Genomic DNA, 60,948 nt, shown 5'->3' with positions numbered 1-60,948 from the left:
TTGACAGGGGTAGGAGTAGTCAGGTGGAAAGCATGGCCAGCAGTAGAAAAATGCTTATTGAAATTTTCAATTATGGTGGATTTATCAGTGGTGACAGTGTTTCCTATCTTCAGTGCAGTGGGCAGCTGGGAGGAGGTGTTCTTATTCTCCATGGACTTTACAGTGTCCCAGAACTTTTTTGAGTTAGTTTTGCAAGAAGCAAATTTCTGCTTGAAAAAGCTAGCCTTGGCTTTTCTAACTGCCTGTGTATAATGGTTTCTAGCTTCCCTGAACAGCTGCATATCACGGGGGCTGTTCGATGCTAATGCAGAACGCCATAGGACGTTTTTGTGTTGATTAAGGGCAGTCAGGTCTGGGGAGAACCAAGGGCTATATCTGTTCCTGGTTCTAAATTTCTTGAATGGGGCATGTTTATTTAAGATGGTTAGGAAGGCATTTAAAAAAAAAAAAATGTGTGTGTGTGTGTGTGTGTGTGTCTGACATATGTTTGTACGAAGTGTGTGTGTTTTTCAGTAGGCATGTTATGACAGAAAACATATAGTAAGGACTGTTTAAAAATATATATATTGATTCCACATACAATTGTAAAATAACCAGCTGGAGCAAAAATGTTGTTGAGCCAACTCACAATCATATTGCAGCTGGTTGCTTTAAGTTGAATCAACATCTTTAATTTTTGTATACAGTGTTATAAAATCTGAGGTCTACTATTCTGGAAGGCAAAATCCCTCCCTAGGGAAAATACAGTTATGTTCTTTGGGAAGTAGGCTATTGAGCAGCTCAGTTACATTAAATTTGAGTCAATTAGCAGAAGCTCTTATCCAGATAGACTTACAATTAGTGCATTCATCTTAAGGTACTGTAACACGGTGGACATAACTTTCAATCACTTTTTTAAATACATTACCGGAGAGTCTGTGGGTCAGAAAAACACTAACAAGTCACTGTTGTTGTGTTATTACACTGAAGGAGGAGGAGAGCACACACTGTGTTTTGACTGGGAGATAAGAGGAACCAGCAACAGAGGCACTCTTGTCTCTTCAACTTTATTAAAACTATATTTCAAATATACTTTACAGTGAGAACAGCAACAGTCAAATAAGTAACAGACATATTTAGATCGACATGGATTTAGAACCATATACATTTAGAACAATGTGTTATAAACAGACAATAATAATACGGTATAGAATGCACTTTACCCCACACAAGTCTCAACTTGGACACGCGCCAGCCATTCCCTTCACTGAGCTGCGGAGGTCACACCCGAATGAGCAAAGCGCGGAGGCGTCGAAGTGACTTGTTGTTAATGTAGATCCCGTAGTTCGATGTGGTTATAGGTGGTGGCCAGACATAACGACATAGCAGGAGTCTCCGGTGACACGGTTGCGTTTGGATTTGACGTAGTTGCTTCTACTCTCACATTACGGGACATTTTTTTTTGTAGCTCCTCGAGTTTTAGGTTCTACTGTGCATAACTGAGACCTAGAGATCACGTATTTGTTTAGAACCGTGCGCGTCTGTGACGGAATCAAAACAACAATGCAGAGTGACACAAATAAATCACATACAGCCAATGAATTAAGTGACGCGGTGCCTGTGTTTTTAGGTTTGAGTTCGCAGTTTAACGAGATAGTGGATAATGGACGGGGCGACATTCCGTTCGCTGCAGACAGCGGCCCAAATTACGGAAACCGTTTCTCCGTCTCGGAGGATTTTGGAGCTGGCGCCAGTTTGACCTCATTAACCACCCAGATGTCGAGGAAAACGATAATTATATCAAATGGGCCATCATTCGAAGTAAATCAAGACATTTGTGGACAAAATGACTCGGGTTTTTTACAAACTCTGGAGCGCGAAAGGGACTGCGAATGGAACGTGACAAGGCCTACGCACGATTTGGAGATGGCCCAAGGTCTCCGTAAAAACTCGGACATGTTAGTGAATCTGGATAACGGTAACGCAGTGCCCTCTCAGTTTGACGAACTGTTACCTTTAAGTTCTCCATTACGTAAAGACCCCCCAGCCCTGGTGTTTGGTAGGGACTTTCCGGACACGTCGGCAGTCAATTACCAAACCCAAAGCAGCCGTAACATCAAAATCGAACCAGGGCATGAGGGACCCTGTCCCGTGGCGGATGGATCTTGGTTCTGTAAATATTGTGACAACGGAAATTGCATGTCTCGTGGAGCACGTAAACCCTTTCCATGTACCTCGTTCTCTGGGGTTAACTATACGGACTATGACTCTGGGATGCCACAGGAGTTTCATGTCCAGGCGCAAAGTTACCAAAGTGTGATGATGGGTGAAAGGGGTCTCCAAGTGTATCATTCCGCTATCAAGAAGGATAGTTCTGGATGGATGGGTGCTGACCCCAGTTTGAGGTAGATATACTCTTTATAAGACATTTTATTTAAATTGTTTGTTTGTTTCCCATAATTACCAAGCGGGCCAGAGGAACATCAATGTAGCTTCTCTAACTATGTTTGTGTCATCATAACAAAACAACAGTTGTTATAATCTGTCAAATTCAATAATAGTTGTAATGCCATCTGTTATATTGTTATGACAGTATTATGTAGAGTTAAGTGTTGTGATGCTTCTGGATGGCACCATATTCACTATGTGTCCTCCCATTTGAGATGCAGCCTTACAGCTTACCTGGTAAAATAAGGGTAAAAAAAACAAAAACATTCTGACCAGACCACAAGCACACGTGTGTCCACATGCCCTATCACGCACATGTTGATTTTGTCCACCACACACCAGGCACGATCAGGACACGCAAATTGAAATATCAAAACAAACTCTGAACCAACTATATTCATTTGGAAAATAATTCAACATTTATGGCAATAGCTAGCTAGCTTGCTGTTGCTAGCTAATTTGTCCTGGGATATAAACATTGGGTTGTTATTTTATCTGGAATGCACAAGGTCCTCCACTCCGACAACTAATCCAACAATAAAAGGGTAAACCCAGTTAGTTTCTAGTAATCTATCCTACTTCAGACTTCTTCTTCTTCTTTGGACTTTATATAGCAGTTGGCAACCAACTTTAAGGTGCATTACCACCACCAACTGGACGAGAGTGTGGACCTCAGTTCGTCTTTCAATCACCCACGTGGGTATATGTTTCTAAAAAACAATTTTGGAGATGACACATGGGTATATGCTCCTAAAAACCAATGAGGAGATGGGAGAGGTGGGACTTAAAGCACGTCAAGCGTCACAAATAGAACCAAGTTCTATTTTAGCGCCTGGCTATGCAGACGCTCGTTGACGAGCGCGAGCAGTGTGGGTGCAATGATTGAATAACGTGTGCGTAAATATATTTTGCAACGCTCGTGCACGCGATGGGATTGGTGTGGTAAGCATGTTAGTGAATATCCATTTTAACATGTGACCTAATTCCCTTCACCAGCTGCCTCAGAGACTCACTACAATATCCCCTTGCTGGAGAGGACAGACTGCAGCTGTCTTTTCCAGCATGGCCGTCTACTGACTACTACCCACCAGTGGGTCTGCCCCTGACACAACTGTTTACTTCCTAACCAGTGTTTATTTAAGGGGTATTAGAGTAATAGGCTTCCAGTCAACTATCCGCTGGCCTTTAACTAACCAGGTGTAATGTATTTAGTCTCAATCCGCCAGCCCATTAGGACATTTGGCAACACTCACCACTTAAAGATGCACTATGCAGAAATCACTAAGCCATTTCCTGGTTGCTGAAATTCTAATAGTTTGCCTAATTTCAGTTAATGGGACCAAAACAAGCAAGTATAATGTAGACAATGATTGTTCCATTTAAAGATCTGTGAAATATATTTTCCATAAGCAAACACATTGTATTTTCTGATATTTGAAGCTGGTGTACAAGCCGAAAGTAAAAGACGCAAAAAAACATACTTAAGCATGGGAAGTATAGAAACAGCGCATATAGAACAGATATACTGCTTCTTAGACATGCTTTCAATGAGAACGACAGATCTATTACTCACATTTCTATGTGAATTTGGTCAGGCTGCCCCAAAAGTGACATATTGCAGCTTTAATAATTAGGGGCACAGCTTTGGGACATAATATACAGTACCAGTCAAAAGTTTAGAATCAAATTGTATTACACATTTTTAGCAGATGTTATCGTGAGTGTAGCGAAATGCTTGTGCTTCTAGTTCTGACTGTGCAGCAATATCTAACAAGTAATATAACAATTCCACACAACAAATCAAAACTATGAAATAACACATATGGAATCATGTAGTAACCAAAAAAGTGTTATACAAAACAAAATATATTTGAGATTCTTCAAAGTAGCCACCCTTTGCCTTGATGACAGCTTTGCACACTCTTGGCAGTCTCTTAACCAGCTTCATGAGGTAGTTACCTGAAATGCATTTCAATTAACAGGTGTGCCTTGTTAAAGTTAATTTGTGGAATTTCTTTACTCTTAAAAGCGTTTGAGGCAATCAGTTGTGTTGTGACAAGGTAGGGGTGGTATTAGGGTTGCACATTTTGGGGAATATTCTGAGGTGGAAACTTTCCGTGGGAATTAACCAGAATATAGGGGAATTAACGGAAATGCAAATTAATATTAATACCATTTAAATGTAGATGTTTTCTGCATTGGATATATTTACCATATCATATGGAGACAGAAACATAAACCTTTAACCTCATCATAAATAGACATAATTGCAAATGATTAAATCTTTCCAATAGAAATAAAAAAAACGAGTTAGTTACGAATTGAACTTCAATTAAATGAGTTTGACTCTTCAGATGGGATGATTTTCAACAAAAGAATGGGAATATTCAATGATCCCCAATGATCCATCGCATCTTCCAAAAATGTTTTCAACATGCATCTGTAAAATTATAGTCTAGAAACTAAAGCTTTGGTTGTCTTCCTCTCAGGCTTCCATGTCTTCGCTCTGGACCTCCTCAATGTCCACCTCTTGAACATCAGACTCTGAGGCCTCATCTTCACTGTCACTTTCCAACTTTGTTGAGGATGGCTCGTGGTCAGGCTCAAAAAGCCTCAAATTTGCCCGGATGGCCACCAATTTTTCAACCCTTGTATTGGTCAACCTGTTGCGTGCTTTGGTGTGTGTGTGTTCCCAAACAAGGACCAGTTGCGCTCTGAGGCAGCTGATGTTGGTGGGATTTTGAGGATGATGGAAGCAACAGGGGAAAGAGCCTCAAATCCACAAAGTCCCTTCCACCAGGTGGCTGATGAGATATGTTGGCACGACTGCCATATTGCATCTCCATCCCAAAGCCCTTGCTTGGAAGTGTACTTCGCCAGACTGCCAAGAACCTTGGCCTCATCCAGGCATGGTATTGATGACACCATAGGCCTTGTGGATCTCTGCACCAGACAGGGTGCTCCTGCTAGCATACTTGGAGTCCAACATGTACGCTGCGGCGTGTATGGGCTTCAGGCAGAAGTCTTTACGCTTTTTGATGTATTTCAGAACTGCAGTTTCCTCTGCTTGGAGCAACAGTGAAGTGGGCAGGGCAGTATGGATTTCTTCTCTTACATCTGCAAGCAGAGTCTGAACATCAGACAGGATGGCATTGTCTCCCTCAATCCGTGCAATGGCTACGGATATAGGTTTCAGGCTGCTTACCACTCTCTCCCAATATACATTATCCATGAGGATCCTCTTGATGCGGCTGTCCATATCGGCAGACTTTGACATGGCCATTTCTTGGAGACTCCTTCCCCTCCAGGAGACTCCCAACGTGTGTTGCTGGGCAGCTTCAATGTGGTGCTCTTATTCTTCTCACTTTGCTTGGTGAGGTAGATTGCTGCTGTAACTTGATGACCGTTCACATACCTGACCATTTCATTGGCTCTCTTGCAGAGTGTATCCATTGTTTTCAGTGCCACGATGTCCTTGAGGAGCAGATTCAATGCATGAGCAGCATAGCCAATGGGTGTGATGTGAGGGTTGGACTCCTCCACTTTAGACCAAGCAGCCTTCATGTTCACAGCATTGTCTGTCACCAGTGCAGATACCATCTGTGGACCAAGGTCATGATAACAGCCTTCAGCTCATCTGCAAGTAGAGACCGGTGTGTCTGTTGTCGCTTGTGCTTGTGCTCTTGTAGAATACTGGTTGAGGGGTGGAGATTATGTAGTTAATTATTCCTTGCCCACAAACATTCGACCACACATCAGAGATGATTGCAATACAGTCTGCTTTCTCTATGATTTTCTTGGCCTTCACTTGAACTCTGAACTCTGCATCCAGCAAATGAGTAGATAAAGCATATCTGGTTGGAGGGGTGTATGCTAGGCGAAGAACATTCAAAAATCTCTTCCAATACACATTGTCTGTGAGCATCAGAGGTGAACCTTTTGCATACACAGCTCGAGCAAGATATTCATCAGCATTTCTCTGAATACGTTCCTCCATTGAGTCAAAAAAAACGTCTGATTCCAGGAGGTACATGAGCTGTTGCTATCGATAAGGTATCTGATTCATAATTTTCACCTCAAATAGAAGTAGAGGGACTTTTGTCAAAGGTTGCTTGCTGTGAGCGCTGAGGGAACTTTATGCACTTGGCCAGATGATTCTGGATCTTTGTTGCGTTCTTCACATATGATTTGGCACAGTATTTGCAAATGTACACTGCTTTTCCTTCTACTTTAGCTGCAGTGAAATGTCTCCACATATTAGATAGTGCCCGTGGCAGTTTCTTGTAAAGATTATAAATTGTTAACAAGTTAGAAATTATTTAAACACACTTTGCTGTAGGCTACTATTTGCTAGTTAACAAAAAATCATGTATGTCATATAAAATATATTCACCCCACCCAGTATTGTATTCAAAATATACCGGAAAGCATGTAGTCCTTGGCTCAGACAGTGTAGCAGTGTAGGCTCGAAAAGCATCACATTAGTGTGCAAGATCTTGAGAATCAACTGTACATGTGATGGAAGAGTGCACTGTGCATGCAGAGGGTTGCAATTCCATTGAATTGGGAGAATTGGGGATAGTTAACCAAAATATGCCGCAAGACCTAGAATTGCCTTATGTGTATCCCACAAAAAAGGTTCACTGTTATAAGCTAACATTTTTTGATGAAATTAAGCAAAATTAACTTAACTTCCCATTGAAAATTTCCAGAAATTTACCGGAAAGTTTGCAACCCTAGGTGGTATACAGAAGATAGCCCTATTTGGGAAAATACCAAGTCCATATTATGGCAAGGACAGCTCAAATAAGCAAAGAGAAACGACAATCCATCATTGCTTTAAGACATAAAGGTCAGTCAATACGGAACATTTCAAGAACTTTGAAAGTTTCTTCAAGTGCAGTCGCGAAAACCATCAAGCACTATGATGAAACTGGATCTCATGAGGACCGTCATAGGAAAGGATTACCCAGAGTTACCTCTGCTGCAGAGGATAAGTGTCACAACCTGACTTAAGAGAGCCGTTTTATTTATCTATTTGGTTAGGTCAGGTTGTGATGTGGGGTGGGCATTCTATGTTTTGTTTTCTATGTTTCTTTATTTCTATGTTTTGGCTGGGTATGGTTCTCAATCAGGGACAGGTGTCTACCATTGTCTCTGATTGGGAATCATACTTAGATAGCCCTTTTCCCCTCCTTTCAGGGTGGGTAGTTAACTTTGTTAGAGGCATCATAGCCCTGTTAAGCTTCACAGTCGTTTTGTCTTGTTTATTGTTTTTGTTGGCGACATTTATCTAATAAAAGGAATATGTACGCTCACCACTTCTTACGACGCCTTTTGACAATAAGTTTATTACATTAGAGTGTCTAGTTTGAGAAACAGACACCTCACAAGTCCTCAACTGGAAGCTTCATTTACTAGTACCTGCAAAACACCAGTCTGAACGTCAACAGTGAAGAGGCGACTCCGAGATGCTGGCCTTCTAGGCAGAGTTCCTCTGTCCATTGTCTGTGTTCTTTTGCCCATCTTAATATTACACTCCCACTCCTCTTTCTATTGTGGTTAGAGCCAGTTTGCGCTGTTCTGTGAAGGGAGTAGTACACAGCGATGTATGCGATCTGCAGTTTCTTGGCAATTTCTTGCATGGAATAGCCTTAATTTCTCAGAACAAGAATAGACTGACAAGTTTCAGAAGGAAAGTCTTTGTTTCTGGCAATTTTGAGCCTGTAATCGAACCAACAAATGCTGATGCTCCAGAACTAGTTTAAAGATGGACAGTTTTATTGCTTCTTTAATCAGGACAACAGTTTTCAGCCGTGCTAACATAATTGCAAAAGGGTTTTCTAATGATCAATTAGCCTTTTAAAATGCTAAACTTGGATTAGCTAACACACCGTGCCATTGGAACACAAGAGTGATGGTTGCTGATAATGGGCCTCTGTACGCCTATGTAGATATTCCATTAAAAATCAGCCATTTCCAGCTACAATAGTCATTTACAACATTAACAATGTCTACACTGTATTTCTGATCAATTTTATGTTATCAATGGACAAAAAAATTTGCTTTTCTTTCAAAGACATTTCTAAGTGACCCCAAACTTTTGAATGGTCCTGTGTTTGTATGTTCTTCAGTCAGATAAGCACTCCAAACAGCCTACCCGACCGCTCGGTGGCGTCCGACTGGTCCTAAAGCACACTGTTGCCCCGTTTAGTATCACATTTCCATTATAAAACACGAAAATGCTATTTCTGAATGTGGGGGTGAGGTGGGTGGGGCATTCCCCTGTCCCCAGTGTAAGTTGCGCCCCTGTTAATAATAATATCACAGTTAATGCCAAGGCTGTGGGGTAATGGGTCAGTCAAATGTCTAGTAGTAGATATTAATCAAGTTGAATTAATTCACATTCAAGGACCATTTAATTTATACAGTGCATTCGGAAATGATTCAGACCACATCACCTTTTCCACATTTTGTTACGTTACAGCCTTATTCTAAAATTGATTGAACAACATTTTTCCTCATCAATGTACACGCCATACCCCATAATGAAAAAGCAATGACTGTTTTTTTTTAATCAATTTTAGCAAATTTATTACAAAATATTACAAAAAATACCATATTACACCTTATTACATAACTATTCAGACCCTTTGCTATGAGACTCGAATTTGAGCTCAGGTTCAATTGATTGGACATGATAGGAAAGGCACACACCTGTCTAAATAAGCTCCCACAGTTGACATAGCATGTCAGAGCAAAAACCAAGCCATGAGGCCGAAGGAATTGTCCGTAGAGGTCCGAGACATGATTGTGTCGAGGCACAGATCTAAGCAAGGGTACCAAAAAATGTCTGCAGCATTAAAGGTCCCCAAGAACACAGTGGCCTCCATCATTCTTAAATGGAAGTCATTTGGAACCACCAAGACTCTTCCTAGAGCTTGGCCACCCGGCCAAACTGAGCAATTAGGGAGGAAGGGACTTGGTCAGGTAGGTGACCCAGAACCCGATGGTCACCCTGACAGAGCTCCAGATTTCTTCTGTGGAGATTCCTTCCACAAAGACAACCATCTCTGCAGCACTCCACCAATCAGGCGTTTATGGGAGAGTGGCCGACACGGAAGCCACTCCTCAGTAAAAGGCACATGACAGCCCGCTGGTTCTCTGATCTGATGAAAGCCAGTATTGAACTTTTGGCCTGAATGCCAAGCGTCACGTCTGGAGGAAACCAGGCACCACTCATCACCTGGCCAATACCATCCCAACGGTGAAGCAAGGTTGTGGCAGCATCATTCTATGGGGATGTTTTTAAGTGGCAGGGACTGGGAAACTAGTCAGGATTGAGGGAAAGATGGACGGAGCAAAGTACAGAGAGATCTTTGATGAAAACCTGCTCCAGAGCACTCAAGACCTCAGACTGGGGTGAAGGTTCACCTTCCAACAGGACAACGGCTCTAAGCACACAGACAAGAAAACGCAGGAGTGGCTTCGGGACAGGTCTTTGAATGTCCCAAATACAAGTGTGCCAAGCTTGTAGCGTCATACCCAAGAAGACTCAAGGCTGCAATCGCTGCCAAAGGTGCTTCAGCAAAGTACTGAGTAAAGGGTCTGAATACTTATGTAAATGTGATATTTCAGTTTTTCCATTTTTTATACATTTGCAAAAAAAAAAACTGTTTTTGCTTTCTTATTATGGAGTATTGTGTGTAGGTTGATGTGAGAAAAAAACAAATCAAATCAATTTTAGAATAAGGCTGTAATGTAATAAAATGTGGGAAAAATGAAGGGGTCTGAAAACTTTCAAAATGCATTGTAGATATGCTACCTAATGTCAAACCAACTTTGCCACGGTCGTACACCAGCTGGCTGAAGCAAATTTGCAAAATTATTTGGCTAACTTTTCCACCTGTGAACACACAAGACACCCACATCAAACCACACCCCGAAACCAACTTGTTTGAATTCAGGCCACTAGCATTTTTTTATGAACCAAATCTAAAAACACGGCCAAACCAGAAAGTCCAGTCACCCTTTAAAAGGATAGCTGGCTAACTTAAAATGTAACATTTGTCAGACTTGTCATACCTCAAATGTAGTGTAAAGTCGACCTGAGACCGTATTCCACACCATATCTGGTAAACAGATTCTGCTGCTAAATGAATGAAAAAGAATCATAATGACTCAATCCCAATCATCAATAGGCAGGTATGTGCAGATAGGCAGGTATAGGCAGCTAGTCAGGTAGGTGCTTTTCAGAAGTGAGGGTGTATCTGTACGATCTAAACGAGCGTTAGGTGTGTTGTGTGTTTTCAGGCGTGTGTGTGTGTGTGTGGTTATGAGGTGTATATATAAGATCTGAAGGAGTGTTAGGTGTGTGTTGTGTGTTTACAGATGTGCGTGTGTGTTTCAGATGTGAGGATATGTTGCCAGTGAGGGTGTATTTCTCAGACCGGAGGGTGTGTAAGGTATGTGGAGACGAGGCGTCAGGCTGTCACTATGGAGCTGTTACCTGTGGGAGCTGCAAGGTGTTCTTCAAGAGGGCCGCAGAGAGTGAGCCACACACTCATGCACGCACATACACACACACACATATCAAACACAACACACATGCACACCAAACGCGGCACGCACACATGCCATACACATACACACACACACATACTGTACGTTTGTCTTACTATCCTCTGGGGGAACAAACTATTGATTCCCATTTAAAATCCTATTTTCCCTAACCCCTAACCCTAACTCATAAACCTAACCCCTAAGCCTAAAATAGCCTTTTCCCCTGTGGGGACTGGAGAAATGTCCCCACTCCCTGTTTTACTATCTTTGTGAGCGCGTCTGGTCCCCACAAGGATAGTAAAAACAAAAACACCCTTGCACGTGCACACACACAGGAAATGGGATACCCAATTCCCCTGAAGCAGCCTTGTTTGTTATTGTGTTCCCAGGTAAGCAGAATCACCTGTGCGCCAGCCGTAACGACTGCACCATCGACAAGCTGAGGAGGAAGAACTGTCCTTCCTGTCGTCTCAGCAGATGCTTCCGGTCTGGAATGAGCCTCAAAGGTAACAACATTTACCACAACATACATGACTGTTAAATGGAGAGAGGGAGAGAAAGACATAACAAAAAAGAAGGAGGTGAAGAGGGGAGGGCAGGAAGCCTAGACACGCCTGTATTTTGGTTGCAGGGTCTATGAAAAAGCAGGAATCATGACTAGGTCTCTAGGATTTAATTGACTATGTTTTTTACCCCTACCTACCCTCTTTCAGCTATACCAACAGCTGTATACAGAAGCAGGCATGGTAAAATAGTGGGATTTTCTCTGTCTGTCTCTCTCTTTCTTTGACAGTTTTAACATAGCAAAGGTATTTGGAAAATTCTGTCAAATTGGTTGTTGATCATAGATAGACAGCTATTTTCAGGTCTTGACATAGATTGTCAAGCAGATTGAAGTCTGTCAACCTGCTACTCTGCCACTCAGGAACATTCACTGTCTCCTTGGTAAGCAACTCCAGTGTAGATTTCAAAATCAAATCAAGTGTATTTGTCACATGCTCTGAATACAACAGGTGTAGACCTTACTCTGAAATGTTTCCTTTACAAGCCCTTAACCAACAATGCACTTCAAGAAATAGAGTTTAAAAATATTTACTAAATAAACTAAAGTAAAGTTTTATTTTTTTAATAAAATAACAATAAATAATAAGATAAGATTTGTATGAAAAATACTTATAATTCACAGCAGATAAAAAAAAATGTAAAAACTATTCTCGTTGTGTAGAAACCAGGGTCTGGCCCCGAGCCATCTCTCCCTGGTACCTTATAGAAGAGCGTTAACTCCTACTCTGGAATGCGGTATCACCCAAAGACATCGTAAATCTCCTGTCAGTGTTAAATCTCCTAGAGGCCCACGTTCAGTTCACACAGACACGATAGAGTTATAAGAACCCTCTATTCTGTTGCATAAAACTACCAATTGATGCAATTACAGTATTATTACATAATCTTACAATTTTGCTCTCACACTGTTAAGGAGCTTTTTGGACCTAGACTTGGTGCTCCGGTATCGCTCGCAGTGCGGTAGCAGAGAGAACAGTCTATGACTTGGGTGACTGGAGTTTTTTACATTTTTTTGGGGCCTTCCTCGGAAACCGCCTAATATATTGGTCCTGGATGGCAGGAAGCTTGGCCCCAGTGATGTACTGTGCCTTATGCACTACCCTCTGTGGGTCTTTACGGTCAGATGCCGAGCAGTTACCATACCAGGTGGTGATGCAACCGGTCAGGATGCTCTCGATGGCGCAGCTAGTAGAACTTTTTGAGGATCTGGGGACCCATGCCAAATCTTTTCGGTCTCCTGAGGGGGAAAAGGTGTTGTCGTGCCCTCTTCACGACTGTCTTGGTGTGTTTGGACCATGATAGTTTGTTGGTGATGTAGACACCAAGGACCTTGAAACTCTCAACCCGCTCCACTACAGCCCCGACGATGTTAATGAGGGGCCTGTTCGGCCCGCGTTTTCCTGTAGGCCAAAATCATCTCCTTTGTCTTTCTCACATTGAGGGAGAGGTTCTAGTCCTGGCACCCCACTGTCAGGTCTCTGACCTCCTCCCTATAGGCTGTCTCATCGTCGTCAGTGGTCAGCCTACCACTGTTGTGTCATCAGCAAACTTAATGATGGTGTTGGAGTCGTGCTTGGCCACGCAGTTGTGGGTGAACAGGGAGTACAGGAGGGGACTAAGCACATACCCCTTATGGGCCCCTGTGTTGAGGATCAGTATGGCAGATGTGTTGTTGCCTACTAGAGGTCGACCGATTATGATTTTTAAACGGCGATACGATACCGATTATTGGAAGACCAAAAAAAGCCGATACCGGTTAATCGACCGATTTATATATATAGATATATATAATAATAATGACAATTACAACAACACTGAATGAACAATGAACACTTATTTTAACTTAATATTATACATAATAAAATCAATTTAGTCTCAAATAAATAATGAAACATGTTCAATTTGGTTTAAATAATGCAAAAACACAGTGTTGTGGAAGTGTAATATGTGGCATGTAAAAAAGCTAACATTTAAGTTCCTTGCTCAGAACATGAGAACATAGGAAAGCTGGTGGTTCCTTTTAACACGAGTCTTCAATATTCCCAGGTAAGAAGTTTTAGGTTGTCATTATTATAGGAATTATGACATATCAACTATTTCTCTCTATACCATTTGTATTTCATATACCTTTGACTATTGGATGTTCTTATAGGCACTTTAGTATTCCCAGCTTAATCTCGGGAGTTGATAGACTTATAAACAGCGCTGTGCATCAAGCATTGCTAAGAGCTGCACGCAAACGCAGTAAAGTGCTGTTTGAATGAATGCTTATGAGCCTACTGCTGCCTACCACCGCTCAGTCAGACTGCTCTATCAAATATCAAATCATAGACTTAATTATAATATAATAAAGACACAGAAATACATGCCTTTGGTCATTAATACGGTAAAATTCGGAAACTATCATTTCGAAAACAAAACATTTCTTCTTCCAGCGAAATACGGAACAGTATCGTATTTTATCTAACGGGTGGCAACCCTAAGTCTAAATATTGCTGTTACATTGCACAACCTTCAATGTTATGTCAGAATTATGTAAAATTCTTGCAAATTAATTACGGTCTTCGTTAGGAAGAAATGGTCTTCACACAGTTCACAACGAGCCAGGCGGCCCAAACTGCTGCATATACCCTGACTCTGCTTGCACTGAATGCAAGAGAAGTGACAATTTCTATAGTTAATATTGCCTGCTAACATACATTTCTTTTAACTAAATATGCAGGTTTAAAAAGTTGAAGTAGGCTGTGATTCGATGATAAATTAACATGCACCACATTGATTATATGCAACGTAGGACAAGCTAGTTAACCTAGTAATATCATCAACCATGTGTAGTTAACTAGTGATTATGTTAAGATTGATTGTTTTTTATAAGTTTAATGCTAGCGAGCAACTTACCTTGGCTCCTTGCAGCCACAAGGTCCTTTTGACGCTGCTCTCTAGTAACAGGTGGTCAGCCTGCCACGCAGTTCCCTTGTGGATTGCAATGTAATCGGCCATAAACGGCATCCAAAAAGGCCGATTACCGATTGGTATGAAAACTTTAAATTGACAGCTGATCATCCCGCAGTGGCAGACCACGTGTAACAACACCTGTACAGGATCGGTACATCCGAACATCACACCTGCGGGACAGGTACAGGATGGAAACACACTATCCCTCCAACAGTGCTCAGACTGTCCTCAATAGGCTGAGAGAGGCTGGACTGAGGGCTTGTAGGCCTGTTGTAGGCAGGTCCTCACCAGACATTACCGACAACAATGTTGCCTATGGGCTGAACCCACCGTCGCTGGACCAGCCAGGACTGGCAAAAAGTGCTCTTCATTGATGAGTCAAGGTTTTGTCTCACCAGGGGTGATGGTCGGATTTGCGTTTATCGTAGAAGGAATAAGCGTTACACCTGTACTGTACTGGATCGATTTGGAGGTGGAGGGTCCGTCATGGTCTGTGGCGGTGTGTCACAGCATTATCAGATTGAGCTTGCTGTCATTCCAGGCAATCTCAACGCTGTGCTTTAAAGGGAAGACATCCTCCTCCCTCATGTGTTACCCTTCCTGTAGGCTCATCCTGACATGACCCTCCAGCATGACAATGCCACCAGCCATACTGCTCGTTTTGTGCGTGATTTCCTGCAAGACAGGAATGTCAGTGTTCTGCCATGGCCATCGAAGAGCCTGGATCTCAATCCCATTGAGCACATCTGGGACCTTTTGGATCGGAGGGTGAGGGCTAGAGCCATTCCCCCCCAGAAATGTCCAGGAACTTGCAGGTGCCTTGGTGGAAGAGTGGGGTAACATCTCACAATAAGAACTGGCAAATCTGGTGCAGTCCATGAGGAGGAGATGCACTACAGTACTTAATGCAGCTGGTGGCCACACCAGATACTGACTGTTACTTTTGATTTTGACCCCCCCCTTTGTTCAGGGACACATTGTTCCATTTCTGTTAGTCACATGTCTGTGGAACTTGTTCAGTTTATGTCTCAGTTGTTGAATCTTGTTATGTTCATACAAATTTACACATGTTAAGTTTACTGAAAATAAATGCAGCTGACAGTGAGAGGACGTTTCTTTTTTTTGCTGAGTTTACAATGTTGTTGATACATCCTCAGTTTTTACCTTATCACAGCGGCAGTGTAGCCTAGTGGTTAGAGCGTTGGACTAGTAACCGGAAGGTTGCAAGTTCAAAACCCCTGAGCTGACATGGTTCTGCCCCTGAACATTAAACTCTGTATCTGTTTTAAAGTCACCATTGGCTTCATGGTAAAATCCCTGAGCCATTTTCTTCCTCTACGGCAACTGAATTAGGAAGGACGCCTGTATATTTGTAGTCACTGGGTGTATTGATATACTCTTAGAAAAAATGTGAATTTTAAATTTCTACACATTTACCTCTTTGCGAGACATTTTAAAACCTTTGTGGTCTTTGTGGTTGAATCTGTGTTTGAAATTCACTGCTTGACTGAGGAACTTTACAGATATTTGTATGTGTGGGGTACATAGATGAACACTATTATTGCAGACAGAGTGAGTCCATGAAACTTATGTGACTTGTTAAGCAAATGTTTACTTCTGAACTTTTAGGTTTAGGTTTACCATAACAATGGGGTTGAATATTTATTGACTCAAGACGTTTCAGTTTTTCTATTTTTTATAATTTGTAAATTTTTTGCGAAAAACAGAATTCCACTTTGAAATGATGAGGTATTGTGTGTAGGCCAGTGACATAACATCTCAATCTAATACATTTTGAATTCATGTAACTCAACAAAATCTGAAAAATTGAAGGGGTGTGAATACTTTGTGAATTTCCTGTATATGTATGATCTACACTGAGTGTACAAAACATTTAGAACACCTGCTCTTTCACTTACATACACTGACCAGATGAATCCAGGTGAAAGCTATGTTCCCTTATCTCTTTTTAAGGCTTGAGACAATTGAGACATGGATTGTGTACAGTATGTGTGCCATTCAGAGGGTGAATGGGCAAGAAACAGATTGTATGTACTTTTGAACGGGGTATGGTAGTAGATGCCAGGCGCACCAGTTTGTGTCATATAGCCTGTGGGCTACAGTTCATTTAGCAGACAAGATTTGCTTAGAATTACGTGGCATTATTTTTATATGATTTTATAGTATGAAGAATAGTATGAACATAGCTGAATAATATATAAAGGATGTTTTCTCCAATAGATTTGAGGGAGTGAACACATGCAGCTGTTCTGTGTTGAATGGTAAACAAAGAAACAGGTCCTCCTATATGCTTCATTAAAAGTTATTTATGCAACTTTACCTGTGATACAAACGTTGGGCTGTATGTTTTGATTTGAAATACATTCTAAAGCTGCATGATGCCTCTCTAATGATGATTTGAAAAATGTCACATGAAAGGCATGAGCTTTGATTTGTGCCTTGTGAAGGCTGCACACACTCCATCAGTCTCTCATTCACAATGTGATAAAAACCTGATAATATTTTCACCAGGCCTCGATTTTTCCCGGCGGCATCCCCTTTGTGTGGCTGTAACGCCCCATAAAACATACATGTATTTTGCGGCCAAAGTTGCCATTGTGCCCTTGGGCTGAATATAATAATTATAATTCCCTTCTCCCTGCAGCAGTACTCAAAAGCACCTCTCACTCAAATGACTCTCTCAGTTATCTCAATTCTTATTAGCCAATGCCTGTCACACGATCGGGTTCTTCTCTCAGGCATCTGAGCTCTGAAGTAGGCTACAAGTGAAGACAGACAGTGAAGACAGACACAAGCAAAAACAGGCATCCTGTTATCGAATTCAGATGTAAAAAATATTGAAGATTTTAGAACTGTCCAAATTTACTTTTCGTCAGCCAACAAGATGAGTAGGCCTAACGAACGGCAAAAGCACTAGCCTATGTCAGTCTACTATCCCCATAGTACAAAAGTTGACCTATTGTGTCGGTCAACTTCAATTTTTAAAAGCAATGAGGCTGATGCAACAGATCAGAACATTTAGCTTTTAATATTGATAAACTATTAGGTTATTTCTTCACATTATAAGCAAAGCAATGCACACATGGCAGCAGGCTGTAAGCTCGAATGTTTCAAAATGCAATCAATTAGCAGGAAAACACTATTCTCAAAAGTGACCGCAAATGCGATTATGCATGTAATGAATTTATTATAAAGGTGCATTTTTAAGGTGAAAATTATCTTCCCCAAACTTGAAACTGACGCGCCACCTATGTATGCCAGCTAGGATCTACAGTCGTGGCCAAAGGTTTTGAGAATGACACAAATATTAATTTCCACAAAGTTTGCTGCTTCAGTGTCTTTAGATATTTTTGTCAGATGTTACTATGGAATACTGAAGTATAATTACAAGCATTTCATAAGTGTCAAAGGCTTCTATTGACAATTACATGAAGTTGATGCAACAAGTCAATATTTGCAGTGTCGACCCTTCTTTTTCAAAACCTCTACAATCTGCCCTGGCATGCTGTCAATTAACTTCTGGGCCACATCCTGACTGATGGCAGCCCATTCTTGCATAATCAATGCTTGGAGTTTGTCAGAATTTGTGGGTTTTTGTTTGTCCACTCACCTCTTGAGGATTGACCACAAGTTCTCAATGGGATTAAGGTCAGTTTCCTGGCCATGGACCCAAAATATTGATGTTTTGTTCCCAGAGCCACTTAGTTATCACTTTTGCCTTATGGCAAGGTGCTCCATCATGCTGGAAAAGGCATTGTTCGTCACCAAACTGTTTCTGGATGGTTGGGAGAAGTTGCTCTCGGAGGATGTGTTGGCACCATTCTTTATTCATGGCTGTGTTCTGAGGCAAAATTGTGAGTGAGCCCTTTCCCTTGGCTGAGAAGCAACCCCACACATGAATGGTCTCAGGATGTTGGCATGACACAGGACTGATGGTAGCGCTCACCTTGTCTTCTCCGGACAAGCTGTTTTCCGGATGCCCCAAACAATCGGTAAGAGGATTCATCAGAGAAAATGACTTTACCCCAGTCCTCAGCAGTCCAATCCCTGTACCTTTTGCAGAATATGAGTCTGTCCCTGATGTTTTTCCTGGAGAGAAGTGGCTTCTTTGCTGCCCTTCTTGACACCAGGACATCCTCCAAAAATCTTTGCCTCACAGTGCGTGCAAATGGACTCACACCTGCCTGCTGCCATTCCTGAGCAAGCTCTGTACTGGTGGTGTCCCGATCCCGCAGCTGAATCAACTTTAGGTGACGGTCCTGGAGCTTGCTGGACTTTCTTGGGCACCCTGAAGCCTTCTTCAAAAAAATATAACCGCTCTCCTTGAAGTTCTTGATGATCCGATAAATAGTTGATTTAGGTGCAATCTTACTGGCATTAATATCCTTGCCTGTGAAGCCCTTTTTGTGCAAAGCAATGATGACGGCACGTGTTTCCTTGCAGATAAACATGGTTGACAGAGGAAGAACAATGATTCCAAGCACCACCCTCCTTTTGAAGCTTCCAGTCTGTTATTCGAACTCAATCAGCATGACAGAGTGATCTCCAGCCTTGTCCTCGTCTAAACTCACACCTGTGTTAACGAGAGAATCAATGATATGATGTCAGCTGGTCCTTTTGTGGCAGGGCTGAAATGCAGTGGAAATGTTTTTTGGGGATTCAGTTCATTTGCATGGCAAAGAGGGACTTTGCAATTCGTTGCAATTCATCTGACCACTCTTCATAACATTCTGGAGTAAATGCAAATTGCCATCATACAAACTGAGGCATCAGACTTTCTGAAAATTAATATTTGTGTCATTCTCAAAACTTTTGGCCACTGATTGTAAAGGGGATTAATGTGCTTCATTTTAAGAAGGTATTTGGCCACGTTTAAAAACATATAGGCCTATGGGCTAGGCTACATGAGCTGAGCGACTAGGATTTCAAAAAGTCGGGGGAAAAAGGCATGCTCTGTTTATTACCTTACTGCACACGCTGGGCATCATTCAAGTGATAATACATCTCTCACAAGTGATAGGCTAATATTGTCACCCATCAGACTATTCTTAATTTCATATTTCTTTACATAGCCTATACTAATAATATACAAGTACCTTTGGAAAGTATTCAGACCCCTTGACTTTTTCCTCATTTTGTTAGCTTACAGTCTTATTCTAAAATGGATTCTTGTTTTTTAAATTCTTATTCTTGTTTTTTCCCCCTCATCAAACTACTCACATAATGACAAAGCAAAAACAGGTAATATCACATTTACATAAGTATTCAGACCCTTTACTCAGTACTTTGTTGAAGCACCTTTAACAGCGATTGCAGCCTCGAGTCTTCTTGGGTATGACAATCTTGGCACACCTGTATTTGGGGAGTTTCTCCCATTCTTCTCTGCAGATCCTCTCAAGTTCTTTTAGGTTGGATGGGTAGCGTTGCTGCACAGCTATTTTCAGGTCTCTCCAGAGATGTTTGATCGGGTTCAAGTCCGGGCTCTGGCTGGACCACTGTCATGACGTTGGCCTGTGGGTAAGGTTTATGACCCCCCCCCCCCATAAATTTCTCCCTTTGTCACGTTCTGACCTTTAGTTCCTTTGTTTTGTATTTATTTAGTATGGTCAGGGCGTGAGTTGGGTGGGCAGTCTATGCTTGTTTTTCTATGATTTGGGTATTTCTATGTTTCGGCCTAGTATGGTTCTTAATCAGAGGCAGGTGTCATTAGTTGTCTCTGATTGAGAATCATACTTAGGTAGCCTGGGTTTCACTGTGTGTTTGTGGGTGATTGTTCCTGTCTTTGTGTTTACACCAGATAGGACTGTTTTAGGTTTTCTCACGTTTGTTGCTTTTGTTAGTTATTTCATGTGTAGTGTCTTTATAAATTAAAGAACATGAATAACCACCACGCTGCATTTTGGTCCGCCTCTACTTCACCTAAAGAGAACCGTTACACCCTTCCCTCTCTCTTGACCCTACATAGGGACTCTTGAATAGCCTTTGTTAAACAGAGAGTCTGGGAACATCAAAAGTGGAGGGAAAATAACCATATTTCGGTAATAGAACCAGTTGAAAATATGTGTTGGTACTTAATGAATATGATGTCAGTTCGGTTGTCATCTGAGACATTATGACTGATAACAGGACGACCTAAACTGTATCTGGGAATGTCTACACATTATAATTATCAGATTCACATGGAATTGTGGGCAATTCAAATGTTTAAATATAAAATTATTGGTGAAAAGATTAAATGTAATTTTAGCTTCCAAATGAGAGATTTGGGTTTTCATAAGGTTAGGGCTCTGCTCAATCAGTGGCCCGGCCTACCCCTGTGAAGAGACATGGGCTATAAACTATGAAACACGCCCTTCTCCATCCACTATATAAGCCCTTGACAAAAATGTAACCTCCTGTTCCGGGTACATTAGGATGACGATCCGATGTCAGAAGGATTCAGATAATAACTGTTCCGGGTACATTAGGATGACGATCCGATGTCAGAAGGATTCAGATAATAACTACAGAACGAAGCCAACCTCAGCGTGAGCTTTGGTTGCGAATGGTATGAACTTTGAACTCTTATTCGCTACAGAAGTGATACCTCCTAGCCGTTGAGTTAGCAGTGGCCGCTGTAAACATGGGCTAGGAAAGGACGGACAGAGTATTCCGTCTACCACACAACGACGACACTACAACGTTTCCCGTTCACCACCAGAGACACTCTTCAAAGGACTCTGTTGGGCAACACGGCCTTCCATCTACGCAGCTCAGAGTAAATATTTATTGCATTTTCCTTTTCCAAATGGCCGGTAATTTAGAATGCATAAGATTCTGTATTTACGATAGAGTAGCTGCCTACGACCCGATAGAGACATCGCTTCTCCCATTGTTCTTCAGTCTACCCGCAATTTCACTCAAACCTAGCCCCCTTTTCATCTGTTCCTTCCGCCAGGAACGTTTTCCTTTGACATAATTTGTAATCAAGGTATGATTCATTCTATGTATATGTAATTCTGTGTGATTAGTTAGGTATTTAGTAAATAAATAATTAAACCCAATTTTGTATTGCTGATTCAACTTGTTAGCCAGGGTTCGTGAAGATAACCAAGAATTTACAACTTTCAGATGAGACTGAAATAAGGTGACAATTAATATTGACTGCTATTGATGTAAAATATTACTAGGTCTTTAAGAGTTTATTCGGGAAAATAACAGCTCTATAAATATTATTTTGTGGTGCCCCGACTTTCTAGTTATTTACATTTACATGATTAGCTCAATCAGGTAATATTAATGACAGAGAAAGGATTTTATAGAATAGCATGTCATATAATTTAATCTGGCATAGCCAAAGACACGACACCACTCAAGGACATTCAGAGACTTGTCCCGAAGCCACTGCTGCGTTGTCTTGGCTGTGTGTTTAGGGTCATTGTCCTGTTGAAAGGTGAACCTTCACCCCAGTCTGAGGTCCTGAGCGCTCTGGAGCAGGTTTTCATCAAGGATCTCTCTGTACTTTACATTGTTCAAATTTCGCTCAATCCTGACTCGTCTCCCTGTCCCTGCTGCTGAAAAACATCTCCACAGCATGATGCCTCCACCACCGTGCTTCACTGAAGGGATGGTGCCAGGTTTCTTCCAGACGTAACACTTGGCATTCAGGCCAAAGAGTTAAACCTTGGTTTCATCAGACCAGAGGATCTTGTTTCTCATGGTCTGAGAGTCTTTAGGTGCCTTTTGGCAAACTATTGAGGAGTGGCTTCTGTTTGGCCACTGTACCATAAAGGCCTGATTGGGGTAGGGCTGCAGAGATGTTTGTCCTTCTGGAAGGTTCTCCCATCGCCACAGAGGAACTCTAGATTGCTCAGTTTGGCCAGGCGGCCAGCTCTAGGAAGAATCTTGGTGGTTCCTAACTTCTTCCATTTCGATTACATTGTGTCGGAATATCCTTTGAGTGTGTTGTGGTAATTCTAACCGAAAGGAGAGACAGTATTCTTCAAAACAACTTTATTATAAGATTTGCAAAAATTAAGCAATCAATAACATCCACTCAACACTCAACAACTTGTTGTTAGGAGAGCAGTGGTAGGCCGTCATTGTAAATAAGAATTTGTTCTTAACTGATTTGCCTAGTTAAATAAGGGTTCAATTCAAAAAGCTGATTTAGTTGTCTATGCAGATTTAAGATACCACAATTGTCTGTTCCTTCCTGCATGTTTCCACACATCTAAGTTCTTGCAGATTGAGAAAACAGGATGTCACACACTGTAGTCGCACCCACACAAGACAAGCGTGTATCAAAACTAACAAATGACAATGGACAATTCTCTAATTAAACAACATAATGGGTAATTAAATCATTTACTCTACAGGTGAAATACCATTCTTGATATACACAGGAAACTGTTGAGCGTGAAAAACCCAGCAGTGTTGCAGTTTTTGACATATTCAAACCAGTGTACCAGGCACCTACTACCACAACCCGTTCAAGGGCACTTAAATCTTTTGACCTCTGAATGGCAAACATACACAATCCATGTCTCAATTGTCTCAGGGCTTAAAAATCCTTCTTTAAACTGTCTCCTCCCCTTCATCTACACAGATTTGAAGTGGATTTTAAAAACCCTTGAGTCGATGTCCGTGCCCCCGTGAACATCTAATTAGCATAATAATAAAAAATCTACAGGTGTAAAAATCCTTCTCCTTCCAGATTGAAGTGGATTTAACAGGTGACATCAATAAGTGATCATAGCTTTCACATGAGCTGTAATCAAATACCCGTACTAACATACTGTATACTGCATGCTTAATGATACAGTGGCAAGAAAAAGTATGTGAACCCTTTGGAAATACCTGGATTTCTGCATAAATTGGTCATAAAATTTCATCTGATCTTCATCTAGGTCATAACATAGACAAACACAGTCTGCTTAAACTAATAACACACAAGCAATTATACGTTTTCATGTCTTTATTAAACACACCGTATAAACATTCACAGTGCAGGGTGGGAAAAGTATGTGAACCCTTGGATTTAATATCTGGTTGACCCTCCTTTGGCAGCAATAACTTCAACCAAACGTTTTCTGTAGTTGCGGATCAGACCTGCACAACGGTCAGGAGGAATTTTGGACCATTCCTCTTTACAAAACTGCTTCAGTTCAGCAATATTATTGGGATGTCTGGTGTGAACTGCCCTCTTGAGGTCATGCAACAGCATCTCAATTGGGTTGAGGTCAGGACTCTAACTGAGCCACTCCAGAAGGCATGTTTTCTTCTGTTGAAGCCATTCTGTTGTTGATTTACATCTGTGCTCTTTGTCCTGTTGCACCACCCAACATCTGTTGCATTTCAATTGGTGGACAACCTAACATTCTCCAGCATAATGTCTTGATAAACTTGGGAATTCATGTTTCCGTCAATGATAGCAAGCTGTCCAGGCCCTGAGGCAGCAAAGCAGCCCCAAACCATGATGCTACCTCCACAATACTTTACAGTTGGGATGAGGTTTTGATGTTCGTGTGATGTGCCTTTTTTTCTCCACACATAGTGTTGTGTGTTCCTTCCAAACAACTCAACTGTAGTTTCCTCTGTCTATGTCTGAATATTTTTCCAGTAGTGCTGTGGAACATCCAGGTGCACTTTTGAAAACTTCAGACATGCAGCAATGTTTTTCTTTTGGACAGCAGTGGCTTCTACCGTGGTGTCGTCCCATGAACACCATTCTTGTTTAGTGTTTCAGGTAGTATCGTAGACATGTCAACAGAGATGTTAGCATGTTCCCAGAGATTTCTGTAAGTCTTTAGCTGACACTCTAGGATTCTGCTTAACCTCATTGATCATTCTGCGCTGTGCTCTTGCACTCATCTTTGCAGGACGGCCACTCCTATGGAGAGTAGCAACAGGGCTGAACTTTCTCCATTTATAGACAATTTGTCTTACTGTGGACTGATAAAAAAACATCAAAAATCAAATTTATTTATAAAGCCCTTCTTACACCAGCTGATATCTCAAAGTGCTGTACAGAAACCCAGCCTTAAAACCCCAAACAGCAAGCAATGCAGGTGTAGAATGAACATCAAGGCTGAACATCAAGGCTTTTAGAGATACTTTTGTAACCCTTTCCAGCTTTATGCAAGTCAACAATTCTTAATCTTAGGTCTTCTGAGATCTCTTTTGTTCGAGGCATGGTTCACATCAGGCAATGCTTCTTGTGAATAGCGAACTCAAATTTTGTGACTGTTTTTTATAGGGCAAGGCAGCTCTAACCAACATCTCCAATCTCGTCTCATTGATTGGACTCCAGGTTAGCTGACTCCTGACTCCAATTAGCTTTTGGAGAAGTCATTTGCCTAGGGTTCATTAGCCTAGGGGTCATTAGCCTAGGGGTCATTAGCCTAGGGGTCATTAGCCTAGGGGTCATTAGCATAGGGGTTCACATTCTTTTCCCAACCTACAGTCTGAATGTTTAAATTAGGTATTCAATATAGACAAGAAAAATACAGTAATTTGTGTCTCATTAGTTTAAGCACACTATGTTTGTCTATTGTCTTATGTAGACATCCAGGTAATTCCAAAAGGTTCACATACTTTTTCTTGACATTGTATACTACATACTATATACTATTAGTTCATTTTAGTACACCGTAAACTAATGATATCCTTTCAGTTGAGCGAGCAAGCCCTTTGCCTCTCTACCGGAAGTTTATGCTGTTGCTCTGCAACTTCTTGCAAGCTTGTTAGCATAACAAATTACTAGCTAGACATCTTATAACCAGTGGGGGAACAAGTACTCAAAACTCCTACTGGAGTAAAAGTAAAGATACCTTAATAGAAAATGACTCAAGTAAAAGTGAAAGTCACCCAATAAAATACTACTTGAGTAAAAGTCTAAAAGTATTTGGTTTTAAATATACTTAAGATTCAAAAGTAAAAAGTATGAATAATAAAAACATTCCTTATATTAAGCAAACTAAACGGCACAATTAAAAAAATAATAATTTAATTACGGATTGCCAGAGTCACACTCCAACACTCAGACATAATTTAAACACAAAGCATTTGTAAAGTATTTTTACTTAAGTACTTTACACCACTGCTTATGACTTCATTAACAATGCCCATTAAGAACACAACCACTATACCACTTAGCTAAGCTAAGAATGACCTGAATAATCAAGTCAATAGATTGTGTTTATAAAGCCACTGTGGTTATCTACTCCGATTTCAGAGCACTCTCGTCTGAGTGTGCCAGAGCGCCGAATAACTGACAAATTTATGAACAAAACACCTGTTTAATATGGCAGGTGTCAGTAAACAATTGGCCCAGTGTCGTCCGGGTTTGGCCGGAGTAGGCCGTCATTGTAAATAAGAATTTGTTTTTAAACTGACTTGCCTAGTTAAATAAAACATGTTTTTTAAAAAGTCATCAAAAAAGAATAATTAAATTGTTGCTTGCAGCACAGTTACAGTCAACAACGCTCTGGATAACATGAAAACAGCCTAACCAGCTCTGCTAGGGCGAGTAAAATGGTCAGAGGGAGGTGTTCTCTCATTTGTGTCAGGAAGTAGATCTGAGGTCAGAACGCTCGGATCAACCCTACTCCTCCTCCAGAGTACAGTACGCACTCTGATGCTCCTAATTTACAATGGACAATCTGACAACGCTCTGAATTTACGGACACCCAGAGTGAAATCTGGCACTCAAGATTGAATTAATGAACACACCCTTAGAAGCCAACTAACATTAGGTAGCTAGCTAACGTACAGGTACATGCTGCTGTAATTACATGCTATGCGGTTTGTAAGTAGCATAGTTTTCAAATTGTCAGCCAACGTAAATTAACTTAATCGAAAAGTAATTACTTATTACATTGGCCAACATTTTCTTAACATTTGTCATAATTAGATAAAGCAATGAATTTGTATCGGACTTCGTCTGCATATAGGCCTATGGGCTAGGCTACATGAGCTGAGCGACTAGGATTTCAAAAAGTCTGGGGGGAAAAGGCATGCTCTGTTTATTGTCACAAATAGTACCATTAGTGTGGTTAGTATGAGTATTCAAACACAGCTCTGGATTCACTTGCCCACTCTATGTCATGGAAAGAACAGGTGTCCCCAATGTTTTATACACTCTGTGTAGTTTGTAATGCATAGCCTCCTGGCTAGTGGCTACTGTGACATTCACAGTACTTTTAAGCTGCGAAGCAAGAACGTGACTCGAACCCTTTCGGCTCGTGACATTCCCTTTGCTAAAGTTCATTAAAAAGTGTATGTTCATATGATGTAAATTGACATTTCAGACCGATACTGCCATTCATTGAGAATAAGAAAGAGCCTCTTCACAATTTACTCACACTTTCCTTTCATAGAAAATACCATCGGCTACACATTACTCAAATGTAAACTCACGTACTTGCTATGTCTCGACCGCTTCCTCCGAAGGTATTGTATGACACTCGTCCGACAGTTATCCGGCTTGAAGCAGGGCAGTGTAAACAGAATTGTCTTGTTGAGTCAACACTCCTACAGTATAAATGGTAATAGCAGAACAATGTTTTTGAAACAGCTGAAATGTACAGACATTTTCCTAATAGGTGAGACTTGTTTTATTGTGTTTTTAACAGAAATTGAAGTAACATGCTGTTATATTCTGAAATTGTTGCAGTAACTGCAGGCTGCACTGAGCCATGTTTAGCTCCACCACAAAAACATGTCAAATGTAGATTATACAAATAGGATATCTTTGTTCTATTTATAACCAGTGTTGCCGATTTAGCAACTTTTTCGCTATATATAGCAAGTTTTCAGACTCTTCCAGCGACTGAAAAGATTCTAGCGATAAATTCAGTTGCTTTTCAGGCTGCCTTTGGGGAGTTTTGACACAGAGGGTTTATATGGTTTAGATAGCATTTAGCGACTTTAACCCACTCAATTATGCCAAAAACGAGAGTGGGAGAAGGTGTCTGTGCAACAGAAGTCACAGCAATGGCACACGCACTGGGGATGGGGTGTGCGGCGGGAGAGGGGGAGAAAACGTTATGTTGGTGACTCCGCAGCTGTGCCACACTAGAACTGTAACGCGCTGCATCATCTCTTCCGTAGCGGTCGGGCAGTGTTGTGTAGGCAGCGAAGGTTGCTTGGTTCCTTCATCTGATCAACAGTATAGGCTATGCATCAAATAAGCCTATTTTGCATTGACAAGCAAATATAATCTCCACTACTGTTCAAACAATAAACCAAACAACATTTAACCTTAATAGAATCCACACAAAATTGCATTTTGTTAGGGTTAGGGTTATAGCCTGTAATAACTAGTGATTACAGGCTATTACGAAATGGTAGAAACTGCTGTAGCCAACTAACTTCTATTTTTAGCTGTTAGGGGAATGAATACACAAGCAGCATATCAAACTGGGATACTGTTTTAGGTTACAACGGCAAGATTAAGAATATTTGCGAGGTATATATTTTTATTATTAATCCGATTTTTTTTAAAATCCCACTCCACCCACGTGCACGCATGTAGATCAACAGAATGGAGCATGTAGAAACCTTAACTAACTCCTGACCCTAGTTCCAGCGTAGTTCTAGCGTATGACATTTAAAAAAAAAATATCAGGTCATAAGGTTTTTTCTAAGATCCTGGAAAAACTCCTGGCCCTAGGGAGGGTGGCAACATTAAACCACTTTACACAGGTAGAGACAACAACTGCGAATGGACACAAACTAACAGGGCTGAGCTGGCTGTATGTAGGATTGCATGGTTTAGGGCTTTGCTTCTGTAATTAAAAAGATACTCATACTGTATGTCATCACTATTGTGTTGATCGATTCATTTCAGCCAATCATTTTGGATTGAAAAGGCCTAGGTAGCCTAGCCACCCGAAGTGTGAATATCAACCAAATCTGATCACAGTCACATTTTGTCACAACACAAATCATTTGGCCAATTTTAGGCTATAAATACATTGTTTAGGCCAGTTTCCCCAGATGGGCTCAGAGACAATATGCTTCTCTAGGCTATCTGGATCTGTATTTATCTATTTCATAATTATTATTGTTTTATTTTTTTTAAAATCAGATATTATGTATTTTACCACAATTTTACCATGTTTTCAGTCACAATTAGCTTTTACCACATCTACTGATTTGCATGATATTGATAAAAATGAAGCCAGGTTTGTTGTAAGGTAGTCCTTTTGTAATTTTATATTAGAATGAGAGCATTAATCGTTCATTTTTGATAAGCTAACATTACTTGATGAAGACATGCTGTTATAAAAGCAACTCTGTGCCTTTTTCTTGAAGCAAATGTGTAAGTGTAGCCTACAGATGAGAAAATCAACCTTTTAATTGTCTGCATGTACTTGCTTGTGAATTTTTGCCTTATTCAAGAGTGTAATATGGTTTGGTTCTATTATTCAAGAGTGTAAATGTTTGTCATTGTTAAATAGTTTGTGCTTACTGGCTAGTGGCTACTGTGATATTTACGGTCAATTTGAGCTGCAGACCAGGAATGTCACATGGCCAGCAGCCACAACGAAAGGTTAAGGCAAGGATGTCATGTGAATGGAAACCTAGCATTCTCTTTCTCCACCCCACTCCTCAGACTCCTTCATATATCCTAGTGGTAATGGGGCCTTTCTCTCTGTCCTACTTCTGTGTGTGGTGCATTTCAGGCCGGAAGCTGAGGGGAGCTGGCCCACTGAAAGGAGGAGTGGAGGGGGGAACACAGGCACCTGGCAGAGAGAGGCCTGGAGAGAGGGAAGGGGAGAGGCCTGGAGAGAGGACTGGAGAGAGGGAAGGAGAGAGGCCTGGAGAGAGGACTGGAGAGAGGGAAGGAGAGAGGTCTGGGGGACTACAGTTAGCCACCAATTCCCCACAGGCTCAATGTGAGGATCAATATTTTATTTTACCTTTATTTAACCAGGCAAGTCAGCTAAGAACAAATTCTTATTTTCAATGACGGCCCAGGAACAGTGGGCTAACTGCCTGTTCAGGGGCAGAACAACAGATTTGTACCTTGTCAGCTCGGGGGTTTGAACTTGCAACCTTCCGGTTACCGCTCTAACCACTAGGCTACCCTGCCGCCCGTATGTGAAATATTTTTCTTAACCAGAATGTCATTTTTTCAAATGATCCCTAACAAAGAAAGCAGTTACAACTTAATTCTGAATTTACGACCAACCCTGGATGAAAGGCAGCACATATTCAGTCTCAACTTGTCTAATTTTGTCACATATCTCTTGTCTCAACTCATCTCATCTCATATCCCTCTCTGCAGGCTGTGGTGCTTCGCAGGCTCCCACTCTTGGCCCCTGCCCTAGTCTACGCCCCTCCCTCCTCAACGTCCTGAGTTCCATCGAGCCAGAAATGGTCAACGCAGGCCATGACACCTCCCAGCCAGACTGTTTCACCTCCCTACTGTCCAGCCTCAACGAGCTGGGAGAGAGGCAACTGGTGTCTGTGGTGAACTGGGCTAAAGCCATGCCAGGTAAACCATTCTTCCTGTATTCTACTGTTACCTAACCACTACATGGTACCAAACCTCTAACCCTCTATCTTACTGTTACCTAACCACTACATGGTACCAACCCTCTAACCCTGTGTCCTAACCACTACATGTTACCAACCCTCTATCTTACTGTTACCAAACCACTACATGTTACCAACCCTCTAACCCTGTATCCTAACCACTACATGTTACCAACCCTCTATCTTACTGTTACCTAACCACTACATGGTACCAACCCACTAACCCTGTATCCTAACCACTACATGTTACCAACCCTCTATCTTACTGTTACCTAACCACTACATGGTACCAACCCACTAACCGTTAATCTTATTGTTATCTAACCACTACATGGTACCAACCCTCTAACCCTGTATCCTAACCACTACATGTTACCAACCCTCTATCTTACTGTTACCTAACCACTACATGGTACCAACCCACTAACCGTTAATCTTATTGTTACCTAACCACTACATGGTACCAACCCACTAACCGTTAATCTTATTGTTACCTAACCACTACATGGTACCAACCCTCTAACCCTGTATCCTAACCACTACATGTTACCAACCCTCTATCTTACTGTTACCTAACCACTACATGGTACCAACCCACTAACCGTTAATCTTATTGTTACCTAACCACTACATGGTACCAACCCACTAACCGTTAATCTTATTGTTACCTAACCACTACATGGTACCAACCCACTAACCATTAATCTTATTGTTACCTAACCACTACATGGTACCAACCCTCTATCTTACTGTTACCTAACCACTACATGGTACCAACCCACTAACCGTTAATCTTATTGTTACCTAACCACTACATGGTACCAACCCACTAACCGTTAATCTTATTGTTACCTAACCACTACATGGTACCAACCCACTAACCGTTAATCTTATTGTTACCTAACCACTACATGGTACCAACCCACTAACCGTTAATCTTATTGTTACCTAACCACTACATGGTACCAACCCACTAACCGTTAATCTTATTGTTACCTAACCACTACATGGTACCAACCCACTAACCCAGGTGTGATAGAGAGAGCTGGGGGACAGAGAGCTGGTCTGTGTATGACTGATACCATTGCTGTGGCCTCGGTTCTAGTTTTCTATGTCCTTCCCACCAGAGGGGGCTCTACTCATCACGTATTTTATTCTCCCTGCACTGTGGGTTTCAGACAGCTGCATGTAGAAGACCAGATGTCAGTGATCCAGTCTTCATGGCTGGGGTTGATGATGTTCTCTCTGTGTAGGTTTCAGACAGCTGCATGTAGAAGACCAGATGTCAGTGATCCAGTCTTCATGGCTGGGGTTGATGATGTTCTCACTGTGTAGGTTTCAGACAGCTGCATGTAGAAGACCAGATGTCAGTGATCCAGTCTTCATGGCTGGGGTTGATGATGTTCTCTCTGTGTAGGTTTCAGACAGCTGCATGTAGAAGACCAGATGTCAGTGATCCAGTCTTCATGGCTGGGGTTGATGATGTTCTCTCTGTGTAGGTTTCAGACAGCTGCATGTAGAAGACCAGATGTCAGTGATCCAGTCTTCATGGCTGGGGTTGATGGTGTTCGCTCTGGGCTGGAGGTCTTACACTAACACAGACGCTGGAGAGCTCTACTTCGCTCCTGACCTCATCTTCAACGAGTCAGTACAACTATTGTCTTGCTGAATACAATATTGATAAATCTCTCTCTTTCTCTAGACAATAAATAAAAGGGAAATAAACAATACTAAATTAAGAATAAACATTATACTGAGCCTTTCTTTCAACTTCTGACCCCCCCCTCTCTCGCTCTCTCAACTTCTGACCCTCTCTTTCTCTCAACTTCTGACCCTCTCTGCTCTCAACTTCTGACCCTCTCTCTCAACTGCTGACCCTCTATCAACTCCTGACCCTCTCTCTCAACTCCTGACCCTCTCTCTCTCTCAACTTCTGACCCTCTCTTGCTCTCAACTTCTGACCCTCTCTTTCGCTCAACTTCTGACCCCCCCCTCTCCCTGTCGCTCAACTTCCGACCCTCTCTCTCTCAACTTCTGATCCTCTCTCTCAACTTCTGACGCTCTCAAATTCTGACCCTCTCTCTCTCTCGATCACCTTCTCTCTCTCCCTCTCGCTCTCTCCCTCTCTCTCTCTGACCCTCTCTCTTTTTCTCACTTTCTCACCCTCTATCTCTCTCACCCTCTCTCACACCTTCTCACCCTCTCTCTCTCTCTTTCCCTCTCACCTTCTTACCTATCTGCCTCGCTTTCTCTCTGTCTGTCTCTCTCTACCTACCCCCCCCCCCACCCCCCCACCCCCACCCCAGTCAGAGAATGCGTGTGTCCAGTATGTATGAACACTGTGTCCGGTTCCGTCTGCTGTCCCAGAGGTTCTGTATGCTCAGAGTCACCCAGGACGAGTTCCTCTGTATGAAGGCTCTGCTCCTCTTCAGCATCAGTGAGTCACATCACTGACACACTGACACCAAGTGACTGTATCATTATCTGGTTCAATATCTGCTTATTTATTTGTGTCTGTTAGTCCCTGTGGAGGGTCTGAAGAATCAGAAGTGTTTTGACGAGCTGAGGATCTCTTACATCAAGGAGCTGGATCGTCTGGCCAGCTACCATGGAGAAAAACACCACACACAACGTCTGTTCCAGCTAACACAGCTACTGGACTTCCTACACCCGGTAATATACACTAACCCTGACCTCTGACCCCTAACCAACGCCTGTTCCAGCTAACACAGCTACTGGACTACCTACACCCAGTAATATACACTAACCCTGACCCATGACCCCTAACCTCTAACCCGTACACAACACCAGTTCCAGCTAACACTGAGACTGGACTACCTACACCCGGTAACATACACTAACCCTGACCTCTGACCCCTAACCCGTACACAACACCTGTCCCAGCTAACACAGCTACTGAACTACCTATACCCGGTAATATAGATCTACTATCCCTAACTTTTGACCCCTGACCTGATCAACCCCTCCTGCTTTGGTGGTATTGAAAGTTAACATCTCTCCCCCTGTTCGCTCTCTACCCACCCACCCTCTTTCTCTCCCTCTCTCTTTTTCTTTCTCTCAGATTGTAAGGAAGCTGCACCAGTTCACCTATGATCTGTTTATTCAGGCCCAGTCTCTGCCCACCAGAGTCAGCTATCCAGAGATGATCTCTGAGATTGTCAGCGTTCACGTGCCCAAGATCCTCACAGGCATGGTTCAGCCAATCCTCTTTCACAATGCACCTTGCTAGAGGGTCATCCCATTACAATTCATCCTAAAAGAGGGACAGACAATAACAAAACAATCTGTTAGACATTCAACCCAGGGTCCCCCATTCAACCCAGGGTCCCCCATTCAACCCAGGGTCCCCCATTCAACCCAGGGTCCCCCATTCAACCCAGGGTCCCCCATTCAACCCATGGTCCCCCATTCAACCCAGGGTCCCCCATTCAACCCAGGGTCCCCCATTCAACCCAGGGTCCCCCATTCAACCCAGGGTCCCCCATTCAACCCAGGGTCCCCCATTCAATCCAGGGTCCCCCATTCAACCCAGGGTCCCCCATTCAACCCAGGGTCCCCCATTCAACCCAGGGTCCCCCATTCAACCCAGGGTCCCCCATTCAACCCAGGGTCCCCCATTCAATCCAGGGTCCCCCATTCAACCCAGGGTCCCCCATTCAACCCAGGGTCCCCCATTCAACCCAGGGTCCCCCATTCAACCCATGGTCCCCCATTCAACCCATGGTCCCCCATTCAACCCAGGGTCCCCCATTCAACCCAGGGTCCCCCATTCAACCCAGGGTCCCCCATTCAACCCATGGTCCCCCATTCAACCCAGGGTCCCCCATTCAACCCAGGGTCCCCCATTCAACCCAGGGTCCCCCATTCAATCCAGGGTCCCCCATTCAACCCAGGGTCCCCCATTGATTTTGTCAGTCTCTCTCACTCAGATATCATATGAACATGGCGTAAGTCCTGGCAAAATGTGTAGAATTATAGAAAATTGGCTTTAAAACAGCAAGATTTTCTCTCCACCCCATTGCAAAATGAGTAGAATAGCATGAAATGTGTTTTAAAACTGCAGCATTTTCTCTCTGCCTCATGGCAACATTTGTAGAATTACAGAACATGTGCTTTAAAACCACAACATTTTCTCTCCTCCCCATGGCCAAATGTGTAGAATATCAGGAATATATGCTTTAAAACCAAAGCATTTTCTGCCGTCAAGAGGGGTACCAGTGAAATGTTTTACCCGCGAGGTGGGGGTAAACCTAACCCTGGTTCAATATATCACAAAACACCTTGGAGGTCAAAACTATAACTATGACCTTGTTAGACACCCAACCATTTACTGTACATAATTAGACACAAAGCCATCGATGACATCACATCAAGTCGGTTTTAGGTTGCTTAGATGGCATCTCATGAGGGAGATTTATGTAGACATCACATGCACAGTTGCAGGCTAGCTCAGTGCTGCGCCTCTCATTGAGTTTCTTAAGTTGAAATGATAGCCGACCGGGCAGGCTGCCATAGCAACTAAATTATCCATATAACTTCTTTGTGTGATTAAAAAAAAAAGAAAGTTGGTTCAAGGACATACATCTGTTGTAATAGAAGCAATTATCTGGAACATGATTGTCTTCTAATGTTTTTTTTCTTTTTTTTCTTTGAATATTGACCTGAAGGTATTTACTATATGACAACCATTTACTATAACGGGGGATCCTGCTTTCTGGGAAAAAAAACAGCCTGGCTTCAATGAGAGGTGGCAGTTGGTCTCCCCTGGGTCCCACACATACTCTTCATTTGCGCTGCTAGTCACTAGCTTGGAATCCAAACTGAATATCATTCTGTATTGTTCACTATCCTTCACTTCACCGATAGTCACCAGAATCTATGCCATTGATTACGTTGGATCCCCTGATCTCAAGCTGGGGTTTGATCCTGAATGTGCATCTCAGATTGTTGTTTTTCTCTTTTACTTTTCTGTTTACCATTATTTTCTCTTTCATAGTTTCAGCAAAATGTAGTAAGTAGTACATTACACAATATGTCAAAATAAGACATAATTCTTCTGAAGTACACATCATACTCTATAGACACAGACAAAGAGGTGCCTATAGCTGTTCATTTGACCTTTGTATATAAAACCATATCAAACACAAAGTGTACATGACTTCTGTAAATATGGAATGGATTATATGTTACATATTCTATAAAAACAAATCCGTCTTCTTTAAAATTCGATCTAAAACGAACAAATAAAACAATCTATATTCCACTTCACTGGGGTCCCTTGCTTTATTTAGTGTTTTCCATAGTGTGTCCAGAGGGACTCAGGCATACAGGGTGTGTCCAGAGGGAATCAGGCATACAGGGTGTGTCCAGTGGGAATCAGGCATACAGGGTGTGTCCAGTGGGAATCAGGCATACAGGGTGTGTCCAGTGGGAATCAGGCATACAGGGTGTGTCCAGAGGGAATCAGGCATACAGGGTGTGTCCAGTGGGAATCAGGCATACAGGGTGTGTCCAGAGGGAATCAGGCATACAGGGTGTGTCCAGTGGGAATCAGGCATACAGGGTGTGTCCAGAGGGAATCAGGCATACAGGGTGTGTCCAGAGGGAATCAGGCTTACAGGGTGTGTCCAGTGGGAATCAGGCATACAGGGTGTGTCCAGTGGGAATCAGGCATACAGGGTGTGTCCAGTGGGAATCAGGCATACAGGGTGTGTCCAGTGGGAATCAGGCATACAGGGTGTGTCCAGAGGGAATCAGGCATACAGGGTGTGTCCAGTGGGAATCAGGCATACAGGGTGTGTCCAGTGGGAATCAGGCATACAGGGTGTGTCCAGAGGGAATCAGGCATACAGGGTGTGTCCAGTGGGAATCAGGCATACAGGGTGTGTCCAGTGGGAATCAGGCATACAGGGTGTGTCCAGAGGGAATCAGGCATACAGGGTGTGTCCAGAGGGAATCAGGCATACAGGGTGTGTCCAGTGGGAATCAGGCATACAGGGTGTGTCCAGTGGGAATCAGGCATACAGGGTGTGTCCAGTGGGAATCAGGCATACAGGGTGTGTCCAGAGGGAATCAGGCATACAGGGTGTGTCCAGTGGGAATCAGGCATACAGGGTGTGTCCAGTGGGAATCAGGCATACAGGGTGTGTCCAGTGGGAATCAGGCATACAGGGTGTGTCCAGTGGGAATCAGGCATACAGGGTGTGTCCAGTGGGAATCAGGCATACAGGGTGTGTCCAGAGGGAATCAGGCATACAGGGTGTGTCCAAAATAGAACCGTATAACTTATAGAGCACTACAGGAAACGGCAGAGGGAGCACGCCCCCTATCCACATCGACCGCGGTGGAGAAGGTGAAAAGCTTCAAGTTCTTCAGCGTACACATCATCGATGATCTGAAATGGTCCACCCACACAGACAGTGTGGTGAAGAAGGCTGCAACAGCACCTCTTCAACCTCAGGATGCTGAAGAAATTCAGCTTGGCTTCTACTTGACACAGACTTACAAACTTACAGATGCACAATTGAGAGCCTTAGAAGCTGTACCTTAGAGGCTGCTGCCCTATAGACATAGACATGAAATCACTAGTCACTTTAATAATGGAACACTAGTCACTTTAATAATGTTTACATACTGCTTTACTCATTTCATATGTATTTACTGTATTCTAGTTAATGCCACTACGACATTGCTAGTCCTAATATTTATATATTTCTTTAATTCCATTCTTTTACTTTAAATTTGTGTGTATTGTGAATTGTTAGATATTATTGCACTGTTGGAGCTAGGAACTGAAGCATTTCGCTACACCCACAATAACATCTACTAAATATGTGTACGTGACCAACACAATTTGATTAGACTTTTGAGCCCTCAGGGCTCTGGCCAAATATCCTGCACTATATAGGGTGCCAATTTCTGACTGGATCCCAGTCGTTTTCCATGTAAAGCCTATATTTCTCTTTCAGGTAAGGTGTTACTATCTATTGAAGTATTGAGCTTCATCAATACTTTATCCTGTCCGAGTTCACATTTCTACTTACCAAATAAATACCGTACCTCACTAATAAGTCAGTGTCCTGATTCTAAAAGGTATATTCTATTCAGTGAGGTGATGTGGTTAAATAAATACCTTACCTCACTAATAAGTCAGTGTCCTGATTCTAAAAGGTATGTTCTATTCAGTGAGGTGATATGTTTACATAAATAGAAACATCTGTTCACAACATTACAGATAGAAAGGAACACAATTCCCCGTTTTACCTGAGAAACAATCATCTGTTCACCACAATACATTTCTATCTCATTCTGTCAACAACAACAAAAAACTACGAACGGGGCAGCAGGGAGCCTAGTGGTTAGAGCGTTGGGCCAGTAACCGAAAGGTTGCTAGATCGAATCCCAGAGCTGAGTAAAAATCTGAAAGTAAAAAACTGTTGTTCTGAACAAGACAGTTAACCCACGCTTCCTCCTCCATTATTCTGAGTAAGAAGTTGTTCTTAACTGAATAAATAAACAAAAAAAATGTGCATCCTGAACAGGCCCCAGTGATTGTCTGTTTCTGGGTCTTGTAGTTCTTACTTCTCAGCCCGATAAGAGCCCACAGCAACATAATTAACAACAGCTTGTCTGAGCAGAGCACTTCAGTGATCCACTACAGCCATCTAGTGGACTGTGGTGTTACTGCAACAAGCAGCAAACGAAGACCAGCTGGCAATGCGACTGACAGTCTGCCACATTGATACCAACTGCATTAGTTCTACATGCTGGAATCATCATGAAAATACATAAATTATAATGAAACTGTATTTTCTGATCTCATAACTTTCTTCATGTATTATTCATGAACATGCCTCAACAACCTCTTTCCCTCAATGTTTTATGTTGAAATAATGTATAAGAATATGGTTTAGGGCCGGCTCAAGCCCTAGGCTCTATATTCCAATGTCCACACTGGTACGACACTTAGTATGAAGCATTTCAATGAGCATGTACTCTAAGCTAGGTGGTACAGTAGTACGGAGATTGGAACAGGACCTAAATAGTCTCGTTCAAAACAGCCACTGTCTACAAGTCTGTGTGTTTGTCCCAAATGGCACCCTTTATAGTGCACTACTTACTCTAACCCTTACATAGTGTACTACTTTTGACCAGGCCTCTGGTCAAAGTAGTACACTATATCGTGAATAGGGTGTAATTTGGGACTCACACTCCGACCAGTCTTAACCAGAACCAATGTCACATTGAATCACTCTGTTTCCTGTGGGTTTTAACAGTCCATTTAGTCTCTCTGGTTGTATGAAAAATGAAAAACATTCTTCTTTCTGTTAGTGAAATGTTTTAGTACATCTCTCCACAGAGAGGAGTGACATTACTCTGACTGAAAGCCACTAGTCTATTTTAGTTCATTGGATTGGTTGTCCAAAAGACCCCCACTGTAAAAAACGGAGCTCTGTCAGAGTAACATCCTGCACTACGGCCATGTTAAGTACACACACACACACACACACACACACACACACACACACACGCACGCACGCACGCACGCACGCACGCACGCACGCACGCACACACACACACACACACGCACGCACGCAAACACACACACGCGCGCACGCAGGCACGCACGCAAACACACACACACACACACACACAGTTCGTGCTCTAAGCAACACTCAACAACTATTTGTCTCCTCATAAATGACGCAGAACTAAGAGTGATCGAGCGCTGAAATATCACTTATCTCTAACTATATTCTTTGCAACATTGCCCTTGTGGTTTGACTTTAAAAGGACTGGCGTCTCGTACAGTTAAACTGATCAAAAATAGATGTGTTGACGTCGACAGTTGAACTTTTAGTTTTTAGATTCCATTTGATTTGTGTGTGTGTGTGTGTGTGTGTGTGTGTGTGTGTGTGTGTGTGTGTGTGTGTGTGTGTGTGTGTGTGGTCTCCCAGCCATTTGTACATCAATATTACATTGCCACTGTAGTGGAGGTACTGGAGAGTAGAGACAAACATCATAATCACAAATAACTCTCGTCTTTTACATTCCTATTGGATGTATATTTATATACATATGAACACTTAAAACCCCATGCTCACCAGAGTAGAACATGCAGTAGAAACAGAATCAATGTCCAAGGAGTCGTTCTGACTGGTTATACACTACATGACCAAAAGTATGTGGACACCTGCTCGTCGAACATCTCATTCCAAAATCATGGGTATTACAGTAATATGGAGTTGGTCCCCCCTTTGCCGTTACAACAGCCGTTCCACTCTTCTGGGAAGGCTTTCCTCTAGATGTTGGGGACTTCCTTCCATTCAGTCACAAGAGCATTTGTGAGGTCGGGCACTGATGTTGGGCGATTAGGCCTGGCTCGCAGTCGGCATTCCAATCCTTCCCAAAGGTGTTAGATGGAGTTGAGGTCACGGCTCTGTGCAGGCCAGTCAAGTTCTTCCACACCGTTTTCGACAAAGCATTTCTGTATGGACCTCACCTTTGTAAAAGGGGGCATTGTCATGCTGAAACAGGAAAGTGCCTTCCCCTAACTGTTGCCACAGAGTTGGAGGCACAGAATTGTCTAGAATGGCATTGTATTCCATAGCGCTAAGATTTCCCTTCAGTGGAACTAAAGAGCCCGAACCATGAAAAACAGCCCCAGACCATTATTCCTCATCCACCAAACTTTACAGTTGACACTATGCATTGGGGCATGTAGCGTTCTCCTGGTATCCGCTAAACCCAGATTCGTCCGTCAGACTGCCAGATGGTGTTGTGTTTCCACTGCTCCAGTCCAATGGCAGCAAGCTTTACACCACTCTTAACATTACACATGGTGATCTTAGGCTTGTGTGCAGCTCTTCGGCCATTGAAACCCATTTCACGAAGCTCCCAACGAACAGTTCCTGTGCTGACGTTGCTTCCAGAGGCAGTTTGGAACTCGGAGGTGAGTGTTGTTGATTTTTACGCGCTTCAGCACTCGGCGGTCCCGCTCTGTGAGCTTCTGTGGCCTACCACTTCACGGCTGAGCTGCTGTTGCTCCTAGACGTTTCCACTTCACAATAACAGCACTTACAGTTGACCGGGGCAGCTCTAGCAGGGCAGGAATTGACTTGTTGGAAACTGACTTGTTTGGAAGGTGGCATCCTATAATGGTGCCACGTTAAAAGTCACTGAGCTTTTCAGCACAGGCCATTCTACTGTCAACCTTTGTCTATGGAGATTGCATGGCTGTGTGCTCTATTTTATACACCTGTCAGCAGGTGTGGCTGAAAGAGGCAGATCCACTCATTTGAAGGGTTTCCACATACACTGTGTATGTTAGTGGAAGAACTGTTCGTCGGAAGCTTCATTAAATGGGTTTCTATGGCCGAGCTGCCACACATAAGCCTAAGATCACCAATGCCTTGCATCGTCTGGAGTGGTGTAAAGCTCGGCGCCATTGGACTCTCTGGAGCAGTGGAAACACATTCTCTGGAGTGATGAATCACGCTTCACCATATAGCAGTCTGACAAACTAATCTGGGTTTGGCGGATGCCAGGAGAACACTACCTACCCCAACTGTAAAGTTTGGTGAAGGAGGAATAATGGTCTGGGGCTGTTTTTCATGGCTCGGGCTAGGACCCTTAGTTCCAGTGAAGGGAAATCTTAACCCTACAGCATACAAGTACCCTCAAAGCTCATCACTAAGCTAAACACCCCCTTCTGCAACTGGATCCTGGACTTCCTGACGGCCGTCCCCAGGTGGTAAGGGTAGATAACAACACATCTGCCACGCTGTTCCTCAACACTGGGGACCCTTACGGGTGAGTGCTCAGTCCCCTCCTGTACTCCCTGTTCACTCATGACTGCATGGCCAGACACAACTCCAACACCATCATTAAGATTGCTGCCGACACAACAGTGGTAGGCTGACCACTGACGACGATGAGACAGCCTATAGGGAGCAGGTCAGAGACCTCGGCAATGTGGTGCCAGGTTAACAACCTCTCCCTCAACGTGATCAAGACAAAGGAGATGATTGTGGACTACAGGAAAAGGTGGACTGAGCATGCCTCCATTCTCATCGACGGGGCTGTAGTGGAGCAGGTTGAGAGCTTCAAGTTCATTGATGTCCACATCACCAACAAACTATCATGGTCCAAATAGACCATGCCAGTCGTGAAGAGGGCACAACAAAGCCTAGTCCCCCTCAGGAGACTGAAAAGATTTGGCATGTGTACTCAGATCCTCAAAAAGTTATACAAAAAGTTCTACAGCTGCACCATCGAGAGCATCCTGACTGGTTGCATCACTAGCTGATATGGCAACTGTTCGGACTCTGACCGCAAGGCACTACAGAGGATAGTGCGTACGGCCCAGTACATCACTGGGGTCAAGCTTCCTGCCATCCAGGACCTCTATACCATGCGGTGTCAGAGGAAGGCACTAAAAATACGTCAACCACCCTAGTCATAGACTGTTCTCTCTTCTACCGCACAGCAAGTGTTACCAGAGCGCAAAGTCTAGGTCCCAGAGGCTTCTTAACAGCTTCTAACCCCAAGCCATAAGACTCATAAGACTCTGAACAGCTAATCAAATGGCTACCCAGACTATCCCCCCCCCCCCCCTCTGTTACGCTGCTGATACTCTCTGTTAATTATCTATGCATAGTCACTTTAACTCTACATACATGTACATATTACTTCAATTACCTTGACTAACCGGTGCCCCCGCACATTGACGCTGTACCAGTACCCCCTGTATATAGCCTCCTCACATTGACTCTGTACCAGTACACCCTGTATATAGCCTCCTCACATTGACTCTGTACCGGTACACCCTCACATTGACTCTGTACCGATACACCCTGTATATAGCCTCCTCACATTGACTCTGTACCGGTACCCCCTGTATATAGCCTCCTCACATTGACTCTGTACCGGTACCCCCTGTATATAGCCTCCACATTGACTCTGTACCGGTACACCCTGTATATAGCCTCCACATTGACTCTGTACCGGTACCCCCTGTATATAGCCTCCTCACATTGACTCTGTACCGGTACACCCTGTATATAGCCTCCACATTGACTCTGTACCGGTACCCCCTGTATATAGCCTCCTCACATTGACTCTGTACCGGTACACCCTGTATATAGCCTCCACATTGACTCTGTACCGGTACCCCCTGTATATAGTCTCCACATTGACTCTGTATCGGTACCCCCTGTATATAGCCTCCTCACATTGACTCTGTACCGGTACCCCCTGTATATAGCCTCATCACATTGACTCTGTACCGGTACCCCCCTGTATATAGCCTCCACATTGACTCTGTACCGGTACCCCCTGTATATAGCCTCCTCACATTGACTCTGTACCGGTACCCCCTGTATATAGCCTCCACATTGACTCTGTACCGGTACCCCCCTGTATATAGCCTCCTCACATTGACTCTGTACCGGTACACCCTGTATATAGCCTCCTCACATTGACTCTGTACCAGTACACCCTGTATATAGCCTCCTCACATTGACTCTGTACCGGTACACCCTGTATATAGCCTCCTCACATTGACTCTGTACCAGTACACCCTGTATATAGCCTCCTCACATTGACTCTGTACCGGTACACCCTGTATATAGCCTCCTCACATTGACTCTGTACCGGTACCCCCTGTATATAGCCTCCACATTGACTCTGTACCGGTACACCCTGTATATAGCCTCCACATTGACTCTGTACCGGTACACTTTAACTCTACATACATGTACATATTACTTCAATTACCTTGACTGACCGGTGCCCCCGCACATTGACGCTGTACCAGTACCCCCTGTATATAGCCTCCTCACATTGACTCTGTACCAGTACACCCTGTATATACCCTCCTCACATTGACTCTGTACCGGTACACCCTCACATTGACTCTGTACCGATACACCCTGTATATAGCCTCCTCACATTGACTCTGTACCGGTACCCCCTGTATATAGCCTCCACATTGACTCTGTACCGGTACACCCTGTATATAGCCTCCACATTGACTCTGTACCGGTACCCCCTGTATATAGCCTCCACATTGACTCTGTATCGGTACCCCCTGTATATAGCCTCCTCACATTGACTCTGTACCGGTACCCCCTGTATATAGCCTCATCACATTGACTCTGTACCGGTACACCCTCACATTGACTCTGTACCGGTACACCCTGTATATAGCCTCCTCACATTGACTCTGTACCGGTACACCCTCACATTGACTCTGTACCTGACTATCCCCCCCCCCCCCCCCCCTCTGTTACGCTGCTGATACTCTCTGTTAATTATCTATGCATAGTCACTTTAACTCTACATACATGTACATATTACTTCAATTACCTTGACTAACCGGTGCCCCCGCACATTGACGCTGTACCAGTACCCCCTGTATATAGCCTCCTCACATTGACTCTGTACCAGTACACCCTGTATATAGCCTCCTCACATTGACTCTGTACCGGTACACCCTCACATTGACTCTGTACCGATACACCCTGTATATAGCCTCCTCACATTGACTCTGTACCGGTACACCCTGTATATAGCCTCCTCACATTGACTCTGTACCGGTACACCCTCACATTGACTCTGTACCTGACTATCCCCCCCCCCCCCCCCCCCCTCTGTTACGCTGCTGATACTCTCTGTTAATTATCTATGCATAGTCACTTTAACTCTACATACATGTACATATTACTTCAATTACCTTGACTAACCGGTGCCCCCGCACATTGACGCTGTACCAGTACCCCCTGTATATAGCCTCCTCGCATTGACTCTGTACCGGTACCCCCTGTATATAGCCTCCTCACATTGACTCTGTACCGGTACCCCCTGTATATAGCCTCCACATTGACTCTGTACCGGTACCCCCCTGTATATAGCCTCCACATTGACTCTGTACCGGTACACCCTGTATATAGCCTCCTCACATTGACTCTGTACCGGTACACCCTGTATATAGCCTCCTCACATTGACTCTGTACCGGTACCCCCTGTATATAGCCTCCTCACATTGACTCTGTACCGGTACCCCACTGTATATAGCCTCCACATTGACTCTGTACCGGTACACCCTGTATATAGCCTCCACATTGACTCTGTACCGGTACACCCTGTATATAGCCTCCACATTGACTCTGTACCGGTACACCCTGTAAAAAAGATACAGTGTTGTCAGAACTCGAATAACGCAAATAAAACAAGTTCATATTCTTTTTTAAACAACACAATACTCATGTTTTAACTTAGGAAGAGTTCAGAAATTTGGTGGAATAACCCTGATTTTCAATCACAGCTTTCATGCGTCATGGCATGTTCTCCACCAGTCTTTCACATTGATGTTGGGTGACTTTATTAGGGGTTAGGAGAATAACTTGGGGCCAAAAAATGACAATTATAAACCAGAGCAGCAGCACATAAAACAATAATGAGATTAACATCTACCCTCCGAATAACACAATATAATGTGCGTCCAAAACAGCACCCTATTCCCTATAAAGTGCACCAATGGGCCCTGGTCGAAAGTAGTGCACTTTATAGTGAATAGGGTGCCATTTGGGACGCTGCTCTTGGTTTACTGTGAGCAGAAACCAATCAGCCAGTTGTAGAGGTGTAACCCTACACTATGACCAGGGCTCACAGGGCTGTGGAATGGTAATAAACAGGAGACTATTGGGACTATTACTAAAACCCAGTCCATTAACAACCAATTAACAGACTATTACTATTTCACCAGACAGCCCCTCTCATCTCACTGTGGGTTTAAAGGAGGATATCCCAGGAGAGAGAAAGAGAGAGAGAGTGTGTGTGCGGTTTAAAGGAGTGTTTGAACATGATCTGCTTTTAGCTGCATCATAAAGAGGCCTGTGAAATGGTCTGGATGGAGGGAAGAGGAGGAGGAGAGAGGAGATGGAGAGGGAAAGACAGAGGTGGAGAGGGAAGGGAGAGAAGGAAAGGACTGAAAGATGGGCAGAAGGTGTAGAGAGTTGGGAAAACGGGAGGAAGAGGAGAGGAGGTGAGAGGGGAGAGAGGATTGGGGAGATGGTCTGGAGAAGTGGAGAGGAAAGGGAATAGGGAGGAGGAGGAGGTGGAGAGGAAAGGGAATAGGGAGGAGGAGAAGGTGGAGAGGAAAGGGAATAGGGAGGAGGAGAAGGTGGAGAGGAAAGGGAATAGGGAGGAGGAGGAGGTGGAGAGGAAAGGGAATAGGGAGGAGGAGGAGGTGGAGAGGAAAGGGAATAGGGAGGAGGAGGAGGTGGAGAGGAAAGGGAATAGGGAGGAGGAGGAGGTGGAGAGGAAAGGGAATAGGGAGGAGGAGAAGGTGGAGAGGAAAGGGAATAGGGAGGAGGAGGAGGTGGAGAGGAAAGGGAATAGGGAGGAGGAGGAGGTGGAGAGGAAAGGGAATAGGGAGGAGGAGGAGGTGGAGAGGAAAGGGAATAGGGAGGAGGAGAAGGTGGAGAGGAAAGGGAATAGGTAGGAGGTAGAGAGGAAAGAGAATAGGGAGGAGGAGAAGGTGGAGAGGAAAGGGAATAGGGAGGAGGAGAAGGTGGAGAGGAAAGGGAATAGGGAGGATTACATGGAGAGCTGGGTTGGGAAGTAACTGAGTTACTGAGTCAGTTATGTTGCATTAAAAAATATTGTAATCAGATCACAGATACTTTTAAAAAACTACATGATTACTTCTTGGATTACTTTTAAATACAAAAAGGACTTTTGCGAAATTTAAATTTGTTCCACCTTAGCAAGTCTGACGACAAGTCAGAGACCTCTACCGTGACACACCAAATGATGACCACCAATCAGAGACCACTATCGTGACACATCAAATGTGTTTAATGGATCCTTTTCATCTCCTAACGCCTCTTAAGTGGAAACGAATCCAAAAAGCAATCAGATTACGTTAAGGAGTTTGTGTAATCCAAAAGTTACATTACTGATTACAATTTTGGACAGGTAAAACTGTTAACTGTAACGGATTACATTTGAAAAGTGACCTACCCAACCCTGATGAGGAGAAAGACAGCTTTCTGCAGCTGGTCTCAGTCTGGGACGAGTTGAGAGAGACTTAGGATGCAGCCAAAGGCACGAGGCGCAGCCTTACGAACTCATTCACACTGGAATGTCCGTTTACTGGTTTCTCAGAGAGACTGACAGTCTCAGAGAGAGAGAGGGGGAGGAGAGGGAGGGAGGGAGGCAGAGGGAGAGTGGGAAGAAAAAGAGAGGGAGAGGTGAAAGAGAGAGAGAAGGTCCATTATGACTGCAGCCCTCACTAAGTCCCAGTGGACATGTATTTGTCTTAAAAGTGTGATTTATTTTCCTAGCAGTAAGAGTAGGTTATGTTTGTCAACGCTCTGAAATGGGAGTTTGAGGTTTTCAAAAGCGTATGTTTGCCTGGAGACTGAATAAGGAGGTATCATTCTCTCTTGATGAGTTTGACTACTTACCTTAAAACCTTTTGTGACTAGGGGGCAGTATTTTCATTTTTGGAAAAATAACGTTCCTGTAGTAAACAGGATATTTTGTCAGGACAAGATGCTAGAATGTGCATATAATTGACACCTTAGGATAGAAAACACTCTAAAGTTTCCAAAACTGTAAAAATATTGTCTGTGAGTATAACAGAACTGATATTGCAAGCGAAAGCCTAAGAAAAATCCAATCCGGAAGTGACTCATCTTTTGAAAGCTCTGCGTTCCAATGCGTCCCTATTGAGCAGTGAATGGGCTATCAACCAGATTACTTTTTCTCCGTATTCCCCAAGGTGTCTACAGAATTGTGATGTAGTTTTACGCATTTACGTTGAATACCCGTAAGCGGCTACATTGCGCAACTGGTCACCTGATGGCTCCCTAGAGTGATTCTCGGTAAAATACAGAGGTAGCCATTATTTCAATCGGTCCTACTGAAAAACCAATTGTCCCGGTGGATATATTATCGAATAGATATTTGAAAAATACCTTGAGGATTGATTATAAACAACGTTTGCCATGTTTCTGTCGATATTATGGAGCTAATTTGGAATATTTTTTGGTGTTTTCGTGACTGCAATTTCCGGGCGATTTCTCAGCCAAATGTGAAGAACAAACAGAAATATTTCGCCTACAAAAATAATATTTTTGGAAAAAAGGAACATTGGCTATCTAACTGGGAGTCTCGTGAGTGAAAACATCCGAAGCTCATCAAAGGTAAACGATTTAATTTGATTGCTTTTCTGATTTCCGTGACCAAGTTACATGCTGGTAGCTGGACAAAATGCTATGCTAGGCTATCGATAAATTTACACAAATGCTTGTCTAGGTTTGGCTGTAAAGCATATTTTGAAAATCTGAGATGACAGGGTGATTAACAAAAGGCTAATATTTTCTAGGAATATTTATGTTAGTTGCGTTATGATAATTAGTGTCAGTCGATGATTACGCTCCCGCACCCGGGATGGGGAGTTACTAGAGGTTAAATAACTGCATTATATCTTAATCATAACCACATCGTTATCCTGGAGAAAGAGAGATGGAGAGAGAGTCAGAGAGAGAGGGAGAAAGGAGAGAGAAAGAGGGATTTATAAAGATAAGAGAGGGAATGAAGGAGAGCAAAAGGGAGAGAGAAAGAGAGATGGAATGGAGGGAGAAAAATGGAGAGAGAGAGAGAAAGATTGAGGAAGAGAAGGAGGGAGAAGAGAGAACTGCAGTTGTATCAGATTTCCTCCACTGGGTGTAGATGTGGTCTTAGATTTCTCTCTGGGCTGCTGATTAACGTATGTGTGCGTGTGTGTGTGTGTGTGTGTGTGTGTGTGTGTGCCTGAGCAGAGGCAAGGAACCAATGAACTTCAATTTTAATTTCACACAGCACCAGATATTACATCCCGCACCCCTTCTCCCTCTCAATCAATCTATATATCTATCAATCAATCAATCAATCAATCAATCTATCTATCTATCTATCTACAGTGCCTTGCGAAAGTATTCGGCCCCCTTGAACTTTGCGACCTTTTGCCCAATTTCAGGCTTCAAACATAAAGATATAAAACTGTATTTTTTTGTGAAGAATCAACAACAAGTGGGACGCAATCATGAAGTGGAACAACATTTATTGGATCTTTCAAACGTTTTTAACAAATCAAAAACTGAAAAATTGGGCGTGCAAAATTATTCAGCCCCTTTACTTTCAGTGCAGCAAACTCTCTCCAGAAGTTCAGTGAGGATCTCTGAATGATCCAATGTTGACCTAAATGACTAATGATGATAAATACAATCCACCTGTGTGTAATCAAGTCTCCGTATCAATGCACCTGCACTGTGATAGTCTCAGAGGTCCGTTAAAAGCGCAGAGAGCATCATGAAGAACAAGGAACACACCAGGCAGGTCCGAGATACTGTTGTGAAGAAGTTTAAAGCCGGATTTGGATACAAAAAGATTTCCCAAGCTTTAAACATCCCAAGGAGCACTGTGCAAGCGATAATATTGAAATGGAAGGAGTATCAGACCACTGCAAATCTACCAAGACCTGGCCGTCCCTCTAAACTTTCAGCTCATACAAGGAGAAGACTGATCAGAGATGCAGCCAAGAGGCCCATGATCACTCTGGATGAACTGCAGAGATCTACAGCTGAGGTGGGAGACTCTGTCCATAGGACAACAATCAGTCGTATATTGCACAAATCTGGCCTTTATGGAAGAGTGGCAAGAAGAAAGCCATTTCTTAAAGATATCCATAAAAAGTGTTGTTTAAAGTTTGCCATAAGCCACCTGGGAGACATACCAAACATGTGGAAGAAGGTGCTCTGGTCAGATGAAACCAAAATTGAACTTTTTGGCAACAATGCAAAACGTTATGTTTGGCGTAAAAGCAACACAGCTGAACACACCATCCCCACTGTCAAACATGGTGGTGGCAGCATCATGGTTTGGGCCTGCTTTTCTTCAGCAGGGACAGGGAAGATGGTTAAAATTGATGGGAAGATGGATGGAGCCAAATACAGGACCATTCTGGAAGAAAACCTGATGGAGTCTTCAAAAGACCTGAGACTGGGACGGAGATTTGTCTTCCAACAAGACAATGATCCAAAACATAAAGCAAAATCTACAATGGAATGGTTCAATAATAAACATATCCAGGTGTTAGAATGGCCAAGTCAAAGTCCAGACCTGAATCCAATCGAGAATCTGTGGAAAGAACTGAAAACTGCTGTTCACAAATGCTCTCCATCCAACCTCACTGAGCTCGAGCTGTTTTGCAAGGAGGAATGGGAAAAAAATTCAGTCTCTCGATGTGCAAAACTGATAGAGACATACCCCAAGCGACTTACAGCTGTAATCGCAGCAAAAGGTGGCGCTACAAAGTATTAACTTAAGGGGGCTGAATAATTTTGCACGCCCAATTTTTCAGTTTTTGATTTGTTAAAAAAGTTTGAAATATACAATAAATGTCGTTCCACTTCATGATTGTGTCCCACTTGTTGTTGATTCTTCACAAAAAAATACAGTTTTATATTTTTATGTTTGAAGCCTGAAATGGGGCAAAAGGTCGCAAAGTTCAAGGGGGCCGAATACTTTTGCAAGGCACTGTATCTATCTATCTATCTATCTATCTATCTATCTATCTATCTATCTATCTATCTATCTATATATCTATCTATCTATCTATCTCTCTGTCTCTCTGTCTCTCTGTCTCTCTGTCTCTCTGAGAGCTTGGATTAATCCTTTTAGGAGAGTTCTGATGATGATGATGGTAACACACTGTGAAATCATGTTTATCATCACTTTGGAGAGAGAATCTCCTCTGGGGCTACAGTTACTTGGAAGGATGGGAAGGATGAGAAGGAAGGGAAGGATGAGAAGGAAGGGAAGGATGAGAAGGAAGGGAAGGGTGGGAAGGATGAGAAGGAAGGGAAGGATGAGAATGAAGGGTGGGAAGGGAAGGGAATGGAAGGGAAGGGAAGGGAAGGGAAGGGACGGGTGGGAAGGAAGGAAGGAAGGGAAGGGAAGGAAGGGAAGGGTGGGAAGGGAAGGGAAGGGAAGGGTGGGAAGGAAGGAAGGAAGGAAGGAAGGAAGGAAGGAAGGAAGGAAGGAAGGAAGGAAGGAAGGAAGGAAGGAAGGAAGGAAGGAAGGAAGGAAGGAAGGAAGGAAGGAAGGGAGGGAAGGGAAGGGAAGGGTGGGAAGGAAGGAAGGGAAGGGAAGGGTGGGAAGGAAGGAAGGGAAGGGAAGGGAAGGGAAGGGAAGGGAAGGGAAGGAAGGGAAGGGAAGGGAAGGGTGGGAAGGGATGGAAGGGAAGGAAGAAAGGGAAGGGAAGGGAAGGGACGGGAAGGGAAGGGAAGGAATGGAAGGGTGGGAAGGAAGGAAGGAAGGAAGGGAATGGAAGGGAAAGGAAGGAAGGAAGGAAGGAAGGAAGAAAGCAAGGAAGGAAGGAAGGAAGGAAGGAAGGAAGGAAGGAAGGAAGGAAGGAAGGAAGGGAAGGGAAGGGAAGGGTAGGAAGGGAAGGGTGGGAAGGAAGGAAGGGAATGGAAGGGAAGGAAGGGAAGGGTGGGAAGGGAAGGGTGGGAAGGAAGGAAGGGAAGGGAAGGGAAGAGAAGGGAAGGGAAGGGAAGGGAAGGAAGGGACGGGAAGGGTGGGAAGGAAGGAAGGAAGGAAGGAAGGAAGGGAGGGGAAGGGAAGGGAAGGGAAGGGTGGGAAGGAAGGGAAGGGAAGGGTGGGAAGGAAGGAAGGAAGGAAGGAAGGAAGGGAAGGGAAGGGAAGGGAAGGGAAGGGAAGGGAAGGGAAGGGAAGGGATGGAAGGGAAGGGAAGGGAAGGGAAGGGTGGGAAGGGAAGGGTGGGGAGGGATGGAAGGGGAGGGATGGGAAGGGAGGGGAGGGGAGGGAAGGGAAGGGAAGGGAAGGGAAGGGTGGGAAGGAAGGAAGGGAAGAGAAGGGAAGGGAAGGGAAGGAAGGGAAGGGTGGGAAGGGAAGGGTGGGAAGGAAGGAAGGAAGGGAAGGGAAGGGAAGAGAAGGGAAGGGAAGGGAAGGGAAGGGAAGGAAGGGAAGGGAAGGGTGGGAAGGAAGGAAGGAAGGAAGGAAGGAAGGAAGGAAGGAAGGAAGGAAGGAAGGAAGGAAGGAAGGAAGGAAGGAAGGAAGGAAGGAAGGAAGGAAGGAAGGAAGGAAGGAAGGAAGAAAGGGAAGGGAAGGGAAGGGAAGGGTGGGAAGGAAGGGAAGGGAAGGGAAGGAAGGAAGGAAGGAAGGGAAGGGAAGGGAAGGGAAGGGAAGGGAAGGGTGGGAAGGGAAGGGAAGGAAGGAAGAAAGGGAAGGGAAGGGAAGGGACGGGAAGGGAAGGGAAGGAAGGGAAGGGTGGGAAGGAAGGAAGGAAGGAAGGAAGGAAGGAAGGGAATGGAAGGGAAAGGAAGGAAGGAAGGAAGGAAGGAAGGAAGGAAGGAAGGAAGGAAGGAAGGAAGGAAGGAAGGAAGGAAGGAAGGAGGGGTAGGAAGGGAAGGGTGGGAAGGAAGGAAGGGAATGGAAGGGAAGGAAGGGAAGGGTGGGAAGGGAAGGGTGGGAAGGAAGGAAGGGAAGGGAAGGGAAGGGTGGGAAGGAAGGAAGGAAGGAAGGAAGGAAGGGAAGGGAAGGGAAGGGAAGGGAAGGGAAGGGATGGAAGGGAAGGGAAGGGAAGGGAAGGGTGGGAAGGAAGGAAGGAAGGAAGGAAGGAAGGAAGGAAGGAAGGAAGGAAGGAAGGAAGGAAGGAAGGAAGGAAGGAAGGGCAGGGAAGGGAAGGGAAGGGAAGGGAAGGGAAGGGAAGGGTGGGAAGGAAGGAAGGGAAGGGAAGGGTGGGAAGGAAGGAAGGAAGGAAGGAAGGGAAGGGAAGGGAAGGGAAGGGAAGGGATGGAAGAGAAGGGAAGGGAAAGGAAGGGTGGGAAGGGAAGGGTGGGAAGGGAAGGGTGGGCAGGGATGGAAGGGGAGGGATGGGAGGGGAGGGGAGGGGAGGGAAGGGAAGGGAAGGGAAGGGAAGGGAAGGGAAGGGAAGGGAAGGGAAGGGAGGGAACGGAAGGGAAGGGAAGGGAAGGGAAGGGTGGGAAGGAAGGGAAGGAAGGGAAGGGAATTGTTCTGCACACAATAACACATGACAAAGCAAAAACAGCATTTTAAAAAATCTTTGCAAATGTATAAAAAAATGAAAACTTTAAATATCACATTACATAAGTATTCAGACCATTTACTCAGTACTTTGTTGAAGCACCTCTGGCAGCTATTACAGCCTTGAGTCTTCTTGGGTATGACGCTACAAGCTTGGCACACCTGTATTTGGGGAGTTTCTCCCATTCTTCTCTGCAGTCCTGTCAGGTTGTGCCTTTGCACAGATATTTTCAGGTCTATAAAGAGATGTTCGATTGGATTCAAGTCCAGGCTCTGAATTGGCCACTCAAGGACGTTCAGAGACTTGTCCCGAAGCTACTCCTGCATTGTCTTGGCTGTGTGCTTAGGGTCGTTGTCCTGTTGGAGAATGTTTTCATCAAGGATATCTCTGTGCTTAACTCTGTTCATCTTTCTCTCTATCCTGACAAGTCTCCTAGTCCCTGCCTCTGAAAAACATCCCAACAGCATGATGTTGCCACCACCATGCATCACCGTAGGGATATGATTAGGACAATTGAGTGCGTTATAATGGAGTATATTGAGTTAACAGCAGGACAATATAGAGAGTTATAGTGGAGTATATTGAGTTAACAGCAGGAGGGCGTTATTGTGGAGTATACTGACTTAGCAGCAGGACAATATAGAGAGTTATAGTGGAGTATATTGAGTTGACAGCAGGACAATATAGAGAGTTATAGTGGAGTATATTGAGTTAACAGCAGGAGGGCGTTATAGTGGAGTATATTGAGTTAACAGCAGGAGGGAATTATAGTGGAGTATATTGAGTTAACAGCAGGAGGGCGTTATAGTGGAGTATATTGAGTTAACAGCAGGAGGGCGTTATAGTGGAGTATATTGAGTTAACAGCAGGAGGGCGTTATAGTAGAGTATATTGAGTTAACAGCAGGAGGGCGTTATAGTGGAGTATATTGAGTTAACAGCAGGAGGGCGTTATAGTGGAGTATATTGAGTTAGCAGCAGGAGGGCGTTATAGTAGAGTATATTGAGTTAACAGCAGGAGGGCGTTATAGTGGAGTATATTGAGTTAACAGCAGGAGGGCGTTATAGTAGATTATATTGAGTTAACAGCAGGAGGGCGTTATAGTGGAGTATATTGAGTTAGCAGCAGGAGGGCGTTATAGTAGAGTATATTGAGTTAACAGCAGGAGGGCGTTATAGTGGAGTATATTGAGTTAACAGCAGGAGGGCGTTATAGTGGAGTATATTGAGTTAGCAGCAGGAGGGCGTTATAGTGGAGTATATTGAGTTAACAGCAGGAGGGCGTTATAGTAGAGTATATTGAGTTAACAGCAGGAGGGTGTTATAGTGGAGTATATTGAGTTAACAGCAGGAGGGCGTTATAGTGGAGTATATTGAGTTAACAGCAGGAGGGCGTTATAGTGGAGTATATTGAGTTAACAGCAGGAGGGCGTTATAGTAGAGTATATTGAGTTAGCAGCAGGAGGGCGTTATAGTGGAGTATATTGAGTTAACAGCAGGAGGGCGTTATAGTGGAGTATATTGAGTTAACAGCAGGAGGGCGTTATAGTAGAGTATATTGAGTTAGCAGCAGGAGGGCGTTATAGTGGAGTATATTGAGTTAGCAGCAGGAGGGCGTTATAGTGGAGTATATTGAGTTAACAGCAGGAGGGCGTTATAGTGGAGTATATTGAGTTAACAGCAGGAGGGCGTTATAGCGGAGTATATTGAGTTAACAGCAGGAGGGCGTTATAGTGGAGTATATTGAGTTAACAGCAGGAGGGCGTTATAGTGGAGTATATTGACTTAACAGCAGGAGGGCGTTATAGTGGAGTATATTGAGTTAACAGCAGGAGGGCGTTATAGTGGAGTATATTGAGTTAACAGCAGGAGGGCGTTATAGTGGAGTATATTGAGTTAACAGCAGGAGGGCGTTATAGTGGAGACTATTGAGTTAACAGCAGGAGGGCGTTATAGTGGAGTATATTGAGTTAACAGCAGGAGGGCGTTATAGTAGAGTATATTGAGTTAGCAGCAGGAGGGCGTTATAGTGGAGTATATTGAGTTAGCAGCAGGAGGGCGTTATAGTGGAGTATATTGAGTTAACAGCAGGAGGGCGTTATAGTGGAGTATATTGAGTTAACAGCAGGAGGGCGTTATAGTGGAGTATATTGAGTTAACAGCAGGAGGGCGTTATAGTGGAGTATATTGAGTTAACAGCAGGAGGGCGTTATAGCGGAGTATATTGAGTTAACAGCAGGAGGGCGTTATAGTGGAGTATATTGAGTTAGCAGCAGGAGGGCGTTATAGTAGAGTATATTGAGTTAACAGCAGGAGGGCGTTATAGTGGAGTATATTGAGTTAACAGCAGTTGGGTCTCTAATGTGTATTACTGTAAGAGATTGCTGAAAGATTCTTGACTTTTGCTCAGGATTAATTCTGTCTCTCTCTGTTTTGAGAATGGAACACCTGAACAGGAGACATGGGCTCATTGCTTTAGCATTTATTACCAGCTAGAGACAGAATACACACACACACATAGTGGTGTGCACGCACATACATACGTACTTACATACATACGCATACACACACACATGCACGTGTACGCACGCACACATGTACGTACGCACGCACCCACAATAGAGAAATCACGATAGAGAAACCATGATAGAGAAATCATGATAGAGAAAAAACGATAGAGAAACGATGAACCATGATAGAGAAATCACCATAGAGAAACCATGATAGAGAAACCATGAGCCACGATAGAGAAACCATGATAAAGAAATCATGATAGAGAAACCATGAGCCATGATAGAGAAACCATGATAGAGAAACCATGAACCATGATAGAGAAATCACGATAGAGAAACCATGAGCCATGATAGAGAAATCATGATAGAGAAACCATGATAGAGAAACCATTAACCATGATAGAGAAATCATGATAGAGAAACCATGAACCATGACAGAGAAACCATGATAGAGAAACCATGAACCATGACAGAGAAACATGATAGAGAAACCATGAGCCATGATAGAGAAACTATGAACCATGATAGAGAAATCACGATAGAGAAACCATGATAGAGAAACCATGAACCATGATAGAGAAATCATGATAGAGAAACCATGAACCATGACAGAGAAACCATGATAGAGAAACCACGACAGAGAAACAACGATAGAGAAACGATGAACCATGATAGAGAAATCACGATAGAGAAACCATGATAAAGAAATCATGATAGAGAAACCATGAGCCATGATAGAGAAATCACGATAGAGAAACCATGATAGAGAAACATGATAGAGAAACCATGATAGAGAAACCACGATAGAGAAACCATGATAAAGAAATCATGATAGAGAAACCTTGAGCCATGATAGAGAAATCACGATAGAGAAACCATGATAGAGAAACATGATAGAGAAACCATGAGCCATGATAGAGAAATCACGATAGAGAAACCATGAACCATGATAGAGAAATCATGATAGAGAAACCATGATAAAGAAATCATGATAGAGAAACCATGAGCCATGATAGAGAAATCACGATAGAGAAACCATGAGCCATGATAGAGAAATCATGAAAGAGAAACCATGATAGAAAAACAACGATAGAGAAACCATTAACCATGATAGAGAAATCAAGATAAAGAAACCATGATAAAGAAACCATGATAGAGAAAGCATGAGCCATGATAGAGTAATCATGATAGAGAAACCATGAACCATGATAGAGAAATCACGATAGAGAAACCATGATAGAGAAACCATGAGCCATGATAGATAAATCATGATAGAGAAACCATGAGCCATGACAGAGAACTCATGATAGAGAAACCATGATAGAGAAACCACGACAGAGAAACCACGATAGAGAAATCACGATAGAGACGTCAAGATAGAGAAATCATGATAGAGAAACCATGATAGAAAAACCATGATAGAGAAATCATGATAGAGGAACCACGATAGAGAAACCATGAACCATGAAAGAGATATCATGATAGAGAAACCCAGACAGAGAAACCATGATAGAGAAATCATGATAGAGGAACCCCGATAGAGAAACCACGATAGAGAAATCACAATAGAGAAACCATGATAGAGAAACCACGACAGAGAAACCACGATAGAGAAATCACGATAGAGACGTCACGATAGAGAAATCACGATAGAGGAATCATGATAGAGAAACCATGATAGAGAAACCACGATAGAGAAACCATGAACCATGATAGAGATATCATGATAGAGAAACCAAGATAGTGAAACCATGATAGAGAAATCATGATAGAGAAACAACGATAGAGAAACCATGACAGAGAAACCATGAGCCATGATAGAGAAATCACGATAGAGAAACCATGATAAAGAAACCATGACAGAGAAACCATGAACCATGATAGAGAAATCATGATAGAGAAACCATGATAAAGAAATCATGATAGAGAAACCATGAGCCATGATAGAGAAATCACGATAGAGAAACCATGAGCCATGATAGAGAAATCATGAAAGAGAAACCATGATAGAAAAACAACGATAGAGAAACCATTAACCATGATAGAGAAATCAAGATAAAGAAACCATGATAAAGAAACCATGATAGAGAAAGCATGAGCCATGATAGAGTAATCATGATAGAGAAACCATGAACCATGATAGAGAAATCACGATAGAGAAACCATGATAGAGAAACCATGAGCCATGATAGATAAATCATGATAGAGAAACCATGAGCCATGACAGAGAACTCATGATAGAGAAACCATGATAGAGAAACCACGACAGAGAAACCACGATAGAGAAATCACGATAGAGACGTCAAGATAGAGAAATCATGATAGAGAAACCATGATAGAAAAACCATGATAGAGAAATCATGATAGAGGAACCACGATAGAGAAACCATGAACCATGAAAGAGATATCATGATAGAGAAACCCAGACAGAGAAACCATGATAGAGAAATCATGATAGAGGAACCCCGATAGAGAAACCACGATAGAGAAATCACAATAGAGAAACCATGATAGAGAAACCACGACAGAGAAACCACGATAGAGAAATCACGATAGAGACGTCACGATAGAGAAATCACGATAGAGGAATCATGATAGAGAAACCATGATAGAGAAACCACGATAGAGAAACCATGAACCATGATAGAGATATCATGATAGAGAAACCAAGATAGTGAAACCATGATAGAGAAATCATGATAGAGAAACAACGATAGAGAAACCATGACAGAGAAACCATGAGCCATGATAGAGAAATCACGATAGAGAAACCATGATAAAGAAACCATGACAGAGAAACCATGAGCCATGATAGAGAAATTATGATAGAGAAACCATGAACCATGATAGAGAAATCATGATAGAGAAACCATGAGCCATGATAGAGAAATCATGATAGAGAAACCATGAACCATGATAGAGAAATCACGATAGAGAAACCATGATAGAGAAACATGATAGAGAAACCATGAACCATGATAGAGAAACAACGATAGAGAAACCATGACAGAGAAACCATGAGCCATGATAGAGAAATCACGATAGAGAAACCATGATAAAGAAACCATGACAGAGAAACCATGAGCCATGATAGAGAAATTATGATAGAGAAACCATGAACTATGATAGAGAAATCACGATAGAGAAACCATGATAAAAAACCATGATAGAGAAACCATGAACCATGATAGAGAAATCATGATAGAGAAACCATGAACCATGATAGAGAAATCACGATAGAGAAACCATGATCGAGAAACATGATAGAGAAACCATGATACAGAAACCATGAGCCATGATATAGAAATCATGATAGAGCAACCATGAACCATGATAGAGAAACCATGATAGAGAAATCACGATAGAGAGCCACGATAGAGAAATCACGACAAATCACGATAGTGGAATCACGATAGAGAAATCACGATAGAGAACCACGATAGAGAAATCACGACAAATCACGATAGTGGAATCACGATAGAGAAATCACGATAGAGAAATAACGATAGAGAAATCACTTTACTACCAGAGACATTCTTCCGAGGACAGGAAGATCTCTGTTGGCCAACACGACCAGCATCTACGACCAACCTACCGAAGCGCAGTTCAGAGTAAATATTTATTGCATTTTCCTTTTTCAAATGGGCGGTAATTTAGAATGCATAAGATTCTGTATTTAGGATAGAGAAGCTGCCTACGGCCCGATAGAGCCATCGCTTCTCCCTTTGTTCTTCAGTCTTCCTGCTCTTTTACTCAAATCCAGACCCCTTTCTTTGTGTAACCAGCTGTCATATCTGTCACGTCCTCTAGGGACGTTTTACTTTATGACATAATTTGTAATCAAGGTATGATTGATTCTGTGTACATGTAATTCTGTGTGATTGGTTAGGTATTTAGTAAATTAATAATTAAACCCAATTTTGTATTTCTGATTCAACTTGTTAGCCAGAGTTCGTGAAGATAACCAAGAATTTACAACTTTCAGATGAGACTGAAATAAGGTGACGATTAATATTGACGGCTATTGATGTAAAATATTACTTGGTCTTTAAGAGTTTGTTCGGAAGATAACAGCTCTATAAATATTATTTCGTGGTGCCCCGACTTTCTAGTTAATTACATTTACATGATTAGCTCAATCAGGTGATATTAATTACAGAGAAAGGATTTTATAGAATAGCATGTCATATCACTTAATCCGGCATAGCCAAAAACATGACATTACTGATGGAAAAAGATGTGTGTCTTTTACCATTTCTACGTTCATTTGTCATGGTCTTCCCCAGAGCACACCAACGGTACTTTAAAGGAAAAATAACATGCCCATTGTGAGAACTAATGTAGACATGTTCAGCAGAGAATTTACAGAAAAGGATATGACGCAAGAATAAATATTGGGAAAGGACCATTTTTGAATGGTTTTCTTATTGAGGTCCTGAATAAATATACTTCAATCAAACATGTTTATGTCATCATGTTCATTGTGGATTACCAAGGTTTTCCATCTTGAGCAAGAATGCCCTATATACAGTATATTATTATCCTCTTTCTCATCATCATCCTCTTCCTCCTCCCTTCATTGTTTTCTCCTTTTGTCTTCATACTCCCACCCTTTCTCCCTCCTCCTTCTCATCTCCTCCTCTCCTCTCTTCTTCCCCCTCTCAATCTTCTTCTCTTTCCCTTTATATCTCCTATTCTGCCCTCCGTTTTCTCCTCTTCTCTCCTCCTCCTCTCCTCCCTCCTGTCCTCTCCTCTCCTCCCTCCTGTCCTCTCCTCTCCTCCCTCATGTCCTCTCCTCCTCATCTCCTCCTCCTCTCCTCCCTCCTGTCATCTCCTCCTCCTCTCCTCCCCCCTGTCCTCTTCTCCACTTCCTCTCCTCCTCTCCTCCCTCCTGTCCTCTCCTCCTCTCCTTCTCTCCTCCCTCCTGTCCTCTCCTCCTCATCTCCTCCTCCTCTCCTCCCTCCTGTCCTCTTCTCCTCATCTCCCCCTCCTCTCCTCCCTCCTGTCCTCTTCTCCTCATCTCCTCCTCCTCTCCTCCCTCCCTCCTGTCCTCTCCTCCTCTTCCTTTCATTCTCTCCTCCCTCCTGTCCTCTTCTCCTCTTCCTCTCCTTCTCTCCTCCCTCCTGTCCTCTCCTCCTCCTCTCCTTTTCCTCTCTTCATCCCATCTTACTTTCATTAGTCCTTGTGAATAAATAAGGATGGAAACAAAGAATTTCATGCTGTTTTTTAGTTTTCCTCTAATTTATATTTCTTCTCGTTATGTTCTAGGCTTTATGGGAAAACCCCCCAAAACTAAAACTGACAAATGGAATTATTTACTGCATGACTGTCTGTCTGCATCCCAAATGGCACCCTAATCCCCACAAAGTGCACTAGTTTTTGTCCCATAGGGCTCTGCCATTTTGGAGTGAACAAGTGTTTTGGACAACCAGGCAATACTTTCAGTGTCAAGATAATTGTACTTTTCACTGCATTATGCAATATACCTTAGAGCCACACACACACACTCACACACACGCACACGCACACGCACACATACAGACACACACACACACACACACACACACACACACACACACACACACACACACACACACACACACACACACACACACATTGCATAATTTAGAATCATTCTGAGTTTATTGCATAAAGACTACTATATCTGAGACAGTGAAGTGGGCTGTTATTGCTTTTCTTCATACATAAAGACTACTGTATCTGAGACAGTGAAGTGGGCTGTTATTGCTTTTCTTCATACATAAAGACTACTATATCTGAGACAGTGAAGTGAGCTGTTATTGCGCTTCATCATACATGACTAATGGTAGCTTGGTAAGAATTCATTTCTGTCGTCATGTTGGTAATTATGCAAAAGCAACATTTAAAGTTCAACTTGTGTATGTAGAGTTGTTGTGTTGAAGAACCTTACAGAAGCACTGAGGTTAGGTGTGGGCGTTTCTATAGGTCATGACCTATAGTTACTCTGGTTATGAAACAGACACCAGTACAGTGCCTTGCAAAGTATTCACCCCTCATGGCGTTTTTCCTATTTTGCTGCATTACAACCTGTAATTAAAATAGATTTTTAATTTGGATTTAATGTAATGGACATGCATCAAATAGTCGAAATTGGTGGTGAAATGAAAAAAATAACTTGTTTCAAAATTTCAAAAAAATAAATAATGGAAAAGTTGTGCGTGCATATGTACTCACACCCTTTGCTATGAAGCCCCTAAAT

The 60,948-nt window shown here is 43.0% G+C and overlaps 1 protein-coding gene across 2 annotated transcripts; it reads left to right on the top strand.

Moving 5' to 3' along the window:
- Positions 1–995: 995 nt before the first annotated feature.
- Positions 996–35,343, top strand: LOC110489130 (progesterone receptor). 2 transcript variants are annotated; one of them, XM_036943312.2, is made up of 9 exons: positions 996–2,384; positions 10,838–10,977; positions 11,379–11,495; positions 29,199–29,411; positions 29,804–30,013; positions 31,554–31,698; positions 32,361–32,491; positions 32,576–32,727; positions 33,137–35,343. In XM_036943312.2, exons 1-9 carry the CDS (start codon positions 1,543–1,545, stop codon positions 33,302–33,304), a joined length of 2,118 nt encoding a protein of 705 aa, XP_036799207.2. In that variant the 5' UTR covers positions 996–1,542; the 3' UTR covers positions 33,305–35,343. The 2 variants fall into 2 exon arrangements, with proteins under 2 accessions (XP_036799207.2, XP_090054843.1); XM_090198717.1 differs by lacking the exons at positions 31,554–31,698; positions 32,361–32,491; positions 32,576–32,727; positions 33,137–35,343 and adding an exon at positions 31,308–31,523.
- Positions 35,344–60,948: the final 25,605 nt, after the last annotated feature.

Source organism: Oncorhynchus mykiss, chromosome 14 (genome assembly GCF_057628025.1).
Source record: "Oncorhynchus mykiss isolate SJ-2025 chromosome 14, ASM5762802v1, whole genome shotgun sequence".
NCBI lineage: Eukaryota > Metazoa > Chordata > Actinopteri > Salmoniformes > Salmonidae > Oncorhynchus > Oncorhynchus mykiss.
This window is presented reverse-complemented; position numbering and strand designations above follow the sequence as displayed.

Bases quoted from the DNA above. Each gene is read 5' to 3' on its own strand.
- LOC110489130 (XM_036943312.2), top strand. From the start codon at position 1,543: ATGCAGAGTGACACAAATAAATCACATACAGCCAATGAATTAAGTGAC. The intron at 2,385-10,837 runs GTAGATATACTC...TGTGTGTTTCAG, and splicing joins GGTGCTGACCCCAGTTTGAG to ATGTGAGGATATGTTGCCAG. The intron at 29,412-29,803 runs GTGAGGATCAAT...CCCTCTCTGCAG, and splicing joins CAATTCCCCACAGGCTCAAT to GCTGTGGTGCTTCGCAGGCT.